We start from the raw sequence: 55700 nt of genomic DNA on the forward strand, positions 1-55700 counted from the left end.
TTAATAGGCGTGAAGTTCCCCTCTGCTAGTCTTTAGCATCACAATTCTTCTCTGCTTTCCAAATACTTACACCATGTCTGTGACTTTACTAGAGCACCAAAGTAAAAATGGCTGAGGCTATCCTTAATGTTGTTGCTGAGGAAATACTAGGCAAGCTGATTTCACTTACTACTGACCAAATCAGCCTTGCCCAGGGTTTCAAGGAACATATAGAAGAGGTCGTGTGTTATGGTTAGCATTTTTCACTTTTGAGAAGGAAGGGCCCTTTTTGGATTGAAAATTCACTGATGAAGAATGGAGAACAATAATTTCGACCAAGTGAATGGATGTAATTTTTCTTTTCAATTTTTAATATTTATGATTAGTTTTGGAAAAAAAATTTTAAGAGAGTTTTAACTTATGAATAATTGATAGATTAGTTTTGGAATTTGAATGTACAAATGCATAAAAAAAAATGACCACTTATTAATCTTTTTCTCCCTAATATGGATTTTTATTGACAATTTAATGTGATTTTGTCTTAAAATAAATGAATTGCATTTATTTTTCTATAAAATTAATTATAGAGATTAGGCTAATTGTGTGTTCCATTCATCATGATTTGAGGTTATCTCATAAATCCAATGAGATTTATGCATTTGCCATATCCAAATACTTCAGAATGGGATGACATGACAGATTTGGATTGAACTTATTTTTACTGAAACTGAAAACTGAAAACTGAAAACACTGTAGCAAAATAATTTTTAAATGTGTGAATAGTACCGTGAGATCCATTTTTAATATTTTTTTTCTGAATAAAGTGGCTGTGGATCCCATGAACAGTGCTGCTACAGTATATGAATAGTGCTGCTACAGTTGTGAACAGTAAATTTTGTCTCCCTGAAACGCATGAATGAAACAAAAAAAAAGAAGAAGAAGGAAAACACTGAATTGAAAACGCAGATGCCGAATCCAAACCGACACCTAGTCCCAAAAATGAATAAACTCACACCCACGCATTGGATAATAACTTCAATACTATTTTTCTTTTTTTGAGAATCAAACTTCAATATTATTTTGTTGTTCATAACTTTTTCCTCTAAAAAAAGTAATTTTTTAAATTATGTCTCATCCCACACTTCGTTATTTTGGTGATTAACAAACACATAAATCTCATTGAACTACGCATAAACCTCAAATTGGAATAAATAAAAAATTTGACATTAAAACAAAAGTCTTTAAGCTGGTTTTTGAGAAGGTCAGTCCATTATGTAACTATGTATTTGCATTGGTCACAAATCTTAAGAGTAATGATTATCTTATACTTATTCTTGTACATATTTTATACACATTTTTTTAAATTTGTGTTTTGAAAATATATAATTTTAATTACAATTGTGAAATTGTATTTTCACAATTTTAACTAAAATATATTGATTTCAAATTATGATTTCAAATGAATGAGTAAAGCGAGTGTGTGGAAGACTGCAAGTCTTTATCAAGATTTAACCAATTCTTCTTCTCAAAAAAATAAAATAAAAGTCACAGAAGATAATGGTAACATGAATATTCAGACATTATCATATAGTCCATGAGATGTATAGTATGTGGTTTATGTGAAAAGTCACAGAAGATATAAATCACAAGTTCTTTGTAAATTCATAATATAGTTCGTAGTCGGTGATGAAATTGGGTGTTTCATCTGCGAAGACTATAACATATCAACTAAGATGATTTGTCTTGATCATGGAAGTGGTGACTTCTAATTGATATGTTGATATGTTTTAAGAGTTAAGACATATTGAATTGGACCACTGTGAGATTTATTATTCTCGTAACGACTGTCAATTGAATAATAAATCTCACAACTTATATTAACATGAACTCTTAATCCTGAGAGAATAATGGACCTGATCATGGAATGTAAGTTGCTTTGATATATCAGGAGTGAGATCTAAAGTAGCGGTCAAAACCTCAGTATGTTGGGCAATCACATTTAGTGTTGATGGAACATATATTCTCAAGATGGAATTCATAGTCTCTTAACAGAGATTTAAAATATTTCATTGAGATAAGTTTAATGGGCTCAGTTATTCAGAGAGGTAAGTTTAATGGTACTATTCACACATTTAAAAATTATTTTACTACAGTATTTTCAATTTTCAGTTTTCAATTTCAACAAAATAAGTTTTATCCAAACAGACCGTATATACCGATATAAATTTTCCCTATTTGAGCTCAGTTACCAGCACTTCAATTTGTCTGTATTTAGTTCCAAATTAAAAAGTTAATTTATTTTAATATTATTTATAAGTTTTATTGTATTATTTTACCTAACTTATAACTTTACCGAATAATAATTACAATAAAAAAATTTCGGTTTCAGTAAAAAAAATCTATCCCAAGCAGATCCTTTGTCCTGTCCTCTTTCCCATCAAATATTTTCTTAAAGTAAGAAATCAGAACTACGTAAAACTTCCACAGCCACTCACACACACACCTCATCCTCATCATCACATTCACGGGATCTTCGGCCAAGCTAGCTCTGTCTCTTCATCCTCAACTCTTTAAGACTCTTATCTCAATTCTTTCCCTCGATATCCACCCTTATATGAGCGTAAACTTTCCCAATTGACCATTCATTTAGGAATTGCTTTTGGGTCGCCCTTCTTGCTCTCTCTCTCTCTCTCTCTCATGCAGGTCGCTTCTCCAACCATCATCATCATTCATGGAAAGAGTTGGCTCTTACCACTGGAACCACCAAAGCTGGAGGGTTTCAGAAAGGGTTTTGCCCGTACAATTACTTCTTCTGCAATTGCTCTTTCCGCATCCTCCGAGAGCTTCCTCTTCAGCGAGGGTAATTCTTTTCTCAAGTCTTTACGGCGGTTTGAAAAATAAACATTGATTTTTTTCTAAAAATAAACTCTTTTATTTTTATCATATTTTGCAGAGATGTTGAATGATCCTGACCATGGTGCCCGAGAAGCAGCTATATTCTGAATTGAGGTCGCTTGAGCCATGGCCTGGTAATGGAAGTTTCTTCTTTTTTTTACTACCACAAATTATAACTATTGCTATAACCTTCTTCCTGGCTGACCTATTGATATTCATGATGATTAGATGAATGGTTTATTGAGATTAGTTTTTAAGAATTTTGAATATTCATGTACAAATAATCGAGGGTTTAACTTAAAATTAATGTATGCAACCTAACTTATTCCACGACCGGTGAGCTAAACAAATCCTCTAAAGTTCTAACTTTGGCCATAGTGTTTTAGACCCAATATAATTGAGACTCAAAAACAGATTAAATTTCATCCTTCATGATCATTTGAACAATCTTCTGAATAAATTTTGGCATTGCCTACAGATTTTAGAAACTTATAACAAACCTTAGTTAATTACTCGTCACTTGAAAAGAAGGCCAGTCCATTTTGAACATGCTTTCATGTACATGTGCAGTTTTCATCCATCATCCCTTTGGTTTTACTTTAATTAACATTTGCCCTGGATTGCATTGAAAGTGAAACTACTCTTTATTATCTATTATATCAAGCTAATGCTTTAATATACTTCAACTTTAAATAGGAAACTTCCCGAGAATATAAACTTCTTTAGGGCTAATCATCTTCTTTCTCGATAGTCACTTTACATGTAAACTAATCAATGCACTCTAAAAGGTTATAAACCCATAAGTATAACAACAATCATCTTCTTTCTCGATAGTCACTACAGCAGTATATGCAGCGTCCCACGCATCAATGGGGCCTACCCGTTATAAGAGAGATGCTGTAAAACTTCCACAGCCACTCACACACACACCTCATCCTCATCATCACATTCACGGGATCTTCGGCCAAGCTAGCTCTGTCTCTTCATCCTCAACTCTTTAAGACTCTTATCTCAATTCTTTCCCTCGATATCCACCCTTATATGAGCGTAAACTTTCCCAATTGACCATTCATTTGGAAGCACCGTCTCTTCTCATCAACGAACATGGTCCCTATTCTTTCGCCCACCAACATATACAAAACAATCAGGCACAAAAACAGCATCAACAAATTAAGGAGGCAAACAACAACAACAACAATAAAAGGTAAGCAGCCAACAGTCAACACAGCCAACAAGCGCGGAGATTGGCTCTATATATCAAGCTCCAGCACACTCAACAAACTCATACCTAGCAGGCTAGCCCCCTCCACCACACGGCATAACACAACCACCACCACCACCACCACAAGCAGCCCATATTAGCCGATCCCCCACAACTAAAACCAAGCACAAGCTCCTAAATCTGAGCCGAAAGAAACATATACACACAAACAAAATCTAAAAATTTCCCTTAATATCCGAATTAGCTACCCAAATTAAACAAACCACAAACATAAGTAACCTGCAATTCTTCGTAGGCAAGGACTGACTACTGAGCTCCATTTTTGTTTGATATAATATTTATGTGGACATCCTTCGGTGTCTTACCAGTCCTTTTTGTTGTTGGCTAGATTATTTTAATATTTATTTGATCAAATTAGCGGCGGCTTCTTCTGGCCTGTACAGGGGTAATTTAGTCATCGAACCACCACCAATTAGCAATCCTCAATGATGTCGGTGATGAGTGACAAAGCAGCAGCTGTAACACACTGCCCCTTCGATCTACACATATCGGCTCTCCCCGACTTCGATCTACCATGAGAATTACATTTACAATTTCATACTTCTCAACATTAATGTGTGTGTGTATATATATACGTGTGTGTGTGTTATTACTGTCCCACAACACAGATTAATTTCTCTGAAAATATGACACATTCATTTGCCCTTTCTCTTTATTTCAAGGAATTGCTTTTGGGTCGCCCTTCTTGCTCTCTCTCTCTCTCTCTCTCATGCAGGTCGCTTCTCCAACCATCATCATCATTCATGGAAAGAGTTGGCTCTTACCACTGGAACCACCAAAGCTGGAGGGTTTCAGAAAGGGTTTTGCCCGTACAATTACTTCTTCTGCAATTGCTCTTTCCGCATCCTCCGAGAGCTTCCTCTTCAGAGAGGGTAATTCTTTTCTCAAGTCTTTACGGCGGTTTGAAAAATAAACATTGATTTTTTTCTAAAAATAAACTCTCTTATTTTTATCATATTTTGCAGAGATGTTGAATGATCCTGACCATGGTGCCCGAGACGCAGCTATATTCTGAATTGAGGTCGCTTGAGCCATGGCCTGGTAATGGAAGTTTCTTCTTTTTTTTACTACCACAAATTATAACTATTGCTATAACCTTCTTCCTGGCTGACCTATTGATATTCATGATGATTAGATGAATGGTTTATTGAGATTAGTTTTTAAGAATTTTGAATATTCATGTACAAATAATCGAGGGTTTAACTTAAAATTAATGTATGCAACCTAACTTATTCCACGACCGTTGAGCTAAACAAATCCTCTAAAGTTCTAACTTTGGCCATAGTGTTTTAGACCCAATATAATTGAGACTCAAAAACAGATTAAATTTCATCCTTCATGATCATTTGAACAATCTTCTGAATAAATTTTGGCATTGCCTACAGATTTTAGAAACTTATAACAAACCTTAGTTAATTACTCGTCACTTGAAAAGAAGGCCAATCCAAACTCCCGAATTACCATTTTATTTTAGAACCCCAAATACCAAAAAACACCCTACTTTTGGATTCTTATACTTGAAAATTTACATACACACTATAGTAAACCTTTACTTTTAGAACTTATTGTAGCAGTTCTTAATTTTTTCTCTCCTCTCTCTCTCTTTCTCTCTCTCTCTCTCTCTCTCTAAACTTGTGATCCAACAAAGGTGGTCTGGTCTCTTGGTCTGAAATAGGTGGCTAACAAAGTTGTAGAAATAGGTGATGGTCCAATTTGGTGGTCTAGTAGCGGTGCTTCAGTGAAGAGAGAGAGAGAGAGAGAGAGAGAGAGAGGGGGGGAGAGGAAGAGAAAAATGAGAAAGAGACGGAGAGGAAGTGAGAGAAAGAGAGAAATTAATTAATAGGCAAAAGGTAGCGGATAGTCAAAGTGAGCTAAGGGGAGAGACCCAAGCAATTTTTATTAATGCGATTTGATCTTGGGCTAGCTTAGCCCGATCCATCTCTCGAACCCCACCTCATCAGTAAAAAGACTACTTTATGGGCATGAATTATGATAGCTAGAGGCCCATACAGCCCAACCTCAAATGAAATTCCAGTACAGCACACTTGTCCAAACTATCTAACCCAGTCACCCCAAACCCAAATAGAAAGGCCCAAGTTACACTTTAGTTTGCCCAAGCCTAAACACTTCTTCTTTCGGAGCTTCAGCAAGACCAACTAACCATTAACAATTTTTTTTAATTTTTTTTATTTTTTGAGAAGAACTAACCGTTAACTTCAGAACCATGTCTAGGCGTAGTCCACTGGCCATGGAGTTGCTAAGAATTTGTGTCATGGACTCATGGGCTTGGGTTTTGGGCTTTTTAAACAGTGGCCTTATTTTTAAAATTTATCTTGTATTTATTGGATACTTTTCACTTTAGGGTTTCCACTCAGCTTTTCTTCTCTAGCTTTACTTGTGCGTTTAAAACGCCACTTGAGCGTTTTATACTTTCGTTTAAAACTTCATATTAAACGTATGCTTAAAACTTCGTAATGTACATACTGACTGCAATAGAATCAAAGCGCTCATCCTCTCTACACACTGCATTCTTGTAAATCTTAGTTCCGATCTGTTTCTGTAAGTTCAGCATCATTATTTCTTGTTCTTTTTAATACTTCAGTTTCATTATTGGCATGTGGTGGCATGGTATTAATGATGTTAGTGAGGCAGTTTAATTTAAGTCCTAAACTCATGTTGTAGTTCCGATACCATGCATACTTAATCCTCAAGGTCCGAAGAGGACAATTTCTTCTTGGGGTAGATTGGTTCCTCCCACAAAAAGGCCTACTCATGCCTTCTAAAGTTGGGCCTAAGACATGTATAGTAGTGGTACACTCATGTCTTAGGCCCAAGCTTATAAGGCATGAGTGGGAGGCGTCTCTCCCCGATGTGGGATTGAGCAAAACCTTGAGGATTAAGGCTCATGCCATTTCCGAAGAGGACAATTCCTTCTTGGGGGTAGATTCCTCCCACACTTATAATTACAAGTAGTTATATTTTGAAGTAAGGCAGTTTTGGCAGTTTTCCAAAAATCTATAATTCTGCTACATTTCATATTTATATATAATAACAAGTTGAAGTAGTTATGTTCTAAGAAGTACAAACACTTCAAAATCTCCAACGTGTCTATGTTTGTTATGGGAAGTTTTGCTACATTTCTTCTTCTTTCATTTAAAAAAAAAAAAAAAAAATTAATTGCATTATTGGCATTTGGTTTGTACTTGGGTTATTACTTCTTTGTAGGATATGGAAATATTCCTTTATGGCTATAAATGAGTTGAATCGAGATGAGTCAAGCTAAGTATTAAAAGTTTAGTCTCGTTCATTCAATTTTGTTTCGAACACGAGTTGAATTAGTTTTTCACCAAACAATATTATATGTTCAAGCTTAGCTTATTTACTTGTTGAGCAAGCTCGAGCTTGTTCACGAGTTACTTATTAAACAAACGAATATAAATAAGCTTTTTCCTTGAATCGAGCTTGAGCTGTTCATAAATAGTTTGGTTCATTTACAACCCTAATTTCCCTATCAACCTTGAGTACTTGTTAAATTGATTCTTTCTTATAGATTCATTTTATTTAAATTAATATATATGCAATGTAACCTTATTATATATTTTTTTATTAGAATAAATTTTATTTTCAGATTATACATTCTCAATATGCATGTGAAATTTTGTGTTAATTGGATGTCATATATTATTATTTTTTGTTAGTCATGTTTTTCTTATAATTTAAAGTAAAAAATAACTGAATTTATATATTTTATTATGAGACAGTACTTGTTGATATTGAATGATCTTGATATTTTTAAATATGGTGAAGGGAAAAAGCTCATGGAATACGGTGAAGGGAAAAAGCCCAAGGGTAGGCCTAGGGATAAAGCTTGGGGTATGGTCGATCTTCTTCCTAACGAATCCAACCGTTGGATTTGTCGACAATGCAAAAATACATATGCTGGCGGTGTAACGAGAGTTAAGCAACACTTGACTCGTACGGGCGGAGGAGGAATTGTTCCATGTCCAGGCGTTACTCCAAAGATTCAGCAAGACGCTCTCGAGCTTCAACAGGCACAAGCTGCGACAGCAACTGCACGCAATGATGGTAAGAATTTAATATTAATTGTTACATGTTTTCCCCCTAATCAAATAGTACCAGTTATATACATGTTTCCCCCCTAATCAAATAGTACCAGTTATATATATGTACATGTGTGTGTGTGTTTTCGTGGATCATTTGCTATTTTTAGCAATACTAAAAATCAAAAACAAAATTTGAGGAAATTAAACTTTTCCACTATAAACTATACCCTATTTAACACTTTGCTCCCTAAACTATCAAAACATGCAATATCAACCTTATAATTTGAAAACTTTGTAACACTTAACCTCCTGCTTTCCGTTTTACTATTAAGTCTATTGAAATTTAACATTAAAAAACAAATTTACTCTTTTATTGTCTATTTTGAAGAAAATGGTAAATTGGTTTTTCAATACTTAATTTTATATAATACTTAACACCAAAACAAATAGAGGGGGACATTGAAATAAAACTATAACTTTGGATGGTCAAATGTGCATTTCAATAATTTAGGTAGTTAAGAGCAACCACATCAGAGGTTGCAAAGTCTTGCAAAATACAAAAAGTAGCTCATTTTACACATTTTGACATAAAAAACACTCACATCAGCGAGTATAAATTGTGCATAAATGCACAAGTTCTACAATAACCGTGTATATATGCACGGTTACTGTAACTCTTCTATACATTATTTTAGTATTATTTCTCTCTCCTCACATTCTCTCTTCCCCTGACTCTCTCTCTCTTCAAATCATAATCTCAGCACCACCATAACACAGACCCAATACCACCACCCACATCACTGCAACTCTACACTACCAAACACCACCATCGCAACCTAGTATTGCCAACCACTACCACCGCAACTTAGACACGCCACAAAATCAACCAAAAATTAAACAAACCCACACACGGTCACACCACAAAATCAATCGAAAGTAAAAAATCAAACACACCCACACCCACACATGGACACACCAACAGAGATAGAGAGAGCTTTTCTGTGAACTTGTGGCCATGGGTTGACTGGAACGGTGCTTGTGGTGCTTTGATTGTGGATCATTGCTTGTGGATCATTGATCAGTGATCGTGGATCAATGGATCGTGGATTGGAGAGGCGATTTCATCACCGTCACTATTGCCGCCGTTGCATGTGAATCGGTGATGTGGATCGGTGCTTGTGGGTTTTGATGGTTGTGGTGCTTGTGATGGAGTGTTGATTTGATCATGAGAGAAAGAAGAGGAAGAAAAAGAGAGAGGAAACGACAGAGAGATAAGGAAAAAGAAAGAAGAAGAAAGAAGAGGAAGAATAGGAAAAAGAACTGGTAGAAATAAAATAATATTAAAAAAAGAATATAAAAATATTATTTATATAAAATATAGTGTATAATAAATGGACTGATGTTTGTGATTTGTAGAAATGATGATGTAAAATAGAAAAAGTAGATTTTTTTTTGGGTAAAATAGACGAAATCTTTTAAAAGTCATGTTTTTCGTATAATATAAAGTTAAAAATAATTGAATTTAAATATTTTATTATGAGACACTTGTTGATATTGACTGATCTTGATATTTTTAAATATGGTGAAGGGAAAAAGCAAATGGAATATGGTGAAGGGAAAAAGCGCAAGGGTAGGCCTAGGGATAAAGCTTGGGGTATGGTCGATCTTCTTCCTAACGAATCCAATCGTTGGAATTGTCGACATTGCAAAAATACATATGCTGGCAATGTAACAAGAGTTAAGCGACATTGCAAAAATACATATGCGGGCGGAGGAGGAATTGTTCCATGTCCAGGCGTTACTCCAAAGATTCAGCAAGACGCTCTCGAGCTTCAACAGGCACAAGCTGCGACAGCAACTGCATGCAATGATGGTAAGAATTTAATATTAATTATTACATGTTTTCCCCCTAATCAAATAGTACCATAGTACCAGACTACCAGTTATATATATATATATATATATATATATGAATTGTATTCGTGGATCATTTGCTAATTTTAGCAATACTAAAATTCAAAAACAAAATTTGAGGAAATTAAACTTTTCCACTATAAACTATACTCTATTTAACACTTTACTCCCTAAACTATCAAAATGTGCAATCAACCTTATAATTTGAAAACTTTGTAACACTGAACATCCTGCCGTCCGTTTTACTGTTAAGTTTATTGAAATTTAGCATTAAAAAACAAATTTACCCTTTTATTGTCTATTTTGAAGAAGTAAATTGGTATTTCAATACTTAATTTTATATAATACTTAACACCAAAACAGACAAAGAGGGACATTGAAATAAAACTATAACTTTGGATGGTCAAATGTGCATTTCAATAATTTAGGGAGTCAAAGTGTAATTGAAGTGAAAGATTAAGGTAAAAAAAGTGTAATTTGCCCCCAAAAAAAAAAAAAAAAAAAATCAAAACTTTTTTCGCAACTTACCAAGATGGCAAGCTATAATTAGTACAACATCAATTTTGTATCACTCTACCATTAATATCATTTTTATTGTCTACCAATTAGAACGACATCTCAAACAGCTTTAATTTTTTATGTCCTTGGACATATTGCTTTTGAATGGAAGTAAATTCATTGTTTTCTTATAAAATTAAGAAAACAGATCGTGCATGGTTATAGCTATTTTGGGTTTGATGTATGTTACATAGTATTTTCTTACTTACAATTCCATATGTCAATGTGGGGCTTGGGATTAAGAGAATGAATATGGGTGAAACCTTGAAAATAAATTTAATATAATAGAAGGATTGCACGATAGAATGGAGGAGAAGCTTGTTGTAGTTGTAGATATTATTTGTCTATATTAAAAGAAATTTCTAAAACATCACTTTAGATTCGATACTTGATGATTTTAGTACTAGTTTTAACTCTAAATTAAATTTGGCGTTTATTTTTTTATCTTGGTACCTTTCTAGTACTTTATATGATAGATCTGATTAGTGATAGATTTAAAATATCAAATCTTTATGTCAATCTTATGCAAATCTGTCATGTTTAATAGATAGACCTTTGCTGTTGGGGCTAGGGAACATTGCTGTTGCTCAAGGGGGGCAGCTGGACAATGCAACGTTTGTGGGTCCTACAGAGGCTGGTACTGGTCCGCACAACCGGGACGCAGGACAAAACCATCTTGTTGAAGAGACATGCGAACCGGAGCTAAGTGAGACTGATCGTGAGTGGGTTTCTAAGGTTATCCTTAATGAGCCTAACGAGTAATTTATGTAATGCTACGATAAATGCCCACAAGAAGTGTTAGTGCTATTGATGTGTATAGGATTTTTTTCTTTTTTTGGTGGGGGTGTTGGTACTTGGTGTAGGCTACTAAAAAGGTTTTTTTTTTCCCTTAATCTTTTATGGTACTTTAAGTAAATGTAAGCACATGTGGGCTTGTGGGTAATTAATTATGGTGGAATAAACTATATTTCAAGGTTTCAAAATATGCTTGCTGATATATATTGGATATGTAAAAGAGTCAGGTATGTAGAAGTGTTTGGTAAAAGTATTTGTGCTACGTGTTAATCTCGATTTTTCTCAATGAATTTAGTTATAATACACTAACAGCACAATGATAGAAGTGTTAAAATATAAATAGTGTCATTCCCAAAAGCATATTTAAAATGGCACCCTACAGGGCCTACACGTAAGGAAATTTGCACCGAGTCCATCTGTCCATGGAAATTTGTAGAAGCATCTATTTGTTATGTTGTTATACAGGACACAAACAGCACTACTTACATTACAAACAACACACTACAGGAGATATAGAACTTTTTTCTGGGGGGGCTAAATAGTGGATATAGAACCTCATCACATCGCAAACAAAAACTGTCGCATGCACTATACTGTAAAAAATAATCCACAAAAATCTATATATGTTTAAATACCACAACTATAACAAATAAAAAATAATTTATTTATTTATTTTGATACGATAATTTATTTTTCAACCTAAATAAAAAGCAGTACGATAGAACACTAGAACAATGATAATTACAAGGAGAGAGAAATAAAAGAAGAAGAAACAAACCCATGGGAATTAAACTACTATAAGTATCGAAATATGTAAGTTGGAAAAAACTTTGCTTGCCCAAGAACTAGGGAGGAATGGATTTCAAGGATTTAGAATGTTTCAATGATGCCCTCCTTGGTAAACAAGTCTAGTGGCTTATCAACAACCCAAACACTCTTTTTCACAAAGTCTCTAAAGCCAAATACTTCCCCAACTGTTCAGCCATGGATGATGAAGTTAGGTCCGAATGATCTTGTTAGGACATATGTGAATCATGTTAGGAACATGTGTCAATATTTTATGTAATTGGCTAATCATTTGACAAAACGCACTTTATTTGTATTTGGGTAGATCTAAGATGGGTTTAGTACTTCAAGGAACAAGAGTTCAATTCTAATATTGAAGTCATGCAAATCTGTCCAAGAAACAAGTGAAGAAGTGTTGATTCAGTAAAGCTCAACAGCTCTCGATATCTCTCGATAGCTAGGCTATCTATCGAGACCCTTCAACTACCTTTTATCGCATTCTCGATTGCTCTTGATAGCTACTTCAATCCATTGAGAAACCTTCTGGATGCTCGATAACTCTCGATAGCTCGCAACAGATAGCTATCTATCGAGAATTATGAAAATCAGTTTTTCAGATTTGATTTTCGACCCATGCTTATGTATTTGTGTAGGGTTTTTTTTTTCCTCACAACCTTAAACATATATAAGGCTTATTTTAAAGGCCGTCACATAAGAGAATACAAGGAGAATACATGCAAAAGGTGACTGACACCTTATTCTCTCTAAAAGAAGCTACTGCGTCTTTGCGCCTTAAAGTTTTGTAACCAAGTGCTTCTTGATCTTCATTGTTGATGAAGTAAAGAACTCTACAGCCAACATCTTCTTCAAGTTGGTGTGTTAGTCACGTATTGGGAGTCGTGCATCATTGGTTAGTCACATACTGGGATCCATATAAAAAGAGTGGCGTTCATATGTTGAAGAGTTTAAAGGTTCTGAAGCGATAGAAGGTTTCTGCTGTAAGTTCATCTACAGGGATTGTAGAGTCTAGGGACAAAGGTTTTGTACTAGATCTGAAACTTCTCTTTATTATAGTGGATTGCTTTTCGGGAAAGTTTCCCTTTACTGTAAAACTAGTTTGTTTCATTGGTTTTCCTGGATTATCATATCTTGTCTTATTTAATTTTCCGCTATACATGATATTGATGGGTCTAAGGTGCTAATCAAAGGGGATAAATGGGAAAGTAATGAGTCTAAAGGTCAACAAAGTACTAATGCTTCCTCCAAGAAAAAGAAGAAGAAACCTGCAAAGATCCTATGGTGATTCCCCTTAAAGCCAAGATTGCAATGACTATTTATGTCTCCTGAAACAGCCAATCATATGAAGTGGCATGCCGAAGGTCGTGTGAATGATGGGTTACTAAGGCATCCTGCTAATTCTAAAGCTTGGAAATCATTTGACTCTAAGTACATAAAGTTCTCATGTGAGGCTTGGATTAGCAGCCGATGAATTCAACCCGTATGGAAATATGAGTAGTACTCATAGTATATGGTCTGTCATTTTGATCCCATACAATCTTCCTTCATGGATGTGCATGAAAAGGTCTTCTTTCATACTATCATTATTGATTCCCGGTCCAACCTCGCCTAGGAATGATATAGATGTGTACTTACAACCCCTAATAGAAGAACTGAAGGAGTTATGGGATGTCGGAGTAAAAACGTTTGATGTGTCTTCCAAAAAATCATTTCAAATGCATGCTACATTATTGTGGGCCATAAATGATTTTCCTGCATATGGTGATATCTCAGGTTGGAGTACCAAAGGTGCTCTTGCATGTCCTCCTTGTAATTATGATAGTCAGTCTCGTTGGTTGAAATATGGAAGGAAATTTAGTTACATTAGACATAGGCGATTCTTGGATAGTAATCATAAATTCCATAAGCAAAAACAATCATTTGATGGGCATGTTGATACGAGATCAGCTCCTATTACGGTATCCAGAGGGGAAATCATATTACAAACGGATGATTTAGTTGATCATGTGTTTGGGAAGAAAATAGTTAATTTTCCCAATAAAAAAAAAAATAAATAAAAAAAAAAAAGGGGAGGAAGCCTTAACTATGTGGAAAAAGATAAGTATATTTTTCATCTTGCCTTATTGGGAGGACCATGTGTTGCGTCACAATCTTGACGTGTTGCATATTGAAAAGAATGTAATCAATAATATAATCGGCACATTGTTGAACTTGGATGGCAAGACAAAGGATAACTCGAAGGCAAGTCAAGACTTAAAGGATATGGGTATAAGAAGTGAACTTCACTTGGAAAAGATTGAAAATGATAAGACACGTATGCCATATGCCTGCTACCATATGAATGCTAGTGAAAAGGATGGTTTTCTGCGAGTTTTGAAGGATGTAAGAGTGCCAAATGGATATTCTTCAAACATCTCACGTTGCGTTAAACTCAAAGAATGCAAGATTAGTGGGATGAAGAGCCATGATAATCACATCTTAATGCAACAACTTTTTCTGATAGCAATACGCGGATCATTGCCCCCTGAAGTGAGTAGGCCTTTAATTGACTTATCTTGTTTCTTTAGGGAGATATGTTTCAAAGTACTAAATGTGGATGAACAAAAAGAGAGACGATGGAAGTTGAGTATGTAAGAGACACACAAAGCTCCAGTGAGGAGGACGAGATACTAGAAAGGAACGTCAAAACGCTGAAAGATAATAGTAAGGAAAGAGCTTTCTCCCAGCCACGCAAATTGGTGAGCTACAAGGATAGTCTGATAGGGGACATTCCAGGGGCATATGCACAGGGATTTCGTTTTGAACAGGACATTGAAGATACTGAGGTATTAGACGATGAAGAGGAACAGCTATCTGAAGGAATGGTGGAGGTGTGACTGTCCAGAGAAACAAAATCACGTATCAGAGCCCCTTGGTCCAAGACATTGATAGTGAAAGTGTTTGGAAGGTCTGTGGGCTTCAGCTACCTCACTTTCAAGATCAATGCCATGTGGAATCCTAAGGGAAAGATGGACTGTGTAGCCTTAGGCAAAGACTTCTTCTTGATCAAATTTTATGACAATGAAGATTATGAGAAGGTGCTTCGAGGAGGACCATGGTTCGTGGGGGAGCATTTCCTAGCTATCAAGCCTTGGGAACCATATTTCAAGGCTTCAGAAGCAAAGTTCACATCAGTAGCAGTATGGGTAAAACTCCCTGAATTACCCATTGAATTTTATGATGCGATGGTACTGAAGGAGATTGGCAGTGCACTTGGGCCAGTTCTGAGGATTGATTCATTCACGACTACTGGTTCTAGAGGTAGTTATGCAAGATTATGTATCCAAGTGGACTTGGATAAGCCCTTAATTTACTCTATTAAAATTGGAAGGTTGAAACAGAGGGTCATGTACGAGGGAATTAGCTCTCTGTGCTTCTGTTATAGACGAATTGGACATAAGAAAGAGAGCTATAGCTACCAAATCCTTCCCAAGGTGGCCGAAACAGTCAAGGAGGATAATACTCCTGCACCATCCAATGAAAGGAAAGCTGAAGGTACGTCAGAGTCTAACTATGGTTCGTGGATGATTGTAACTAGACGTAAAAATCCAGTTAGAAATGGCTGGGGTCGTTAGCCAAACAAACCAACACGTTAAGGGGAGAGAGTTACTAAGGGTAATTTAGTAATATCAGGAGGAGATGAGGTACAGACCACCCCTCCTGAAAATGTCAAATCAGTATCTATGGATTCAGAAAAATCCAGTCATACCACTGTGGCTAGAGAGATTACAGTTCATCCAACGGTTGGAATGGAGCGTGGAAATGAAATGTAGATTTGGGTGTCTTCATTGAGCAGTGAGAAGGAAAAGTTGGCAACGTCAGAGGGCCGTCAATCCAAAGGCCATAAAGAGAAAAAACCATGGGAACAAAAAACACGAATGTGTTCAAAAGGTTCAACCACACAGTAGGGAACAAAACATTTCCTCGCGAAAAACGTCAGAAAAACTCACCAAAAAAGAAAATGAACCCTCTTTGCCCAACACCACACAACCTGGCCAGCTCCAGGTGGGCTATTTGGTTCAAGAACAAGGCCATTCCAATACCCGACGAGATGATTGCCCAAATCAAAGCATCACCCACGGACACGATGGGCTGGTTCAATCCGGACCATAAAGCAGCGTGGCAGAATCCCTTCCCTATAACGACGGCAAGCATCAAGTCAGGAAATTTACCTTTGGATCATCAAGCATGGGCCCTGACTCCTAACCCATGGTGGAGGTTCCTCACAGGCACCCATCTGATAACGGAGAAGGACGTTGATCTCTTGAACAAGCAAAGGAGGCCATTAGTAGTGCCTCACTTGGATGAATCGGGGTGGCTAATTCAGGACAGGAAGGTCATAGATTTCAGGGGGATGGCGGTGGCGCATATGGGAAACTTCCCAACACTGAAATTGATTCAGATTCTAGCCCCAATTCGGAAATGCGACCTATTGATCTGCTGCAGGGAGGAAATCACTGGAATTCTGAAGTACATGATGGTGTGGCGACCAAATTGGGTGGCTTCCAAGGACCTATTGAGGAGACTGGGATAGAGTATGATGAAGGAGACAGCATTGGTGTCTAGCCCAAGTGAAGTACCAATTGGTGGGTTAGTCAAGATGAATGTCTTAATGTGGAACTGCAAGGGTGCCCTGAATGCTGATTTCAAGAGGAGAATCTTTGAAATGGTAGTGAATCACCATCCAGCTATCATGGTAATTATAGAAACAAGAGTAAGTGGAGAAAGGGCTAAAAGGATTGCTGAAGGCCTGCCCTTTGATGGATTCTATGCTACTGACACCATAGGCTATGTTGGTGGTTTATGGCTGCTCTGGAATAAGGATGAGGCTGAGGTTTTCATCCTGTCAGCAACAGAACAAGAAATTCATGCCTCGGTGAAGGTATGTAATTCTAACACTTCTTGGTTAATTTCTTCTATTTATGCTAGCCCACGGTTAATTGAAAGAAGAATCTTATGGTCTAATCTATCTAAATTGGTTGAACTACACTCTCTCCCCTAGTTAGTTTTAGGGGACTTCAATGAAATTCTAAGTAGGGAGGATAAATTTGGGGTAGGAGGATTAACCTTAATAGGGCCATTGAGTTTAAAGACTGCATTGACTCTTGTAACCTTTTGGATTTGGGATTCTCTGAACCTAAATATACTTGGTCCAACCTTAGACAAGTGTTTGACCTAATCTTGGAAAGACTTGACAGATGCTTCGCCAACCCATCTTGGCGCATTCTATACCCTGAAGTGTCGGTGACTCACCTCCCACGTGTGTTCTCTGACCACTGCCCTGTTCTAATTGAACTAACCAAATCTCCTCCAATCACAAGTAATAAACCATTCCGTTTCCAAACAATGTGGCTATTTCATCCTGAGTTCCCCAACCTAGTTCAAAATACCTGGGGCCATGATACACCTCTCTGGTCGGCCATCCCAACGTTTACCAACAGAGCTAATCAATGGAATAGAGTGGTATTTGGGAACCTATTTGCTAGGAAAAGGAAAGTTCTGGCTCGGCTCAATGGAGTCCAGAAAGCTTTAGCAGACCACCCCAATAATTTCCTCATGCAATTGGAGAAGCAGCTCATTGAAGATTACTCACTGATTAGGATGCAAGAAGAGGAATATTGGGCACTTAAGTCTAGACTAAATTGGGCTGCCTTTGGAGATCGAAATACCTCCTTTTTCCATGTCTCTACACTTGTAAGAAGGAATAGAGATAGGATCAGATGTATTAAAAACACCATTGGGGAGTGGATTTCAGATGAAGAGCAGATTAAAAATCATATTCGAAATAATTTTCTCACCATCTTCACAACTGGCCTCACACAGGCCCCTAAAACCTCAGATGTGGCTCATTTCTCTTGTACCTTTCTATCGAAGGAAGAAAAGGATAATCTCATTAAAGATGTCACCTATGATGAAATTAAGGCTAGGTTGTGGTCACTGAAAGCATTCAAAGCCCCTGGGGTTGATGGATTGCATGCTGGATTCTTCCAAATCTTTTGGCATGAAGTTAATGAATCAATTTGCAAGGAAGTTGGCAGTATTTTTAGCTCAGGAATAATGCCAGAATATCTCAACAGAACTTTGATAGCCCTTGTTCCCAAATGCCAAAATCTGGAGACTATTAACAACTATAGGCCAATTAGCTTATGCAACAGGATATATAAAGTGGTCACTAAGATAATTGTTGCTCGGATTCGGCCCCTTCTTAGTAACCTCATATCTTCTGTTCAAGCAGCGTTTGTGCCAGGAAGAAGAGGATTGGATAATGTCCTCATTGCCCAAGAGTTAATACATTCCATAGACAAAAAAAAGGGAAGAATGGGATACATGGCTATCAAAGTAGACCTGGAAAAAGCATACGATAGACTTGAATGGAGTTTCATCCACAAGGTTTTACATGGTTTTCATTTTCCTGAACAGCTGATCAAGGTCATAATGAGCTGCATCTCATCCACTAACATATCCATTTTGGTTAACGGGGGTACTCTTGAGTCCTTCAACCCCACGAGAGGAATTCGTCAAGGTGACCCTCTCTCCCCATACATCTTTATTCTTTGTATGGAGTATTTAGGCAGCCTCATTGATAAAGAGTGTATGGAAGGCAACTGGAACCCTATAAAAGCCTCCAGAGACAATATTGGCATATCCCACCTGTTTTTTGCTGACGACCTGATGCTTTTCACTATTGCTAGTGAGGAGAATAGTGAAACCATCAAAGAAGTGTTGGAGTTGTTTTGTTTCGAGTCAGGACAAGAGATTAGCACAAGCAAATCTCGAGTCTACTTCTCCCAAAATGTGGATGATGACTTGAAAGGAAGAATATGTGGTAATCTTAATATCCAGGCCACTACCAACCTAGGAAAATACCTAGGTTTCCCACTGAAGCACAAAAATTCAGAAAGAAACCAATACAACTTTATAGTTGAGAGGGTGATCAATAGACTTGCTGGATGGAAATCCAAATTCCTATCCTTTGCAGGGAGAATTGTATTGGTCAAATCGGTCCTGTCAGCCATGCCTAACCATGTGATGCAAGGAGTGGCATTACCATCTCATCTCTGTGAGAAACAAGACAAAATTAACAGAGATTTTTTATGGGGCCACTCTGCTGATGGAAAGAAGAAGATGCATCTTGTAGGTTGGAATAAAATAATCAAACCTAAGGAACAAGGAGGATTGGGTATTCAATATGCTAAAGGAAAAAATATTGCTCTCCTTGTTAAACTCAATTGGCGGATGTATCAAGAGAAAGATGCTCTTTGGACTAAGGTAATTTTGAGGAAGTATTGTTCACGGTCTAGAATAAATTCCAAAGACCCTGAGAAGCTGCCATGCTCTATAAATTGGAAAGCCATTAAAGTGGGCTTCCCTGTGTTTCATAAGGGTATAGGCTAGAATGTTGGCAATGGTGTGAGCATTAAATTTTGGACAGACAGGTGGGTGAGGGGCTGTGCACCTAGGGAACTAATTGAAGGCCCAATCAATGACATGGAGTGTAATTTGGTTGTTGTTGATTTACTCCAAGAGAATAATTGGAACTGGAATGCCTTATCTTTCAATCTACCCTCTGACATCAAGGACAAGATTAATGCCATCCCCATCCAATTGTTTGGGAGAAAGGAGGACAGGTTGATTTGGAGCCTAACCAAGGATGGGGAGTTTAGCACTGCTTCGGCCTATAAGCTTGCTAGCAAAGATGATGGTGAAACTGATTCTTTCATTGGAGATTGGGTCTGGAAATTAGATACACTGCCTAGAATTCAATCTTTCTTTTGGCTGTGTCACCATAGGAGTATCCCAGTTAGGGAGATGCTTGCCATAAGAGGTATTCAATGTGATACCACCTGCCTTCTTTGCAGAAACACTAGTGAGTCTGCCATTCATCTCCTCAGGGAATGCCCATTTGCAAAGAAGATTTGTAGGAAGGTTGGAATACCAACCACGATGGAAAACTAACTGCCTATGCAGTCATGATATCCTCTCCAATGGTGTGCCTTGGAAAATCCTTTTTACCTTCACTGTATGGAACCTCTGAAAACATAGAAACAGTGTAGTATTTGATAACTCTATCCTAAATCCTAGGCTGCACGATACTTGCATCAACCAAGCTGTTGACTACTATTACTGTATTGGGAAGTCTATTTATGCCAAAAGATGGAGTTCAATTCAGGTTCAATGGATTAAACCAGGTGTGGGTTGGTGTAAACTAAACACAGATGGAGCATCACTAGGGAATCCGAGGAAAGCAGGCGGTGGAGGAGTAATCCGTGATTATAGGGGAGAATGGCTGAAAGGATTTAGTAGGGGAATTGGTAGTACCACCAGTGTAGTTGCTGAGTTTTGGGCTGTACGAGATGGCCTTCTCTTGGCTGCTCGAATGGTCATTCCTCTCCTTGAAATCGAGTGTGATGCCAAGATAGTTACAGACCTATTACTCTCTAACTTGCTGCCTAACAGAACTTATACTCCCCTGTTACTTGACTGCAGGTCCCTTCTCACCAGATTTCAGCAAATCAAAGTGAACCATACCTTTCGGGAAGCGAATAGTTGCGCTGATGCTATGGCTAGAATGGGGTGCTTACAGTAGGATAATTTTGTAGTGTTTAACAATCCCCCAACGCCTGAAATTTCTTCTTTTGTTAACCTTGATGCTACTGGAATGTATTATGTAAGGCGCTGTGCCAGTACTATGCCTAATATGGCTATGTAACTTCTGTGTTGTTTTGTTTAATATAAGTACCTCTCTTAACCAAAAAAAAAAAAAAAATGTGGATGAACTTGGGGCTCTTGAGAAGAGAATTGTAGTGACATTGTGTGAGTTGGAAAAGATATTCCCTCCCTCTTTCTTTACAATGATGGTACATCTAGTCATGTATTTGGCTAGCGAAGCCAAAGTTACTGGCCTAGTTCATTATCGTTGGATATATCCCATAGAAAGGTAACACGTATAGTAACTTTGTCTATCTAATTAATTGTTTTTCACACCAATTTCCCATTGCTAATCTTGGGTTTTCCAATAGGTACTTGTCAAGACTTAAGTCTTATATGCATAATAAAACTTATCCAAAAGGCTCCATTGCAGAAAGGTATATTGTAGAGGAAGGCTTAGCATTCTACTCACGCTATTTTAAATTTGTTGAATCTGCATTCAATCGGCCTGTAAGGAATGTCAAGGAATCCATGGGTGTAGTGGTGAGCATTACACTAGATTCAAATTCATGGGTCCAAGCACATTGTTATGTGCTATTCAATTGTGAAGAAATCACCTCATTTCGTAAGTAAGTAATATATCATTGCGTATCCTTCATGGCATTCAAGTACAATATTCTAACTTCACACTAACACGTTTGTCTACATAGTGTACACATAGCGGAGATCAAGGCAGATTTCCCTTTTCATGTAACCAATGATATTATTCAAAAGTAGCACATGGAGAAATTCTGCGGCTGGTTTAGGAACTATGTAAGTAAAGCATATATATAAAACTTGGTTGTTTATAATAGGTGATGTCAATGTCTATATATAAAACTTGGTTGTAACACTTTAGATAGCATACTTATAATAAACGTCATTGTCTATATTAGGTAATGTCAATGGATGCATATGAGAAAAAGAAACTCTCTAATAAAGTCATATAGCTTGCTCGATATACGGATAATGAAGCAAAACAATTCAAGCGTTATGTTATAAATAGTGTGAAGTTTTGCACCAAAGACACTAAGGCAATTAGGAAAACTCAAAAAAGTGGAGTTTGTGTTGTTACTAAAGGTGGTGCTACTTATTATGGTGTACTAATTGATATTATTGAGTTGAACTACTCTGACAAGTATTGATATGTACTATTCAAATGTTAATGGGTTGATGTTATTAATGGGAGAGGATGCAGAAAAGATGAGTTTGGATTTACCCTTGTCAATTTTTCACGATTGATACACACGGGTGGTCGATTGATTGACGAGTCTTATGTATTAGCATCTCAAATTTCACAAGTGTTTTACGTGGAAGATGTGAGACATAAAGATTGGGCGGTGGTGGTTAAAACAAAACCTAGGGAGGTGTTTGATGTTGGTATTAATGCTTCACATGATGATGATGATGGTGATGATGATAAAGTGAGTACCTATCTTGAGAATGTCCCTTACAATATAACTACTGATGATGCAAATGACAATCATACTTGGGTTCGAGTTAATGAAAAATGAACCATTTATGATACACTGTTGATCAGTGAGGATGAATTGCTTGAACAAGACCTTGGTTCGAGTTAACTACTCATGTTATGTGTTACTTTATAATTTATTATGGCTAACAGGCCTCCTAGAAGACCTTGGTTTTGCCCCATCTGGAGTTGTAGTGCTGCTTCATGCATGTGCACACAACCCCACCAGTGTTGATCCAACCATTCAGCAGTGGGAGCAAATCACGCAGCTGATGAGATCAAAAGCATTATTGCCATTCTTTGACAGTGCTTATCAAGTAGGTAAGTGTCTATGCAACAAATTCAGCAAGCATTTTATTTATTTATTATTTATTATAAAGTTTCCCATGCACCCAGTGGGTCTTGAATCCCATGACTGCACCCTCCACCTAGCATTTGCAAGGGGAGGAGGTGCTAGTTGAGTTAGAGCTCATTGGCAACAAGTAATTTCCCTATCACTATAATTCAAGTGCTTATTCTAGTTTAACTCCATTCCATTCTTGTGAACTCAAATTATTCTTTCTAGTGTCATAGGGTTTTGCAAGTGGGAGTCTGGATGCAAATGCACAGCCTGTTTGTATGTTTGTTGCAGATGGAGGTGAATGCCTTGTTGCTCAGAGTTATGCCAAGAACATGGGACTCTATGGGGAACGTGTTGGTACCTTGAGCATAGTAAGACTCTTACTTCCACTCAATTAATATTTGTTTAGGGGGGGAGGGGGCAGTTCTTACCTTAATGGTTCAATATCGTAAGGATGAGTAGGTTGATTTGTATATCCATATAAATTATATGTTCACAACTTTGTATTTTCTTTTATTATTCTGTGCATCTTGCATATTACTAAATGTGAATGAATTTTTTTTTTTTGGCCGGTGTTAATGTTTTTATAGTTAGGGCCTCTATAATAGGGAGATTTATTCCCTTTGTTTCTCTAGGAATTTTGGAGTGCAAGCCTTTGGAAAGTCATTGAAGTCTCAATTAAATTTCCCTCTGCAAGTGTCCTATTGGGCAGATTCAAATGGTTGAAGAGAAGATGGAACTTGAATTGAAGACCAAAGTGTACCAAGGGCATCTTCTTGCAAAAGTGTTGAAGGATTTGTTTAAATACTTTGGAACTTTGATAATGGTTATAGACAATGTTATATGTATTTGATAATATATTTTTATGTTAATATTACGTTAGTTTGGAGACATTGGTGGTGTTGTTAGTTAGTTGCATTTGTGGTATTGTGTTAGTAGAGCTAAAACTATTACAGATTCTTTGTAACAGATCTGTAAAAAAAAAAAATAGTGGTTTTAATACCTGCTGAGCATTTAAAAAAAAAAAAAAAAACCCTATAGCGACAGTCAAAAAACGCTACTAAAGGTGCATATTTTATGATTTAAATGAACCCCTATAGCGGCGTTTTTGCCTTGCCACTAAAAGGTTTACACATATAGCAGAGTTTTTACCCGCAGCTAAAAGTGCAATGAGTTTGTTTTAATTGGTTTTCTATAGTGGCGCCTTTTTCCCGTTGCTAAAGGTGTACACTAATAGCGGCGGCCATAACCCGTCGCTAAAAGTCAGTTTACATGAATTTTGACAACATATGGTGGCGGTTTTTTGCCCGCCGCAGAAAACCAAAAAGCCACTAAAAAGTGTATTTATAGCGGCATTTTTTGTTACCATTGCAATAGAACTACTGCAGCAGTGTAAGGCTGGCGGGAGGAACCGCCGCAATAGGCCAAATTGTCCTTTAGCGGTGGTTTTTTGGGCTTTTGCGGTGGTATTGGCTCGCAGCAATTGTCCAGTTTTTTTGTAGTGACAAAATTATCTACTAAGTTGCACGAACTCGAGTACGAGTACGTGAGTACAACATTTGTTGAAAAATTAGGGTATACGACTAGGGTATGACTATTATTTTAGAATCCATTTCTCTCTCCCTTGTTTGTGTATGTTTATTTCTCCAAAAAACAAATGCTTGAAAATATATCTAAAATTAATTGTTTATGTGATGTCAAGGAGGTTTGGAGTAATTTTGTAATTATTTATGTGCTTATGTGGTTTTATTATTATTATTATTATTATTAGCTAGGAAATTCAGATTTTGGGTTTGGGAATTTTATATAATAGAATTATTGTTGAGTTAGGCTGTTGGTATATTTTTGTTGTGGGCTTGGCTTGAGTTGGGATAAATTTCAATCTGGGCTTTAGTGTGAATGGGTTGGGTTGCTAGCTCATGTCTATTCAGGCTTGGTTGTTTGGGTTTAAAGGTAAATAGAACTGGACCAATCTTTTTTTATCTTAACCATTCTCTCCATTCTGTCTTTCTCTCCCGCTTGCTCTCTCTCTCTCTCTCTCTCTCTCTCTTGCCGAAGGCCATGGCAGAAAGCTATGCGCTTTCCCTTCACCGATATTCGCCACCACCATTGTAGGCGGTGGTTCTGTATCGCTTTCCCTCTCTCAACCCCACTTTCTCTCTCTTGATTGATATTCTGTCTCATTTTCTCTATTTATCACAACTCAAACCCTAAAATCGACTCAAATTTTAAAGCTTACTGGCAGAACTTTGGCAAGGGCGGAATGGCTTCATTGGTCGCCGATATACGACAATCTACGGTGGAATGGCTTTGCAAGAGGGAGAACTCAGAGAACAGAGTAAGAGAGGCTGAATATCTTCTTCGTTTTCTAGGCGTGTCTTACTAATACCAGCGTCGGTACTTGGCCAATTTTGACGTGTTCGTGCAACATAGATTATCTGGGGATTTTCTGGCTAAATGTTATAATTGCAGTCATGATGTATCATTTCAACAACCTATTCATAGCAACTATATAATATAATCTTTATAAAAAAAATTAAAAAAAAAAAAAAACTATATAATTTTACCACCAATAGCATACAACCCAAAAAAAAAAAGAACATCAGTATTGTGGCAATCTGGACCGTGCACTCTTAAATCATAACCTATAGATGCCAAAAAAAAAAAAGGATTACAAGAGGCAAACAAGATGCTGAGGACAACAAAAGATTACAAGAAGCAAACAACCTCCACGACTGGAGGAATTCTTTCAGTAGTTCTATGTACTTTCAACCTCAACAATTTCATTTGAATTACTGACAGTAGCAATTTCAAATTGCCTCAATATCTAAGTATCATTAGTTATGCAGCCATAATTCTCTCCAAGGATGCTTATCGCATGGTACAAATCAAGGGTTGTGGGCCTTTGACAAGATAAGGGCTTAATGCAAGCACCGGCAATTTTGAGCAATTGAAAGATTTCATTATCAAAACCTAACCCAATAAGAGATTTATCAATGAAATTGCACATTAAACAAGGGCAAGTCAAAAGACAAGTAATCCAATCAACGTAACTCTCATCCAAACAGTTTGAATAATTATTTATTTGAATGGGTGCCTTTCCTGTAATTAGCTCAAGAAGCAAAATACCAAAATCATAGACATCCTTTTTGAAATAATCCAACTCCCTAACCCCACTGCCATCAAAAACTCTAATGCTCATGTCATTATCACTTGAGTTCACAAACATTAGCCCTCCAGGTTTCAATATTATTGCCTCTCCAAAATTTGATATCTTGGCCTCAAAATTCTGATCAAGTAAGATAGCATTCAAACTCAAGCTGAGATGGACTACTGAGAAATGACAATTACGGTGAAGGCATGCTAGGCCTCTTGCTATCCCAACAGAAATTTTAATCCTTGAAGGCCAGTCCAAGATCTTAATCTTGTCTTCCCCAGGATGTAGCCAGTCATAAAGGTTACCATTCGATATATATTGGTATACTAGAAGCATTTCCTTCCTTTCTCTACAGTAACCCAAGAGGGAAATTATGTTATTGTGTCTCAATCTAGCAAGAGCTGATAGCTCAGATTTGAATTGTTTCTCAAAAGATTGAGACTCATATAGCCTCTAAATTGCAAGGGGATAACTATTTGGAAGCACTGCCTTGTACATGATCCCAATCTTTCCCAACCCAATGTAATTGTGTCTGCTGAAATTGCCTGTTACTTCTTTAAGTTCTACAAAGCTCACTCTAGTAACTTTTCTGCCCAACTGAGAATTCTGTGGATCAATAATCCTTTGCCATTTTGGTTTAGTGCTAATCGGAAATTACAACAGTATTTAACAGCATTTATATTGTTTTTTAGGTGGCAATATTGCTCACCTACGACTAACACATTTTGAGAGGAAGAGAAATTGGGCTTCTATTGAACTGTACTCTAAATTAGTTTCTTGTTTTGTAAACTGGCATTAGAAATAAATAAATAAACTTAAATACATTGTTGGTCTCTAAAATTTTGAACATGAGCAATTTTAGTAGTCCAAGTTTAAAGTTATCACTTCTACTCCCTTAGATAATATGATTAAACTAAAAAATAACACATCATCACTCCACAAAGACTAAAAACAATGACTTTAAGTTTAGTAAGGACTAAAAGCAATATTTTAAGTTTTTTACATATTACAAGCATTCACTTTAAACTTTATGGAGTGAATATAAAATTGCTCATGAGCTAAATTTTAAGTGAATAATGTATTTTGGGTTTTGGAAAAAGAATAAAATCATTTGGAAGAATATTTTCTGATTTTTGTTTTCAAAGTGTTCTTAGAACATTATAAACACAGCAGGACACTTTAGCTCATTGATGACACTTAACTAAATATAAGATCATCTTTTCCATCGCTTGTGTATTTTGAGAGAAAATCAACATCTAGAAAAGATCAACGTCAAAAAAGTAATGATCATGCAAATGCAAGGATAGTTCTAAGTTCCAACTGGGATAGAGATAGAAATCTTCCCTTGGGGAGACTGACTTGAACACTAAAATGATATGTATAAACCCATATCACAAATTGATATACTCACTGTTTGGGAAATTTGAATATGAGCAATGGAAGGATCAAAGAAACTTAGAGCATTCACATCTAATATCTAAAAAAATTCAATTTTATCATCTCAAAAGCTACTTTATCATTTATACTATACCATTTTATAACACACCTATCATCCCAAACTCTATTCTTTTTCCCAGTTTATTTAAATATTCTTTTTTTTTACTATTTCACTCTCTCTTCCTTTTCCTCTCTTTCTCTCTCTGCATCTAGCACCGGCCACAAAAAATAATAATAATAAAACATAGCCACCATGTCACCACCATGCCACCCACACTACAAAAAATTGGGCCTATAGTGGCCTTTTTCTTTAGTTTTTCTATAGTGGCGTTTTCTATAAACATTGCTATAGGCATATCTATAGTTGTGTTCAAGGAGTCCTATAGTGGCGTTTTAAAACAATGGGTCTATAGCAGTGTTTTCAAGGGCCTAGAGTGGAGTTTGTCCTGGTCTTACAAACGCTGCTATAGGTCTTAAAAAAAAATAAATAAATAAATAAACAAACAAAAAAATTGGTCTATAGTGGCATTTAGAGAAACGCCACTATAGCAAACACTACTATAGCCCAAATGGGCCTATAGTGGTGTTTTTAGTACCTATAGTGGCGTTTCACAAATGCCACTATAGGCTTAGTTTTTTGTAGTGCCACCAACACATTGCCACACCCACATATCCCAGCACCACCCACCGGACCATCCATAATCCACACCGATCGCCATGCCATGACCATGAATGCAACCCAGCTTCAATGCAAGCTTTGTACGAGAAAAAGAGATGTGAGATGAGAGAAAGAGTGAGGAGGGAGGAGCTTTGTGAGAGAGAAAGAGTAAATGAGAGACAAAAGTGAGAGAAAACAAAAGGTGAAAAAGAATAAAATATAATTTTTTTGGTTTACAATTGAGCTACAGTGTCATCATACATTTAGGTTGGCACTGTAGCACAATTGCAATTTTTTTTACAATTTGAAGATTTTACATGACCAAGTAATGGGCAATTTTTGCACCTTGAGGCTAAAATATATCAACATATAGCATATAGAAGACTGGATGTGAATGCTCTTAGAGATCAAACATAAAATTTGATGGCTTGGGGGCACAAATAGCGCTGGCCCTAAGCCTAGGCCATTTGGGCCATGGCCTAAGGCCCCCTAACATGGAAAGGCCCCTAAATATGGGGGTAGTAAGGTTTTTTTTTTTTTTTTTTTTTTTTTTAAATTAAAGAAAAATGTGAGTTAAGTGTACATTTTTTTCCCAAGGTCTAAAATATTAGAGTGATGCTAGTATATTATAAGTTTTATTATATAACTCCTATAAATTGACATGTCACCAATCACTTTGTTGAAGTGTCACCTCATTGCCACATTATCAGTTTGTAAGCTTTTTGTAATAAAATTTATAGTAAGTTTAGTATTTTCTCCCAAAAAAAAAAAAAATTAATAGAAATGAAACCCAATCTCCATTAAGTATATGAAGAAAAGAAGAAGAATTAATAGAAATGAAACCTAATCTCCATTAAGTATATGAAAAATGCTAAAGCTAATACAAATTTCACAACAAAAATCTTGCAAACTAATGTAATAGTAATATGAACAGTGTCACTTAAACTATATAATAAATGAATATTTGAATAACTTTTTTTTTTAAAATTGCTAATATGCTAGTTTGTAAAACGTATATAGTATCATTAGCTCACTTTTCTTCTCAAAAAAAAAAAAAACTCACTTTGGGTGCATTGTCCATATTAATAAGTATGAATTAGTAATAAATATGAAATAAAAAAATATAATAAAAAATAAACTAAATATTATTTAAGTGATATTTAAATATAAAAGACCATTTTAAAATTTTTGCCATATGCGTCAAATTATCTTGGGCTGCCCTAGGCACAAAGGAAATGCTTTCAAAACCATTACATTAAAAGTCTGCAAAAACTATTTTTCTCACATCTCAACTAATTGTAAACACACTTCGACCGGTCAATTCATAACTATACCGATCGACTTGCAATTGAGCACTAATCCACTAAGGATTGGACCGGTCGACTAAAGCTTGCGAGACCTTCCTACAATGGCTCTTTAAGGATTCACATAAAATCTTTAATTGAATTCTCTCCACTTTCAAATATATTACATATTTTGTATATAGCAATATATACAACACACACATACACTTTCATATGTAGTTAACTATTCTTTTGCTATTTTGCTTGAAAAAGGTGAGCAAAATTTTTATATTTTGTGAGGAAACTAACTAAAATTTATAGAAAAATTGTTAATCAATTTTTTTTACAGTTTATAACATCATAAATGTATATACTCATTTCTTTTATATAAAATTAAATGTGTCATAAGTAATTAACAGTTTTATATAAAAACCTATAAAAAGGTAGTATATATAAAATATTAAATTTAATTTGAACATATTTGTAATGTATTTTTAGTTCTGTTCACGTGTCATGAGATAATTTTTGCTTTAGTAATATTTTTAAGCTTTTGAAATTTTACTTCAAAGAAATAATTTCATTTATCACTAACAATATTAACAAATTCGTGGAATAGACTAAATGCCATGTATATATAACAATTATTTGACCCACAACAAATAACAAAGCAATACACCAATCATGAATCATTGTAAGAAACTATCATTTCAACTAATTTCTCAAAAAAAATTATTTTTCTTTACAATCAATATCTCATGTAACTTTGCACTCTTCCTTATTATATATGTACTTGCCCCTACCACTTTTAATAGAGTGAGAAAAAGTACCTTCATGAATTCTTCTTTCCCAATGCCCTTGGTTGGCAATTGGGTAACTTGATCAACTTCTTTACCGATGTTCTTCCTGGTCGCTGTCAATTCTGTAGTATTTGTTGGCATTATCTTATTCCTCTTGTTTGATCCCACACAAAGATTAAAATGGTAGGTGAAAAAAGCTGTATATGAAAAGGCAAAAACCACAAAACCAACTGCAAACCCACTCCTGAAAGAAATTTCAAAGCTCCATCTATGCTTTTTATGGTAATATTCCAGAGGTCCTCCACATAGTCCACTATTATTTACATGAGAAATGATATATTTACAATATTTTTACAACAAATTTTAAGTGGTATGTTGTTACTGGTTATTATTGTTAGAGCAAAAAAATAATTTTAGTGTTAGTTTCAAATTTGAACCAATAACAACTAACCACATGTGATTGTTGTAAAAATATTGTAGACGTAGCATCTCTCTATTTACATAGCTTGGGCTTGATTGTAGTGATGTTGACAAAGTCTGGCACTAGCCCTGACAACAAATTATTAACAACACTAAAGACTTCTAGACGGATGAGCTGGTTGAGTTGTTGAGGTATTTGACCCATTAGCCTGTTGTTGTCGAGTATAAGAACCTCCAGATTAGAGCAATTACCCATACTCGATGGGATTTCTCCAGACAAGTTATTATTTGAGAGTTTGAGCACTTCTACAGCCGGCAGTATTTCACTGATATCACGTGGGATTGATCCTGAAATTTCATTGCCTGAAAGGTCTAAGATTATAAGTACGCTGCAGTCCACAAGGCCCCTAGGGAACTTGCCCTTAAGCCCCATGTTGGCCAGTTGTACACCTCGAACCCTATTCTCAAATATGTACCAACAACTGACCCCAACATATCCACAGATAGAACGTTCTGTGGGGTTGTTGAAGGTCCAAGAAGTGGATATGCGATTGAGAGAGTCTTCCAAGGAATCTCTAATAGATTTCAAGCAAGAGATATCGCTCAGGGTACCAGAACTCAGGCTAAATGTATCTGGCAATGACCAAACAAGAATGTGGAGCAAAACCAGAGCTCTTGCATTAAGAACCATTTGGGTTTGAGATTTTAGCAGCATGAGTATTGACACATACGAAATAAGATGACAGGAATAAGGAATTAGATGGAATAATAAAAGAAACTTAGATTGTAAGATCTTTTGCTTATGTAGAAGCATCAAACCACATAAGAATAACAACTCATTTGGATGATACAGCAGGAGTGAAAGTCTGGTTATCAGTATTCAAAGACCAAATGTGAACCACTCTACCCTTATTCTTGGCTATAAAAGAGAAAGCGAGTCCCTTTCATCTCGAAAAAAGGACAAGCCTCATACATAAGCTAACAACATTTTCTTCTATCGAATAGTCAATTAGAGAGTCAATGCGGGTCACAATCTTTATAGTTACAAATAAATGAAGCCAGTAGTTTACCAAAAAAATAAATAAATAAATGAAGCCGGTGTCTAACAAAAAGATCCGTGTGGACCCAAATTTTTCTAGGCCCGCAGAGTTTGCATACCTAACACGCCCTCAATCACGGAATCAACGTGGGTCACAATCTTAATTTTTCTTTGATGAATTTGAGCCACAATCTAGATTTCTTATCTTTTTCCATTGCTAAAAGATACCATGAATTTGAGCCACAATCTTAATTTTTCGTATTGGTGGCCTACGAAACCTTACATACCATGCACTCTCGGAAAAAAGGCAAAAATGGCTCTCTTGCATTGAAGCTTGACATTAGTAAGGCGTATGACCGTGTAGAGTGGCAATTCCTGTAGGGTATTATGGCAAAGTTGGGTTTTCTGGTCACTTGGATTACTTGGGTGATGGGGTGTATCACCACGCCTTCTTTTTCCATCCTTATTAATGGGAGGTCATATGGCAATATCAGGCGATCTAGAGGGATCCACCAGGGTGATCCTCTATCACCATACCTGTTCTTGTTGTGTGCTGAAAGTTTTACTTCACTACTGGCAAAGGCTGAGATGGATAGGCGAATTAAGGGTGTATCTATTTGTAGAGGGGTACCAACAATCTCAAATTTAATGTTTGCAGATGACTCTATTCTCTTTTGCCGGGCAACTATTGGGGAGGTGCAGGTGATCAATGAGATGCTACAGGTTTATGCTAATGCCTCAAGCCAGTGTATTAATATGGAGAAGTCATCGGTTTATTTTAGTAGCAATACCCGTGGTAACCATAGGGATGAGATTGTGTCACTTTTGGGTGTAAAGGAGGTGGAGCAATTTGACTCTTATTTGGGTTTACCGACATTGGTGGGTTGAGCAAAATACCAAACCTTTTCTTTCTTGAAGGATAGAGTTTGGAAAAAATTGCAGGGTTGGAAAGGGAAGATGTTATCCAAGGCGGGGAAGGAAGTACTCATCAAGGCAATCGCTCAAGCTATTCCTACTTATACCATGGGGGTATTTCAATTACCGGTGAAATTGTGTGATGAACTCAACTCCTTGTGTGCTAAATTTTGGTAGGGGCAAATAGGCAATGAGAAGAAAATTCATTGGAAGAGTTGGGATTTTTTAACTCAACCAAAAAGGGAAGGGGGTATGGGCTTTAGAGATTTGAGGTATTTCAATCTTGCTATGTTAGCCAAGCAAGGTTGGAGGTTGCTGAAAAATCATGAGTCTCTAATGTTTAAATGCTTCAAGGTTAGATATTTTTCTCGGTGTAATTTTCTTCATGCAAAAGATTCTCCAAACAGTTCCTTTGTTTGGAAAAGTATGGTGGCTGCCTTACCAACACTACAACAAAATGTATTTTCAGTGACGAAAAAATTCATCACTAAAAGTCCAGTTTTTCAGTCCAGTTTTTCGTCACTAAGGACCTTTAGTGACGAAATTGGACTTTTAGTGACGAAACTCATTTCATCACTGTAGCCCCGTCACTAAAAGTCCTGGTGACGAAAAATTTCGTCACTAAAAGTCCGATTTGATTTTTTTTTTTAAAAAACTTTTAGTGACGAAAACGTTTCGTTACTAAATGTTTTCCTCACTAAAAACACTATTCAGTGACAAAAATATTTCGTCACTAAAAACACTTTAGTTTACTAAATCATATTTAGTGACGAATAATTTCGTCACTAAAACTATGTTCGGGTACATATAGTGATGAAAAAATTCGTCACTAAAACTATTTTAAAGAAAATCCTGGCACATATAGTGACGAAAATTTTCGTCACTAAAACCATTTCTTACAAAATTTTGCTATATTTAGTGACGAAATTTTCGTCACTAAAACAATTTTTTGTTGCTATATTTGTGATGAAAAAATTCGTCACTAAAACTTATTTTTTGTTTTTATTTTTTTCATGGCTTTGATATTAACCTATAACCTGTCATTACATTATTAAAACCTCACATTTGAATAACACATTTATTTCAACAACACATTTATAAAAAAAGATCCATACATTCCACAAGTAAAAAAATAAAACAAGTATCTAATTCAAACTCCTTCCATACAATAATTGTTTGCAATACATACAATAACTCTACGTAAACCCTACTTTAGAACTAACAGAAGATGTCCTCATATGTCTTCAAGTAATGCCAAAAGTAAATCTTCTAAAAGCCACCAATAAGAAATCTGCACAAATATAAAAACAATACTTCGTTAAAATCGTAAAGTAAAAACATTAACTATGTTATAAGAAACATTTCTAACAATGCATTAAGAGTAACCACACCAATAAATTAAAATCACAACTCCTAATGTATAAGTTGCAGAAAGCAAATAAAGTACTAACCAAAAAGTGTTTTAACTTGAAGTTGAACCACCCCCATAAGTAAGAGCATCATCATAACCCTTGCTCCTCAAAAAGTTAAGAATATTTTTTTAGACCACACCATGCAAGACACCCGCTTGCTCCAATACAATAACCCACCACAAAACTAATCACAAATATCACAAGTATAATGCTTACAAGTATTGAAATCAAATAAAATACTATTCATCTCATCTAATCAACAATACTCATTCACGTTTGCAAGAAACGAAAAACACTCTCAATATGTATTTACTATTCATCACATCTAATCAACAATACTCATTCACATTTGCAAGAAATAAAAAACACTCCCAATATGTATTTAAACCACCTTATAACACCATGCAAGCCACCCGCTTGCTCCAACACAACCCACCACAAAACCAATTTCCAACATCACAAGTATATATAGAGATTTATAAGTTTTTAACTAGAATTTACTTACTTTGCTCAAACTAAGTTTACAATTTTCAGAAAAAATCCAAAGTTAACTTGTATTCTTCACCTTGTTCCACACAATTTCTTCAGCCACAAAAGAGAAAGAGAGCTGGAGATAAAAGAAAGATAACTTTTAGTGAACAGTTAAGTAGACCCAAATTTAAAATACATATTCTTTATTCCTTTTCCCGTTTCTAAACAGTGGTATAGCTTAGAATTCAATATTGAAAAGATTGAAACCCCACTTTGTGGTATCAAGTCCCCACATTTCACTTCGTTCATATTGCTAGTAACCAGACCCAATCATACCTCAAAATTATTCCTAATGTTTAATTAGTCAACATAAAACATGGAGTTAAGTTGCCAAAGGCTCACACCCAACATTTGATAAGCCTCCCAATGATCTAATGGCTGCAGTCATCAACACATTCTAAGTATCAATAGGATGTCACTTGCATGCAACATATAGAACACTGAAGCTTTACCTCTTGATGGAGACAATGCAAGAATTTCAATAAAAAGATGACTCTCAATCTAGAATACCATAGATTCACATAATAAATAATAAGTAGATAATTGACATAAAGTCATTAGAATTAGGTAACAAAGTTTACACCTTCACTTGTACACTACATATATCTAACACTGGTATGAATGTGGAAACCAAACCAATGATCAAAGAGATAATGAAAATTATGGAAGATAAATACAAAATTATGCTCAAAGAAGTTCCTCACAGCATTTAAAACACCTTCTTTAGCAAATTTCAATAATTCCAACTCTCTTTTACAGTCTGACAAATCCATACAACAAACAAAGACCAGTCATGGAAAAAGGTATGTAATGTGGTTGATTTCCACCGAATAAGTCTGCAATCAAAATCAATTTCCACCTAATAGTCATAAACTCACCAACCAACCATGCCCATTTTGCAATGATCACCATCCACCCATCAACAACCATGAATTTCCAGAACAGAACCAACCCATATATAAAAATCAAAACCCAAATCTCCAAAATGCTTTAAAACAATCAATACTCGTTTAACCAATCCAAAATCAAAATGATTTAAAACCCATATATACCTGTTTTCTTCTAGCAAGATTCTTGAACTCTTAAATCTGCAAAACCATCCATTATCCATACAAATCAAAACCCAGTTCTTTAACATAGTTCAAGTCTATTATAGTTCAAAAATAATTGAAAATCAGTTATCATAGCAGGAAATCAAGAACTTCAATATTCACAAAACATACATAAAACTTAAAGCAAAAGTTGAGGGAGATTGTCTGACCTTGAAGGCTTGGAGTGAAACTCATAAAGCTTTACACTGAGAAACTAGAGCCTCAAAGTCAAAGATGCTGAAACTAAGATTGAATGTTGAGCATTTCATATAAAAAAATATTGAATGTTGAAACTATAAAAGAAAGGTTTAACTTTTTAAGTCAGAATATTTGAAAAAGAAAACTTACCGTCGTGAATGGCTGGCGAGCTGAACCGTCGCAAACGACCGGCGAGCTTCGCGACGAGCTGAACCGTCGCAAACCATCGTGAACCGTCACGAGCTAAAGCAAGGATCAGCGAGGATCTACGACGGTAAGCCGAGGATCTGCGATGATGAGGCTGGGTTTGGCGACGGAAGCTGGGTTTAGCGACGGTGCGACTGAGTTTGGCGACGGTGCGGTTGGGTTTTGCGATGGTGAGGCATGAACAGCTGACGAATTGAACCGTCGCGAACGGTCGGCGAGCTTCGTGACGCGCTGAACCATCGGGAACGGTCGGCGAGCTTCGCGACGAGCTGAAGCGTCGCGAACCATCGCGAACCATCACGAATCGTCGCGAGCTAAAGCGAGGATCAGCAAGGATCTGCGACGGATCGGCAAGGATCTGCGATGGTAAGCTGAGGAATTGTGACGGTGAGGCTGGGTTTGGCGACGGTGCGACTGGGTTTTGCAACAGTGCGACTGGGTTTTGCGATGGTGAGGCTGGGTTACGATAGTGAGGCGAGGATCGGCAACGATGAGGCAAGGAATGGTGACGGTGAGACACGGATAGGCAACGGTGAGGCTGGTTTGCGACGGTGAGGCTGGGTTTGCGACGGTGAGGCTGGGTTTGCGACGGTAAGAAGTGGTTTATGTTTGTTTACTATTTGGAAATATAGGGAGCAGATTTTTTTGTGAGAATCGGGTGAGTGAGGGAAGTTTAACAAAATAAAAAGGGGTTGAATTACATTTTTAGTGTAAAACTTATTGTGACGACTTATATTTCGTCACTATTGGCTACCTTTAGCGATGAAAATTAGCTTCGTCGCTGATAATGATACCCATTTTTGTGATTTTGTTTTTAGTGACGACTTATTTTCATCACTATTTGTGACTTTCAGCGATGAAATGGGTTTCGTCACTAATAGTATTTTTATCAGCACCTTTAGTGACGAAAGTTTTCGTCACAAAAAACTTAAACTTTTAGTGACGAAATAATTCGTCACTATAGATGAATTTAGTTTGGCGCCTACATTTTCATTTGGCACCTTTAGTTCAACTCAACATTTAGTGATGAAATTTATTTTTCGTCACTAAATGTTACTAATTTTTTTATATTTAGTGACGAAATATAAATTTCGTCACTAAATGGTACTTTTTAGTGACGAAAAAGTTTTCCTCACAAAAATTCGTCACTAAAAAGACATTTTGTTGTAGTGCAATTTTGAAGAGTAGGTGTTGTTGGAGAGTAGGGAATGGAGAGTCCATTGAGGCTCTGAAGGATAAATGGATTCCATACTACCCTTCAAATAAAATTCTACATCCGGTGCATGGTATGGAGGAGGGCTGGAGAGTATCAGATCTAATTGATTGGGACATTCATGGGTGAAAAAGGGACGTCATTATGGCACACCTTAATTGGGAAGAGGCTGAAGCTATATGTAGAATCCCATTAAGCCGAAGGGTTGTGGAGGATTCAGTGATATGGCTGCATACTAAGAAAGGAGAGTATTCAGTTCGGTCTAGGTACCATCTTGCATGACAGGTGTTGAGGAAAGCTGACTGTGCTGAATCTTCAAATAGGAGTGGAAGGAAGCAGTTGTGGAGCACGTTATGGAAGTTGAAAATACCTGGGAAAATTAAATTTTTTGGCTGGAGGGCGTGCCATGATATTCTTCCCACATGGATGAGTCTTGCAAAATGAAAAGTTGTGCCAGAAAGCTTGTGTCACTGCTGCCAAAGGGAACCCGAGGATGCTGTTCATGCTATATGGGGGTGTGGAGTAGCCCAAGATGTTTGAGTAGGAAGCCTCACCGTGTTGCAGAAAATTTGGACTAACCATTGTGAATTTTTGTAGCTTGTTGAATTGTTGGTGGACAGGCTAGATGCACCAGAACTGGAGCTTTTCTTTATTCAAACTTGGCTCATTTGGAACCAAAGGAACATGGTTGTCCATGGAGGCCATTTGAAGGACCCACGGTGGTTGAATAAGAGGGCAGTTGAACTATTAGATGAGTACAAGCATGCACAAGCAAGGATGGTTATCTCCAATGCAATCTCGAGATGCCGCAGCTATTGGCAGCCCCCCGCACAGGATGTCTACAAATTAAATTTTGATGCAGTGATCTTCTCGGATATGAAATGCTCTGGTGTTGGCGCAATAGTTTGAAACCATGCAAGTAAGGTGATGGCTGCTATGTCAACAAAGGGGGAGTATGTGCATAATAGTGATGAAGTAGAAGTTTTGGCATGTCGCAAAGCCTTGGAGTTTGCTATGGAAGCTGGATTCTCAAATCTGGTAATTGAAGGAGATAATTCAAATGTCATGAGAGCACTTTTGGCATCTGCAGTAAATAATTCCTTGTATGGGCATGTAATTGATGACATTAGATCTTATTTTTTGGGTTGGCAATTTGTGGGCCTTAGCTGTGTTAAAAGGGAAGGGAACATGGTGGCTCACTCCTTAGCTAGATTTGCTAGGAACATTGTGGATGCTTTGTATTGGATGGAGGATGAGCCCCCGCCTACTGTAGATGCTTTGCATTATGATCGTTTACATATTAATGAATGAGTGAACCCATCGTTTTCAAAAAAAAAAAAAAAACAGTCATTCTTGTTGGGCCAAGCTACTGTTTGTGTAAACTGTTTGAGCATTTTTTGTGGCAAAAATGGCCCATTAGCATTAATTTTTGAAATATTTAGCAACAGAGCACTGTTTCGGAAATAATTAGGGAAATACCACTTTTTTCGAAAACGCCGCTATAGGGCCCGAAAACGTCACTATAGGGCTTAAAAAACGCCACTATAGGGCCTCTTGAACCTGTTATGGGGACTTATAAAAAAAAATTTGCAGGAAAACGCCGCTATAGGGCCCAAAAACGTCACTATAGGGCTTAAAAACGCCACTATAGGGCCCCTTGAAACTGTTATGGGACTTACAAAAAAATTTTGCAGGAAAACGCCGCTGTAGGGCCCAAAAACGTCACTATAGTGCTTAAAAACGCCACTATAGGGCCCCTTGAACCTGTTATGGGACTTATAAAAATTTTTTTCAGGAAAACGCCGCTATAGGCCCGAAAAAGTGGTAGATTGCTATATAGTTCGGAAACAGTGTTTCTGAGCAAATTATTTCCAAAATTGATGGTAATGGGCCATTTTTACCATTTTTTGTGTTATTTGTTGGTGGTTAGCCTTGTTTATAATTCGACATCGGCCCAAACAAAAAACATGGCTACGAATTTATTTTTATAGTTACAAAGAAATGTAGCCCGAGTCTAACAAAAAGATCAGTATGGGCTCAAGTTTCTCGTCATTAAGTGGAGCCCAATACATTTTTAGAAAAATATATATTCGAGCCCAACACATAAAGTTGTTAAATTTTTTTTATTAAAAAAAAAAAAAAAAAAAAAAAAACCCATAAAGTTGTTAACTTTAAATGGGATACTATATCAAAAACCTAAGCACATTTCATATTTTTTCAGTAATAAAAATTTATTATTGTATTTATGCTTTTTTTTTTCTTTTTACTATAATTTATCATTATATTTCTTTCATGAATAATTTATTATTATAATTTATGCTTAATAGTATATTTTTATGTCCATGGCATTTTTGAAAATTTGGGATGCAATATTTAAACGGATGTTTCTTTCGTTAAGACCAATTAAAAATAAAAAAATTACTAGGTTCCAGATTTTTTAATCTTACAACAAACATAGTGCTTTCCTTGCAATATTGTAGCAATTTTTTTAAAAATAATAATAATAATAATAATAATAACAACGCCATTATGATGTATGAGATAATAATCATATAGTTACAAAAGAGCTCGGCATTGTCAAAGGCCAGCAAATTCCCCATCATAGATAGTGGGTTACCAAATAATTAGTACATTGAGAGGCGCCGGGCTTAGCCAGTGGGTTAGTACATTGGTTGGCATCAACAAAAGAAACATGTAGCAATTTCACTAACTCACTTGTGCTTATATTAATTAAACGTACATTACCGAGTATAATAATTAATAGCGTATTCCTTCCTTCAAATAATGAAACTCACATTTTATATATATATATATATAAAAGTACATTATTATTGTACTCCTAAAATATTATATAATTTTTATTAACATAACTAATGTCTTAATTATAATGTATAGATAGAATATAACTTTATTTCCCCATTTTTTCAAAGTCACAGATTACCCTAAAATAAAAAAAAAAAAAAAAAAACCAGTAAAGGACTATAAAAGATTATTATAGAAAACAATCATAAATCCACATCTATTACAGACTTTGGATGCCATGCTATAATTCGCCTATGTAATTTCAGCCTCTACAATCGATATCGATTTCACCAAAGTTACTTGCAGTGGCAATTTCAAATTGCCTCAATATCTCAGAGTTATGTGTGAGACGATCTCTCTCCCCAAAAATACGAATTGTATTGTATAGTTCAAGCGTCGTTGGCCTTCGACTAGGAAAGAGCTTAAGACAAGTATATGCAATTGTAAGTAACTCAAAGATTTCATCTTCAAATCCTTGGCCAATCAAAGATTCATCAATCACATTGTAGAGATTAGAAGAGCTAGTCAAAAAATGAGCAGTCCAATCAACCAAAGTCCCATTTGAATTGTTGGCAAAATTATTTAATTTCAATGGATTCCTTCCCTATAATTAGCTCAAGAAGCAAAATTCCAAAGTCATAGACATCCTTTTTTACATACCCCAACTCCCAAACATCACTGCCTATAAAAATGTTATTGCCTCTTGGGTTCTTGAACATTTCCCCTCCAAAATTTGATATTATTGATACACCAAAATTCGGTATCTTAGGCTTAAAATTATGATCAAGTAAGATAGAGTTTGAACTCAAGTTGAGATAGACTACAGGGAAATTGCGATCATGGTGAAGCCATGCTAGGCCTCTTGCTACTCCGATGGCAATTTTAATCCTCGAAGGCCATTCGAAGATCTTAGTCCTACCTTTTGCTGCATGTAACCAATCATAAAGGCTACCATTCGATATATATATATTTGTACACCAAAAGCTTTTCCTTCCTTTCTCTGCAGTATCCTAACATGGGAACTATGTTATTCTGTTTCAGTATACCTAAAACCAAAAGCTCAGACACAAGTTGTTTCTCAAAAGATTTAGAATCATGTAACCTCTTAATCGCATGGGGCCAACCATTTGGAAGTACTCCTTTGTACATCATTCTGAACTTTCCCAATCCAATGACATTGCCTGTGTTAAAATTGCCAGTTGCCTCATGAAGTTCTGTAAGGCTCATTCTAGTAACCATTTTCTCCAACTTGAAAATCTGTGGATCAAAATAATTTGTCATGATGTTTTTACCTATCACTAGTAAGGGATGCATGACATCATAAGGGTGTAAATTTTATTTTCTTATTTTAATGTTCTTCGTACTTAATATAGAGTTCATAAATATGCAGTGGTGAAGCCTGAAATTCGTCTTTAGAGGAGTTGAATAAAAAATGAGCGAGTAGATTTTTGTAGCTATATATATTATATTAATACCACATACAATGGTCTAAAGTAGTATTTGTTAGGTTCTAAGGATGTAGGATCTAAATGTATTAGAACTTCAATATGTAATGTTGGGAAACCATGATCAAAACTTAGAGTCTAGATTTAGGCTGCTCAAAGTGATTTATGTGTAAAGTTAGAATCCAGTAATTGCAGAAAATTACTGTTCAATTTCTGCAAGGCTCAATCAATCGAAAATTAGACTCGATCGATCGAAACTCAGGCAGAATGTTTTTTCTGCAAAATTTCCCACTCAGCCCAAGCCCATATAATGTGTAGGGTTTTATGTTTTGCCTTTAGTATAAAAGGAAAAACCCTAGCCATGTTTTAGAGGTTGTTGATATGTTGTGTGTGTGAATCTCTTGTGAGATCTAGATGTGTTTGTCTTCATACACACTTAAGGTTATCAAAATCAAGATTGATGTCGAGAGTTTGGTGATCACTTCAGTTGCTATTCAAACAGCTTAAAGAAAAACACAAGTGGGTGTACTTGTGGTTGCTATGAATCCAAGAAAGAATTAGTCTGTGGACTCGAAGCTGTTACGTGATCATGGTAGTAAGTTTTCTACTCGAGGTAGCAATAGGATGTTAGTGGTTTAAGTCGCAATTGTAAAACTTCAATTGTTTCATAGTGGATCTGTTTTACCTTGAGGATAGCTAGGTTAAATCCTCCCTAGGTTTTTACTGGTTTGGTTTTCCTAGGTTATCATATCGTTGTGTTCTTTATTTTCCGCATTGTTCACATGATATGATTTACTTGTGTTAACCTAGATTTGAATAATTTACCTAAGTAATCACTTGGCTAAATAATTAGGTTAATCAACTTGTGTTTTAAGGGATCTAAAAATGTACAAGTGGTATCAGAGCGGGTTAGCTTTAATATTTAGATCCTTTGATCTAAGAGTTGATCCTTGACCCCTATTGTCATGGAACACGGTTACTCTTTTGTGATCCCACCTCACTTTGATGGGAATAACTATGCCTACTGGAAAGTAACGATGAAAGCATTCCTAAAATCTATTGATGAGAGAGTTTGGAATTTCGTTGAATACGGATGGGAGAAGCCCACTACTTTTGTTAGTGAGTGGTAAACTTTTGAGAAAGAAGCAGCCGTTTTTAATAGCAAAACCATGAATGCTATTTATAATGTTGTTTCTATGGAGGAATTAAAGAGAATTTTTAATGTTGAGGTTGCTCATACTACTTGGAATATTCTCCAAATTGTACATGAAGGCACAAAGGTAGTTAAGATTAACAAATTACAGCAGTTAACTACTAGATTTGAAAGTATTAGAATGTCTGATAATGAATGTTTTGATGAATTCTATGCTAAACTGAATGATATTGTTAACTCTGTTTATAATTTGGGTGAAATCTATGATCAACCTAAGATTGTTAGGAAGATACTTAGATCATTGACTGAGGACTTTAGACCAAAAGTGACTGTCATTACTAAAATCTATTGATGAAAGAGTTTGGAATTTCGTTGAATACGGATGGGAGAAGCCCACTACTTTTGTTAATGAGTGGTAAACTTTTGAGAAAGAAGCAGCCGTTTTTAATAGCAAAACCATGAATGCTATTTATAATGTTGTTTCTATGGAGGAATTAAAGAGAATTTTTAATGTTGAGGTTGCTCATACTACTTGGAATATTCTCCAAATTGTACATGAAGGCACAAAGGTAGTTAAGATTAACAAATTACAGCAGTTAACTACTAGATTTGAAAGTATTAGAATGTCTGATGATGAATGTTTTGATGAATTCTATGCTAAACTGAATGATATTTTTAACTTTGTTTATAATTTGGGTGAAATCTATGATCAACCTAAGATTGTTAGGAAGATACTTAGATCATTGACTGAGGACTTTAGACCAAAAGTGACTGTCATTACTGAAAGTAAGAATGTAGACTCCATCCCTGTTGATGAACTTGTAGGATCTCTCCTGTCCTATGAGTTGGACCTACCTAAGACAAACAAATCCAAATCAATGGCTCTTAAGTCTGTTGATGATGTTGATGGGAACGAATTTGATGATGAACTCCTTGCTACAGAGATTGCATATCTTGCCAAGAACTTTAGAAATTTTCTTAGGAACAATAATAGAATGGCAAGAGGTAAAGGCAATGCTGAACCTAGAAATTTTAGGCGAAATGAACCCACTAAAGGGAACAATATTGATAAACCTAAATAGAAAGTAGGTCAAACCTCTAATAATTCTATGGGTCAACAATGTTTTGGTTGTCAAGGGTATGGTCATATGAAATCAGAATGTCCTATATTCTTAAGATCAAAGGGTAAAGCTATGGTTGTAACCCTTAGTGATGATGAAGTTTCGGATCATGAGTCTAGTAGTGATGAGGATGGAAACTTCATTAATTTCATAGCTACTGCTGTAGTTGATGAAAGTGTTGTGGTTGAAGAGAACCCTTCTGATGGGGAACTCTCTGAGAATACTGATTTGCAAGAAGCCTAAAATAAGTTTTACAAAGTTGGTGTAAAGGATGCTATGAATGCTAATTTAGGTTTACAGAAAATTGCTTCTCTTGAACTTGATAAAAAAAAAATTTGCTCTTGAAATTGTTTAATGCTAATGAATTTCTTGATAAGGTGAAGATTAAGAACATGTTGTTGATTGATAAAGTTAAGAATTTGGAACTTGAATTATCTGTTGCTAGAGAACAAACAAATAGGTATGCTAGTTCCAAACTTGAACACATGTTGAGTATTCAGAAGTCCCCCTTAGACAAAACTGGTCTAGGTTTTTAAGATAGCATCTTTGTGCCTAAGACTCATTCCACAACCTTTGTTTCTTCTTCTGAGCCTCCCGTGAGTGAGATTGTCAAATCAGCAGAAGTTATACCTCCTAGGAAGACTAGGGTTGATCTTAAAGAGTCTAAGCCTAAGAATCCTACCATTCCTAAGGACAAGGAGCATGATAGACCTTTATGGGTTTGTCATTTTTTTGTGGAAAGATTGGACACATTCATCTAAACTGTTTCAAGTTGCAAGTTGCTAAGCAAGCAAATAAACCAAAAGTACGTGTGCCTCAAGCACAAGATCCAATGGTACTTATTGGTGAGTTGGTAAAGGCTTTAAACCTAACCAATCCTAGTTACTCAGCATTCTAAAATAAATAATAACTCCAATGCAAGAGTTGCATCTAAAAAGTTTTGGATGCAAAAGACTCGATCTAATTGAGTCTTTCTAACATGGTACTTGTGCTTTCTCTCTCTATTCTTTGTGACTATTTTTTTTTCTTTGTTTTTAGGATCTGCATTGCATAACATTCATGTATTTCAGGCTAGATTGTATTTGTTTATTTTTTTCAAAATATTAAAAAAAAAACAAAAAAAAAAAAAGGAAAAGGAAGGAAAAATGTGTTTTGCATTATTTTTCTTAGATTTGAAATCAAGGTTGGCCATATTATCTTTACACAACATGTTTATGTACCTTGCTTAGCTTGGATGAGCTCATTTTATTGCAATTTACTAGTTTGAGTTTTGTAGTGCATGTTGTGTGGAAGTTTTTTTTATAGTTTTTGATCACTTGATTTTGATTTTAAAGTCACATGTCTTTGATTGTTGGACTTGAACTTAATGAGAAAGGCATAAATAACCATCTCACCACTGTTTACTAGCTAATCATGAACACCTTGGTGCATATCATATGATTTTGTGCTCGAGAAAGTGTAGCACATGCACAAAAAGAACATAAGGTGTAGCCTCGGATTAATGCTAAAATTGGTGTGTACATTATTAGGCTATAATTAATTCACAATCAAATAAAATTGGTGTGTACATTATCTTGTCTATTTTAATAAGTTTCAAATCAAATAAAATTGGTGTGCACATTATAAGGCAAATCAAGAAACTTACATGATTGCAAGCTTGTTTTCTAGGAGATGTGAGAGTTATATGATGTAACTCTTTAGGTGATAGTCACTTTCAAACTTATGTGATGAATTTTGTAAAAATTGTGATTGATTACTATCTATATATCACCTCACATGTATCTCAAGCTATTGTTAGTTGCACACACTACACAAGTTACTCTTTGCTAAACTTAGTACATTTTATTGTGTGTGATCTTGTTGTGGCCATCCAAGATTAAAAGTTCCTTGATTTTAATGCAAAATGTGTTTAATGTTTGAGCTTTGAGGACAAACTGTTTGAAAATCTTGTTTTTGGAAGATTTGAGTTCAATTCAAGGGTTTTTGAAAAACTTTGCATCTCATACTCATGCATTCTATTCATAAATCATTGTGCTTTGAGGAATTTCTACATTAAAATGCTCTGTTTTTCAAAAAATTTATTTTTCCATATTTTCGATCAATCAAATCTGTCTCTCGATCAATCGAAATTGCGATAAAAACCTTGGTTACAATTTGCCTGGTTCGATTGCTGCCCGATTGATGCTAGATCGATCGAATGTGTTTTTCAATCGATCGAATCTAATTTTTGATCGATCGAAAATCATTCGGAGAGTTTTTTAAAACAAGCTTTTCTCACGTGTTCTTCACTTTATTCAAACTTTTCAAAAAACTTTTTGCTCTCTCTTTTCGACCAATCCAGTTCAAGTGATTTTTTGTCGTGTTCTACATAATTTTTCTCAAGGTTTTTGTCTTCTTGTGCTAGTAAGACCTTTCTACCCTTTCTTTTCCATTTTATTCACATATTTCATGCATTTTAAAGGAAATTTTCGGACTTATAGGAATTTGGGTTTTTTTTTTTTTTTTTTTTTTTTTTTTTGAGTTGGTTTCTTTCCAAATTGATCATTGGGTTTTTGTTCTAAGATGTTGTAAACATGTGTCTCATGCTTTAATTTGATTAATTTGGTGATTTGAGAATAATTTGAAATTCTAGGGCTTGTAACTACATGAATTTGGGGATTTTGTTCAATTGGGCTTAATTTGGTAAAATTGACTTGTGAAATTGATTGATTATGTCATTATATGATGATTTCTATCTAGTGTAATGATTAATTACTCAATTTGGTTAAATTTTTGAAAGTGGATTTTTCAAAATTTGGGGTTTTTATTCTAAACGCTATGTTCAAGTCAAATTCTTGGTTTATGAAGTATAATTGAACTCTTCTCAATTCATTAGAGCATGCATCATTTGTTCATTCTGTTCATGCATCATATAGATTGTTCTTTTCTATATTTTTGTACTCTAACTCTGTCTGATACAGTCTGCCCTTGTTTTTTTTTTTTTTCCTTAGCATCATGGTTAGGAAGACTAAAGCTAATAAGAAAACCACCTCCACCTCTACCCCAACCTTTGATAGTGAGCGATTTCGGTTTGAGAAAAACCAAGAAGCCTATGAGAAGTTGAACATATTTAGGTTTGTGTGGGCTGAGAGGAAAGTTGTGTTAGATGAGTTAGACCCAGAAATTAGGAGGAACTTTGAGTGTAGGGGCTGGTTACCTTTGTTGTACATTTCTCATCCCCCTCCGACAGCCTTGATTAGAGAGTTCTACTCAAACCTCTCTATCCACTCCGATGATTCCAACACTTACTATGTGATGAATTGGATTAGGGGTGAAAAGTATACCATTACTCCTTCCGTAGTGGCCTCTGATCTTGGGGTACCTTTGGTACGATAGCCAGTCCACCCTTATGATGATGTTATGTCATACCTCACCGGTACTTCCATTCAATGGGGTACTGATCCTCGGATTACCTCCCATGAGCTTACTGAGATTCATTACTTGTTTTGCGGTCCCCTCCACCACCTCCTTTTGATAATGAGTCTTGATTGCCCTTTGGCAATTCGTCACAAAAAGGGAGAGTACATATGGATGGAGATAGGGGGAGTTTTTGGTTTTTTGGAACTTTGGAGCTTTAGATTGTATCTAGATGCTTTATCTTGTATTTATTTATTTATTTTGGCTCTTGATGTATTTATTTTTTATAGGATGTATATGTTAGAGGGAGACATTATGTTTTTTTTTTATCTCTTTTATTGTTTCTTGTTTCACATGTGCTACATTGATTATTGATTTATATTATGAGGTTATTCATGATATATGTCTTTTATTTTCTGTTTTGTGAAATCAAGAATTTAGTTTGTTTTTACTTGTATTTTCCACACATGCGTTTATGTGTTTGTTGAGTGTTACAAGAATATACAAGTTGATTCAGTCATGCTGCTGTCTACACTAGCAACTGATAGATAGTAGTTAGGCTGAATTGTTTTTGGGCATTTTATTGTAATGGGCTGTTTTGTAACTTTGAGCATTTTTGTTTTTGTTATGTGTTTTGTCACAAATTGCCAAAAAGGGAGTTTGTTAGGTTCTAAGGATTTATGATCTAAATGTATTAGAACTTCAATGTGTAATGTTGGCAAACCATGATCAAAACTTAGAGTTTAGATTTAGGCTGCTCAAAGTGATTTATGTGTAAAGTTGGAATCGAGTAATTGCAGAAAATTAATGTTCAATTTCTGCAAGGCTCGATCAATTGAAAATTAGACTCGATCGATCGAAGCTCGTGCAAAATGTTTTTTCTGCAGAATTTCCAACTCAGCCTAAGCCCATATGACGTGTAGGGTTTTATGTTTTGCCTTAAGTATAAAAGAAAAAACCCTAGCCATGTTTTAGAGGTTGTTGATATGCTGTGTGTGTGAATCTCTTGTGAAATCTAGATGTGTTTGCCTTCATACACACTTAAGGTTATCAAAATCAAGATTGATGTCAAGAGTTTGGTGATCACTTCAGTTGCTATTCAAACAGCTTAAAGAAAAACACAAGTGGGTGTACTTGTGGTTGCTATGAATCTAGAGGTGTTTGCCTTCATACACACTTAGGGTTATTAAGATCAAGATTGATGTCGAGAGTTTGGTGATCGCTTTAGTTACTGTTCAAAGAGCTTAAAGAAAAACACAAGTGGGTGTATTTGTGGTTGCTATGAATCTAAGAAAGAAGTAATCCATGGACTTAGAGTTGTCACGTGGTTATAGTAGTAAGTTTTCTACTCGAGGCAGCAATAGGATGTTAGTGGTCTAAGTCACTATTGTAAAACTTCAATTCTTTCATAGTAGATCTATTTTACCTTGAGGATAGCATGGTTAAATCCTCCCCAAGTTTTTTACCGGTTTAGTTTTCCTGGGTTATCATATCATTGTATTCTTTATTTTCTGCATTGTTTCCATGATATGATTTACTTGTGTTAACCTAGATTTGAATAATTTACCTAAGTAATCACTTGGCTAAATAACTAGGTTAATCAACTTGTGTTTTAAAGGGTCTAAAAACGTACAGTATTATATTCTAAATTATCAAATTTCTTTCTCTTGAATAATGAATTAATAGTTTTTTTAAAAAAAAATTTCTCCTAGATTTTCAACTTAAATTATAAGCCATCAAGTAAGGACTAAGATAAAAGAAATTACTAAATAGGTTAATGATTGCTAATGGATAGATTAATAATCATTGAATTAATTAAAAAAATCTAATCAAATAAAAAAATACATATTACATTACATTATTTATAAAATATTATAATTAATTTTAATGATTTATTATATCTATATCTATATCTATATATATATATATATATATTAATTTGATAGAAAATTAAGAAGAGAAGAAAAGTCATACCTAGAGAGTAGTACTTTACTTTTGCTTTCAAATACCATACACGTGGTAGAACCTAGAGCAAACCATAACATGCTAAGAAACAACTATTTGACACACCATACTGTCTTGGACTAAAAAGAAAAGAAGAAAAGTCATAAACGATTGGAGTGGGAAGAAGAAGTAAAGAAGGTAAACAAAACTAAAAGAGATTGGTCTAACCCTTGGTCTACCGAAATTGCCAAAACAGTAGAGAATTCAATTACAAATTTTCTTGTTCCAGCCTTTACCCATTATTTGTAGGCCACATTTTCTACAAAATTAAATGCTCAATTCTCATCCAAAAATTGAGAAAAACTCAGTTAATTTTGAGAGTTATACACCTAGCCTTTCTCTCTAATTTCTCCATTTCACCGTAGCCAAATTCTTGAGAGGAGATCAATTTCTTCGATCCCATCACTATCTTTGTGTTATGACTTATGAGGGTTGGTTGAAGTTCTTAGAATCATTGGAGCACTACATTTTCAGCCAAGGAAACTTTGAGGTTGCAATTGGAGTTCAATTTTAGATCCAATAACTAGATTAAAGAAGGGGTCGAGGAGGCAATCACTAGTAGGATTTTGGAGGGTTTGAGTACATAAATACTACTAGACTTGGAGGGTTTTGTGTGTATTATATACTGCAATTATTCATTCTAATGGATCATTTTAATGGTGGTTTTACGAAGATTTTTTTTGGCTCAGTTTTTGGGTTTTCCTCTTCGATAACATATCAGGTGCTATTTTGTGTTATTCATTTTATATGGCTAGCTATTTTTATATGATATAATGTGTTTACCCATGCATATTTCCATGCTTATATCACTTGGTTAATCAGCTTAACTTTGTGTCAATTGATATATTAGTCTTAATTGATTAGGTCGTAATTTAAAATTTGATATTAAACCAATATTTAGGTTGTATTAGGTATTCTTAATTCTTTCCTAGAAAATAAATTATCTACTTCCCATAAATAGGTTTAAAGTGTGTAATATTGCAATAGATTTTATTTTTGGTAGATGATTGAAGTCCTTTTTATTATTATCTATATATCTATATAAAATCAAAACCTCTACTACCACCACAATTTTCCATGTCAGCATCATTTAAAAAAAATATACAAAAGTTCTGATTTTTTTTTTCTCTAAAACCCGATAATCATTTAAAAAAAAAAAAACAAAAATTCTGATTTTTTTTCTCTAAAACCCAATATATATAAAAAAAAATAAAAAAATAAAAAAATTGCTCCTTTATCAAACCTGATTCTTTGCCCATCTTCACTCTCAATTTTCTCTCCACAACCCAGAACCACCATCAGTCCTTCTCTCCCACAACTCAATGGCTCCACCTTCTGTGGCACAACTCAACAGCTACAATCGCCCAAGTCTCATTATTTCCCCCACCAAATACACATTACAAAACCGATACTTCTTCAAAACCTAAACCTAAAACTAATGCTTCTTTAAAATCTCTCTTCTCTTCTCACATGCTAGCATCACCTTCCCCTAAACCTAAAACACACCCTTTCCTTCCCCCAAAATCAAAACCCAAAACTCAGATTCTCCCACCGCCGCCACCGCCGCCACGGATTGTAGCCACCACAGCTCGCTGCCACTGCATCTTTTGGTTTTCCTCTCTCTATTATGCAACTCATTCTCTACTTGTTATTATTTTCAATTGAAAATCAAAATCCATACCTAATGCCTAGGTATGCTTGCTTTCCTCTTTCTCTTTTCTCTGATTTTAAGTTTTTCAATTGAAACCAAACAAAGGAAAGGCAGCCTACTTGATGATGAAAACAGAGGAAATATTTCTTTTTCTTTTTTTTTTTTTTAATTTGGAAATATGATTTAGGTTTTGGTATTGTGGTTTGATTGGTTTTGATTTAGGAAGAACAGGTGCTTGACATTGATATGGTTGTTTTTCTTTGATTTTTTAAATTCCTCAGTTTAAATTATTTAACAAAATTTTTCCATCTTTGGCTCATATGTTTGTTTCACATTGACCTTAGGTTCTTTGCAGTTCAATTTTCAGTTGCTTATTTTGGATTCTCATATATTATGTTTGTTCCTTCCCTTAAGCCTACCTAGGTATGCTTGCTTTCCTAGATATTTACTCCTTCCAGGTACAACATTAATTGGTTTCATAGTATTGTTCGTTACATCAAGAAAATCTTATGGGTTTGTATTTAAAATACAATACAATTTCAATAATTCAAAACCTAACCCAAGTTAATTCTTGCATTGTTGCAACAGAGACTAGCTTTGGAACTGATAAACCTTCTATTGGAATTTCAAAAAGTGGAGGTATGTCAAATTTTGATTACCATATGTTAAATTTTTTTTTTTTAACCTCATAATAAATCTTATTGTTTGTGCATGCTATACATGTTTATGGAAAAATTGATGAACTCGCAGTAGCTGACAAATTAATATAAACTGTTATTTTGTTTGGTTGAAAGGAATTAATAAATCTCATAATGAGTATTGGGTGATCTAAATCTCATGATTTAAGTCTAGGTGAGATCTTCATTTCCTTGATTAACGTTTACTTCTCACACAAGTCCAAAGTATACTAGTTGTCATGGATAAACTTTCTAAGTGCTTTCCGTCCATCATGAGTCAATCTAACTTCAGTAAAGATTATCATAATAGTGGTATGGTGAGACTATTTGGGAAGGGTTGAGTTGTTTGTGATATTAATTTGTAATATAATGTTGTGGAACTATTGCAAGATGGATTGGGTCACATCACAAATGGTTTCAGAAATTTATCCAAAAAATTGAATGATGTTGTCCAATGGTGTGCACAATGCTATACAATATATACAATGTTGTACACAGTCTATCCCAAGTGTGATTAGATCACTCGATTCTTTCATTAAGATATAGGCGTAAATGCACTTTTAGTCCCTATATTTTGACTTTTTTCCATTTTGGTCCTTACATTTTAATTTTTCCACTTTTAGTCCCTAAACCAATTAACGCGTGTTATTTTCGTCCTTTCCGTCAGTCAACCGACGGAAATAGCTGAGGTGGCAGCCGGAGGAATTAAAATATTATAAAAAATGCCACATCACCCATGACACATCAGCATATAAATTTCAAAAATATATATTAATTTTAACAAAATTAAAAAACATAAAAAAAAAATTTAAAACCAAAAAGTGGAAAGGAGAGTTTTTTGAAAATTTGTATACATTCTTCCACCAAAAATCAATTGTAAATTAAATAAAAAATGGGTGTTGTGTTCTTCCACAAAAATAAAAACCTAAACCAACAATAAAAGGTGTTGGAGCGGCAGTGAAGGAGAGTTTTGTGGGGACGATTATGGAGGCGAGATCATCGTGGTCAAGGGGCTAAGGATTGCTAATCGGATTTTGGTGGGTTTGCTTGGTAGGTCTGGGGCTAAGGATTGTGGTAAATCGGTGTGGAGGGCCGTGGGTTTCTGGCGGTGAAGATCAATGAGTTCTTGTGGGTTTCAGGCGATGGAGATCGGTGCGTTCTTGTGGGTTTCTGACGGTGAAGATCAGTTGGGTTTCTGGGTTTCTAGATCGGTGTGTTGTGGTGGTGGGTTGTGGCCGGACCTTGATCATCTCAGCGCCTCTGCCACCGTGGTTTTGCTCGTAAAGCCCTTTCTGATCTCACCCAGCTCTCTTTATTTGCTTTGCATCGAGGTTAGCACAGCTGAACCACAACGGACCACAACCACCACCAGTGATAGCAGTGGTTTACGGCTATGGTTTATTCACTTTCTTCATCTTCTTCTTTTTTCTCTTGGGTTTGGGGATTTAGATTTGTTTAAGATCTGATGTTGTTGTTGCATGTGCTTTGGTTTGGATCTTAATTTCAAATGTACTTGGATTCTGTGAATCAATGGGTATGGTGGATTTTGGTTTGAAATTTTCTTAGATTTTGTTGTTTATGCTGCTGTGGGTGTAAATTTATGATTTGGGGTTTGCTTCAATATGTTTGATATGGTGTTATAATAATTTCCATAGAAGAAAAGAGCAATGAGATCTGGTTCAGCAAAAAAGAGCAATCTACGGAACTTTGAGTACTGTTCTTGTTATCTGGGTTCGTGTTCTTATGCTCTGGGTTTGTATTCTTGTGTTCTTATGATCTGGGTTCATGTTCTTGTGTTTCTGTGATCTGGGTTCATCTTCTTGTTTATTTTTATTCAAATTTGATGTATTTTTATGTTTTAAATTTTGTTTTTATGTTTTTTAATTTTGTTAAAATTAATATATATTTTTTAAATTTATATGTTGATGTGTCATGGGTGATGTGGCATTTTTTATAAAGCTGCCACCTCAGCTATTTCCGTCGGTTGACTGACGAAAAGGATGAAAATAACACGCGTTAATTGGTTTAGGAACTAAAAGTGGAAAAATTAAAATGTAGGAACCAAAATGGATAAAAGTCAAAATGTAGGGACTAAAAGTGCATTTACGCCTAAGATATACTTATGGTTTTTCCAGGGGTGCGTGACCCTCAAGATGCTGTTGATGAAAGTTACTATGTAGCAGCAGATAAAGTTGTGGCTTAGAAAATATGCTTTCTGAAACTATTTTTGCTATGTCAACATTTGACATTAACAAATCTGTGGTTGGCTCTTTCAGGGGGCAAAGCTCTCCATGGCTTGAGCTCTAAGAGAAAGCAGATGTTGGAAGATGTAAGCCTACTCAAGAAGTTAAAGATAAATGAAACTGAGTCAGGTACATTGACTTGACATGTGACTTAAAATTCATCTGTATATATTAGCTTTATACCATTTGTTACTCTTGCTTGAAGTCATCAACTATATGTAATATTTCTCCTTTCCTCCAAAGACATGGAAGCCAGGTGGTCCCTATTGGATTTGGGTTGGATATTTTTGCTTAGATGAAAGCATTATCTCTCCCTTGAATCTCAATGGCTACCAGCATGATGTCACCTTTGCTTAATTTGGCTCATGTTGGAATTTCTTTCTATCTTATTCTTTTGTTATGCTCAGAATTGATTTTCTTTTGAGTATTTGGGTTAATCTCCATATTTATATTGATATTGTTTTCGTGGGTTTGCTTTTGATTTAGGAAGAACAGATGTTTGACATTGATTTGTAAAACCTTTGCTTTTTTTAATTAGGGTTATTTTAGGTAGGGTATTGATGGTTGTTTTTCTTTGATTTTTTAAATTCCTCAGTTTAAATTATTTAACAAATTTACCATCTTTGGCTCATATATTTGTTTCACATTGACCTTTGGTTCTTTGCAGTTCAATTTTCAGTTGCTTATTTTGGATTCTCATATATTATGTTTGTTCCTTCCCCTAAGCCTAGGTATGCTTGCTTTCCTAGATATTTACTCCTTCCAGGTACAACATTAATTGGTTTCATAGTAGTGTTCGTTACATATTTACATGTCCAAAGTTGAATACAAGAAAATCCTGTGGGTTTGTATTTAAAATACAATACGATTTCAATAATTCAAAACCTAACCCAAGATAATTCTTGCATTGTTGCAATAGAGACTAGCTTTGGAACTGATAAAACTTCTATTAGAATTTCAAAAAGTGGAGGTATGTTAAATTTTGATTACCATATGTTAAATTGTTTTTTTTACCTCATAATATCTCTTATAGTTAGTAATTTATTTGAATTCTCGAACCTTATATGCTCAGGTACGCATCTATATGACAAAATGCATAAAAGAGGTATTGACATTAAGAGTGTTTGGTTTTACATTGTAAATCTTTGATGAATTGGTATAATTTGGTGTTATACTTGATACTACTTTGGCGAAAAATTAAGTAGCTTGAAGAAGTAGAGAAAAGAGAAGAGCCTAAGAAAGGGAGGAAATACATTCTTGAAAAGCATTGGATAGAGCTTGAAAATGTAAGCACAATTGTATATTTATTCTATTTACTGGTTCTTTTGTAATACTTTTTAAACCAAATGTAAGAGTACATTATGATTATTGTAATATATTATTTCATAATATTTGTATTTATCTCATTTTTAATATTACTTCATAACATTACATGTTTCATCTTATATTAGAGCCAATTTAGCTTTCAATAATTGAAATTTGAGAAATTTTTAAACCTTAACATGTTAACATTTGATTTAAAACAATCTCGTGTATCACACGAGTTAGCGACTAGTTATTATTAATTCGAGAATCCATTTGTGGATTTAGAGGTATGTTTAGCTAAAACCATATCTAGCCTTATAATGCTCTCCATTCTTTCTTCTCCATTTTTTTTTTTTTTTTGGAGAAACAATGTGTTAGGTTCTAAAGATTTAGAATTATTGTTGTATTGTGTTGGCAAACTGAGGATAAAACATGTCTAGTCTAGGTGTTTAGGCAATGCTTAAATAAGGTTATTTCAAGTTTTGAAATCCAGCTGATTGTAGAAAAGGAAGTGAAGTTCTACCTTTCTTGACCGATCGAGAAATAGGCTCGACCGATCGAAAATTGCAAATACAATTTTCTGCAGAATTTTTAAACAAGCCCAAAGCCCACGAAAACATTTAGGGCTTCATCTAAACTTCTCCACATATAAAAGGGAAACCCTAGTCACGTTTTGAAGGTGCTGAAGAAGACTTGTGTGTTGCTCTTTGTGAGAT

At 35.5% G+C, this 55700-nt stretch overlaps 3 protein-coding genes across 3 annotated transcripts; 2 read left to right on the forward strand and 1 right to left on the reverse strand.

The window, feature by feature from the left end:
• Window positions 1–15299: 15299 nt before the first annotated feature.
• Window positions 15300–16896, forward strand: LOC115965142. Its single transcript, XM_031084332.1, has 2 exons — window positions 15300–15825; window positions 16658–16896. Exons 1-2 carry the CDS (start codon window positions 15300–15302, stop codon window positions 16894–16896), a joined length of 765 nt encoding a protein of 254 aa, XP_030940192.1.
• Window positions 16897–19818: 2922 nt separating this feature from the next.
• On the forward strand, window positions 19819–23682 carry LOC115965143 (aspartate aminotransferase, cytoplasmic isozyme 2-like). The gene is made up of 4 exons (XM_031084333.1): window positions 19819–20155; window positions 22643–22810; window positions 23121–23200; window positions 23542–23682. Exons 1-4 carry the CDS (start codon window positions 19819–19821, stop codon window positions 23680–23682), a joined length of 726 nt encoding a protein of 241 aa, XP_030940193.1.
• A 1974-nt stretch (window positions 23683–25656) lies between these two features.
• Window positions 25657–31272, reverse strand: LOC115965144 (probably inactive leucine-rich repeat receptor-like protein kinase At5g48380). The gene is made up of 3 exons (XM_031084334.1): window positions 30663–31272; window positions 30192–30358; window positions 25657–26439 (listed from the first exon to the last, which is right to left on the reverse strand). The coding sequence occupies exons 1-3, from the start codon at window positions 31270–31272 to the stop codon at window positions 25657–25659; spliced, it is 1560 nt and encodes a 519-aa protein (XP_030940194.1).
• Between the last annotated feature and the right edge of the window lie 24428 nt (window positions 31273–55700).

This window comes from Quercus lobata, chromosome 10 (genome assembly GCF_001633185.2).
Source record: "Quercus lobata isolate SW786 chromosome 10, ValleyOak3.0 Primary Assembly, whole genome shotgun sequence".
NCBI classification, from domain to species: domain Eukaryota; kingdom Viridiplantae; phylum Streptophyta; class Magnoliopsida; order Fagales; family Fagaceae; genus Quercus; species Quercus lobata.

Coding starts and splice junctions, on each gene's coding strand:
- LOC115965143 (XM_031084333.1), top strand. CDS start 19,819: ATGGAGTGTAATTTGGTTGTTGTTGATTTACTCCAAGAGAATAATTGG. Junction 20,156..22,642: donor GGAGATGCTTGCCATAAGAG/GTATTCAATGTG, acceptor TATGGCTAACAG/GCCTCCTAGAAGACCTTGGT. Junction 22,811..23,120: donor TGACAGTGCTTATCAAGTAG/GTAAGTGTCTAT, acceptor TGTTTGTTGCAG/ATGGAGGTGAATGCCTTGTT.
- LOC115965144 (XM_031084334.1), bottom strand. CDS start 31,272: ATGGTTCTTAATGCAAGAGCTCTGGTTTTGCTCCACATTCTTGTTTGG. Junction 30,359..30,662: donor TACAATCAAGCCCAAGCTAT/GTAAATAGAGAG, acceptor TTTCATATACAG/CTTTTTTCACCTACCATTTT. Junction 26,440..30,191: donor GGAAAGAAGAATTCATGAAG/GTACTTTTTCTC, acceptor CTTGCAATTTAG/AGGCTATATGAGTCTCAATC.
- LOC115965142 (XM_031084332.1), top strand. CDS start 15,300: ATGGACTGTGTAGCCTTAGGCAAAGACTTCTTCTTGATCAAATTTTAT. Junction 15,826..16,657: donor CAATGAAAGGAAAGCTGAAG/GTACGTCAGAGT, acceptor TGGCTAATTCAG/GACAGGAAGGTCATAGATTT.